This window comes from Magnolia sinica, chromosome 6 (assembly GCF_029962835.1).
Source record: "Magnolia sinica isolate HGM2019 chromosome 6, MsV1, whole genome shotgun sequence".
NCBI classification, from domain to species: Eukaryota; Viridiplantae; Streptophyta; class Magnoliopsida; order Magnoliales; family Magnoliaceae; genus Magnolia; species Magnolia sinica.
In genome coordinates, this window is record NC_080578.1 from 97,838,408 (window position 1) to 97,896,560 (window position 58,153).

Consider the following 58,153-nt stretch of genomic DNA (forward strand, 5'->3'; position numbering starts at 1 on the left):
GATCATGTGTCCAATCTCTAATCAGTCCATCTCAATGTAGGGGAACACAAGCAATTCTATTAAACCTTGAGTCGAGACTTTGGCATGCCTGCGCATCATAACCATAAATGAAAGCCGAATATAGGTCCTTGTTCACATGTGTAGCCTTGTGTTTAATTGAATTGGTAGCAACACTCTTTTGGCACACCTGACAAGATACAACTTTCTATATTTCTTAATAGAAAAAAATGCATCCTAAATAAAAAAGACTAATTTTGTGGCTGATGCTGTGGAAGAGTAAGAAGACCTGGGCCAAAATTATGAGCTTGTTATTGACATTGATGCAATATCATCTTCCCAGCAATCTCTAGCAATTTTATTGCATTCTTCGACCAATCGTTAGATACGTGCAACATGTCACTAGATTATCTAGGTCACAACTTAAGTTAAACAAGAAATTAACCCAAAGTCTTCTTGTGAGACTTGGAGCCATTGATAAACATTCTCCCCTACTTCATCCCAATGGATATGAGGAAGAGTGACCTGCCGAGCTTCCAACTGAAGCTAGTCAGATCAAATCACAAAGGTTGCCCTTCACTGCCTCCACTAGTGGCGAGGAATGACTGAGATGGTTGATTTTATGGGGGGCAGTTGACTGTCCAATTGTTATCTTATGGCCATAGGGTCGAACCTCTTGGAGCGCAACCTTTAGGTGGTTTGGTCAGCCATAATGGAGTTCAGAGGGTAGAGTACCTATGGGGGCAACCTCAAGTAGTGTCGACCGTCTATCAAGGATATCATACGGCTAGGCACCCATGGGTACCCTTCGACGGTGCATCTCTATCATAACAACAACCATAGGATAAAGCCACCTGAGGGGGCAACCACCGGCCATTACTCGACTCCACTAAGGACAACATAGGACTAAGGAAAACACTCGGGGAGCAACCATTGTCTGCACCTTTCGTCCATAACGGCTACTAAAGGGTAGAGGCACCGGGGAGGCAACTTCCTATTGTACCTTACCCAACGGTTCTTCTTCATGTGACACAAGGCCCCAAACTCTGAACAATCTCATAGATACCTCAGTCAAAAAAATATGTCAGGCCCACAACGGTTGCTCATTTGAGACGATATTATAGGGCTCATCCAGGAGTATGGAGTACAACCAAATGACCGATGAGTGGCTCACAATAACTTCCTGAAGCTCAATTATTTAGGAATTCTTTAACATGATTGCTTTCACTCAATACAAAAACCTACCAACTAACTCGGTTCAAACCTAGACCAAGACGGAAGATCAATTTTATATGCATTTTCACTAAACTGAAGTGAAAGTATACATGGCCGACCTTTTCAAGCTAGGGCAATTGTTGGAAGAGTCAGTTGAACAATTTATTGCCTGATTCAAGGGTACAAAAACCACTGCTTGGTTATTCACCCCCGAGCTTCACTTGCTAAGCGCAACGTTTCAAGTTGCTTGACACCCCATGCAGACGATTCAGCCTTCTGCGCATTTTAGCCGCCGCATTGTCTCTTTTCTCCTCTAGAGTAGTTGTCTCCTCTCCTTTGATAGTCTCCCAATAATTGTAGCAACCTGGCGACAACGGTCATTCATCATCTTGATTTTGACTTCCAAGCTCATCATACGCCTCACAAGCTCTTCCACCTCTTAATTGAGTGCTATAAGTCACTTATCAATTTGCCCCATTTCCTCCCGCAATGCATCCTCCTCACGGCCAAGTGCCTAATGTTGGAATATTTGGTTGAATTAAATAGACTATTAAAAATCGAGAACAAAAAATAAAATAAAATCTGAGAAAGAAGATTTATTGAACTGAGTCGAGGCGTGACGTGAGTCACTCGGCTTGAAATCGAATTTGCTCCCCTTGAACAACGTCCCAAGTACAACAGGCTTCCAGAGCAATCGACCTCCAGGATATAATGACTATGACCCAGTTCCAGTGGTGCACTTACTGTACACGGAGTAGAACCACTTGTAGTTTAACCCAAAAGTGCTGAGTTGTCTCAGCAATGAACTCAACAACAACAAAAACTTATAAACCAGTAAACCAGAACAGAGAGAGTTTTATAAGAGGAGAAATGATTTTTCGTATTTTCAAAATATGAATCGGAAGTCTTTATATAGAAAGGGTTAGGTCCATTGGGTTTAAACCCAATAGATACGACCAACCGGAATGGACACATCTCTCTGGTTTAAAATGAAAAGGTGTGAGCGCGAGTACACTCTTGCAAATAAAGTCCTGTGAGTACCTAAACACACACCCACGCGAGTACACTCGCACCCGCATCCCCCGACCAAATTCACACGCTCCAAGGTAAAAAACCTATCTTATATACAAGATGTTTTTCTTTGTTAAATCTGATGTGAGACAAAACTTACGACTCAAAAGCATCAAAAATTTCAAATATGGAAGGAAATCGAAAAACTTGAAAATCAAATTTTAATATTTATTTTGAAACAAAATACAATACCTAATACTCACCTTGAATGGACAGGGAGGGTTCTATCATCCTGTTCTGCGCATCAAAGCGCCTATCACAACGTCCAGGCCATCTCATATAACCATGAATTCATACAAGGCCGACAGTATTTCTTACCCCATACATCGTCGATCCAGCTCACTAAGAGTCTCCTCGACGCGGGCAAGCCCTTACGAGGAAGTGGGGGTGGCTAACACTGAAGTCATGGTATCGATCCCTAGTGGGGGTGGCTAACACTGATGTGTGAACTGACAGTGGGGGTGTACGAACAAGCTAACAGGAAGAAAAAAAAAAAAAAACACTCTTACGAGGAAGTCAGATTGAGCACATCGAGTGGAAGAATCGATCGATGAACTGTTTCAACCCCTCGACACTTCGACATGCGGAATGACCATCTAACACTCATCGAGTCATCATTAAACCCTTCAGACGGTCGAAGGCCTCGAGAGCAGGAATCTTTACGAGATTCTCTGCTTTTGCCCTGCCGCACGAGGAAATGGTGAGACCTCCCTAGCAAAGGAAAGACGCCTGTTCCAGCCAAGGTAACAATCACCCAATTCCCAGAGTCGATAGTAGTCGACCATACGTGGATTCCTAATCCCGATAAAAAAATTTAAATCCCAAATTATGAGATTTTCAAAATCAATGAAGAAATTTCGGGTAAAAATCCTATTAATTTAAACTTTTAAATATTTATTTCAATAGTAAAAATTTAAAAAACCACCAGATTATGAAAATCCCGTGATAACCATCTGATATTTACGAGATTTTGAAAATTTTAAAATTTTAAAACCAAGGGATTTATTTCACGAAAATTTCATAATCTAATGGACTCCCATGATAGTTCACCACCATTGTTGGGACTATTCCACCGTACATATACATAGTTGTCCAGCAATCAATTCCCAACCGTCTAATTTTACACTGAACGGACAGTAATAACCATCTGATTTGAACCATCCATTTAATATCCATCACTTGGAAGGTTAGGATTGGTCAGTGAGATTTTTGAAACACGCTCCATCCACAATGTTTCCCACCATTTGGATGGCTGGGATAGCCTGAAGAGTCACCACCACTTTCAAAATGCTTGTGAACTATTATAGGACTTCAAAAGAGTGTAAGCCAAACAAGGAATTTTAAACTTTGCCCATACAAAGAGGTGACCACAACACAAATCAATGCCAAAGAACCCAAATGATAAAGCAATACAAAAGGAATGGTTCCCTTTGGAAGAAAACCCAAATTGCATTTTGCCATCCAAACGTGTACACGTAATGTCTATTACATATAAATCCATGCAAGTTCAAGTCCCTCATTCAAAAAATATTTCTTGCTTTCTCTTGCTACGCAGATACCAAATAATAGGAAGCAAAAATAAGTTAAGGAGAGAGAATTAATACAACGTCCCAAGCTAACATGGCCCGCTCTTATAAGGAATTCGAGCCGTCGTTTGATGAGAAACAGGAGGATGGATGTGTTACCGTCGTCATCAGTCTTCCTGGTATTGATCAGACCTCTCCTTTTCTTTTTCTTTCTTTTTTCTTTTTTCTTTTTTTTCCTTCTTTTTTTTTAAAAAAAATTATTTATTTATTATTTATTTTTATCTTTCATTTTTTAAAAAAAAATTGGCCATTTATATGGCTGCTATCCCAAAATGTGCCAATGTGGCATGTGTGCGTGAGAGAGTGAGATTGTGACCATTGATCAGGTGAGCACCTCTTGGTTGTTCCACGGCCCAAAATTCAGGGTGGATCCTGTCATCATGTGCGTCACATGTACATCGTTTTAGGCCCAAAAAATTGATGGGCTAGGCTCAGCTAGATTTGTGTCAGGCCCATAAAATGATAGGCCGGGCTCAAACAAGCTGAAGCCCGGCCCACCGAAATTCTTCCATTTTTAGCACAATGCTGCTAATCTTAGTAAGCTCTAATCAATGACATTTTGGCTCCAGAATTCAAAAAGGATCAACTAAGAATCCAACTGGACAACTATGGCAATATGAAGATCAGCGGGGAGCGCCAAATCGACAGCAACAAATGGAACCGCTTTCGCAAGTACATTCGTGTGCCCAAGGACTGTATCCTGAGCAAAATCAGTGCAAAATTTGAGAACGGAGCTCTCTACGTGACCATGCCGAAAACGACCACTCAAGCCCGCTGGTCCACACTCGGTCGACGCGGTTTTTTATTTGGATTGAACATGCCCAAGAAAATGGTTGTGGGTGTGGTGATAGGTACTGTGGTTGTGGTGGCACTTGGGATTTATGTAGCATACAATGTTAGATCCCAAGAGAGAAATGTGGATTGAATATAGCATTATGTTTTCACTGATGAAGCTATTTTCTAATTGGATTGTACTTTGTGATACATCATCAATATCTAAATGTTTTTGGGTGTTTCTGCTTTCAAAAAGTATATATAGGCACTAAAAAAGGACACTTTTCTGTAATAGGCACAAAGTTTGTTAAACTACCCATGTGAATTAGGTTTAGGTTCTTGGAATTGCATCACAAAATGAAAATATGAGTTAGAGAGAGAGAGAGAGAGAGAGAGAGAGAGAGAGAGAGAGAGAGAGAGAGAGAGAGAGAGTTTTTGTTTTTGGTCTCCTGCTTTAAATAGGACTGCTGAGTGTGACAAATATCATTGAGATTTTGTAAATGTTGCAATATTATCGAACATTTTGATCAAACAATATTATCACAATAATGTGGTGAGATGATAAAAATACACCACTTTTTAATTTTTCACAATTTATTTGCAGTTTTATTAGAAACATTATTGGAAAGATCAAATAATTTATTTTACAACTGGATTTTTAAATTTTAAAATCATCTATTAATTTATAATAAGTAGTTTTTAATATTTTATTTATAAGGAGATTTTATAATATTGCAAGAGAAATATCAATTTTTGAAAATCTCATTGGTCAAGGTGAGAATTGCATCACAACAGGACCAGAAAGGTTTTAATAATGGGTGTTTCCATCCCCACTATTTCTTGCTGTGTGATCCCCTCCAGTTTTAGATCTACCTCATGTCCAAGATTTTGTAAGAAATGATCTAGTGAAATGGTTGGACAGAGTAAATATAACACAGACATCATAGTGGGTCCCACCCTTCGTATGGATTTATATGTTCCCTGCAAGTGTGCTCTTTAACATCTCACTTTCTTGAGAGGAGGAATACCAAATGTACTAGCTAGTTTAGGATGGGTGGGACTTCACGACACATGCTTGTGAGATCTAGGCCATTCATTAGTTAGGACATCTTATAAGCATTACTTAGATCTAATTCATTAGTTTGTAACTTTGTATAGTTGCTACCATCTTTTATCCGTAAATCAAAACTGTGAATCTAATGGGCCATGACCAAATGATCTCAAAAGGCAGGCCTCTATTACTGCTAACAATGTCAGGAGTGGAGCCGCTCCCACTAGCAGTGGCCATTATTCTGTTAAAATTTTAATGGAAACACAATGGAAATTAATATAATTTTTTAAAATCTAATTTTTATTCTTACCTTAGGATCTCTCACCTTTGATAATATCATATTTCTATTCCAGAGACCCATTAAAAATGTTTAGATCATACCATTGACTATCCAATGATTTTGATAGTGTCCTGCTCTAAAAGTGGATAGCCCTGATTTGATCAACATGGTGTGACCACCTTTTAAATGGATTGGATATTCTACACATGTGACATGCATGTTGGGAAAGTAGATGTATCAACACATTGTCCTACTAGTGAAAAATTTAGCAATATCAACAATTTTTGGGCATGAGAATTTCTTCATATTTTGACACTTATCTTGCCGTGTTGCAAGAAAATTTTAACCGTAACTAATGAATGGTTTATAAAAACAATGTGGGTAAAACTGAATTAATTTAACTTTTGAATATTCATTTCAATCATGAAAATTTTAAAATTGTAGGAAAATCTGGTGATAACCATTTGATTTTCACAAGAATTTGATAATTTTAAAACTCACATATTTATTTAGTGAAAATTTCAAAAATTGGGAGACTAGCTTGATAATTCATCATCATTGCAGGGACTCTTCCACCGTACATATACATGTTTGGCAATCTATTCTCAACCCTCTGATTTTATATCAGACAGACAACAATATTTATTTACACTCATTTTTGGCATACTTATGTAGGTCATTAAGATGCTATCACGTATCGGCACTACGGGCATGGATAAGATCCTACTTGCATATCGAAAATATTGTTTATAATTGGCCCAACGTGCCCAAATCAAAGGATTTAGAAGACGTTACGTGAGAGCCATGCCATGTGTGGTGTGCATATATCAAAAGTACTTTCTGCAAGAGCAAGAGTCTCATTAATTTCTCAGTATTAAATGCCAGAATCTCAATAAAAGAGATCTCTATCTACCATAAAATGCTGTAACCTTTCTAAAAGCAACTTTGTATGGATCCCAAGGACATATGACACCAAGGACTCTAGCAACTTTCTAATGCAGGAGTCTAGAGGTGAGAGGATTCTAGCCGACGTACGCAAGAGTCTCTCTCTTGTACATGTGGCCGCACCCGATAGGTTACACTTATGCAAGAGAATCAATGAGATTTGCACAGTCAAACATTCAGATCTTTCACGATGCTTAAGACTATGCAATGCCATCAACTCCTAGAAACCTATATATACAACACTTCACAAGGGACTCTAGGCCTCATGCTATTACAACTAAGCCTATCTTTATTTATCTGTCCACCATGGATATTTATCTTTTTATTTATTTATTTTAGTTTAGCCATATCGCTATTCATAGCATAAGTCCCCTAATAATTAGTTTTAATTCTTAGCTTATCTTTTCATCCTTCATCTTCATCCACGGTATCCCGCTGGATTGTAAGGAAGATTGCTTAACTTCAAACGGAAGGTTAAGCGGCTTTCCTGTTATATGCTAGGTGATTTTATCGACTATCTCGCCATGAAGTCCAATCCATACCAAATGACGAACAGATAGTCGAATTATAACCACCTTGGTTCCTACCAAGACTACAAATAAACTGTCACCTTGCTGGCTATCTTGCCACAAAGCACGATTTCAATATGAGCAGTTGTTGAAGATTCACCTTTCATCAGCTATCTCGCCATGAGGCATGGTTTTTAAGTGAGCGAGGAATAGTCAACCATCTTGCATATCACGATTGTCCTACTATAAAGCTCAATCCTAATTGGGCAACGAACGGATCACCGTCCTTTAAGCCAATCATGAGTGCATTATTAGAAAAACACTTTCAACCTATATATTCTTCATCTATTTAGACCATTGAACTATGGTAGCAAACCATGCTGAAAGAATGAGTCTTTAAATTTGTTGACGCAAGTCTATTGTCATGACACAAAAAGAATCCCTTCAAAAGCGCCACAAAAAGAATCCCTTTAGAAGCGCTAACCCCTACCCTTTCACAAATCACCTTAGCGTTGAGCGTAATTGGTGATTGAGAGGATAACTTGATCCTGCGTCCAATATTCTCCAATTTGTCCATTTCATCATGGGGGAATACTAGCAGTTCAAACAAACATTAAGTCAAATAGACTCTACACACCCGCATATTATAATCACAGACGCGGAATCTAAATACAAGCCCTTGTTCACATGTATAACCTGATATTTGATTGAATCGATCAAAATAATAACCATCTGATTTTGCACTTGGAATTTAAACCCCTCACTAATTGTACTTTTAACCATTCATTCAATATTCTTCACTTGGAAGGTTAGGATTGCTTGGTCAGTGTGATTTTTGAAACACGCCCATCCACAATGTTGGATGGTCTGTATAGCATAACATGAATGTGACACGTGAAGTGGAAGAGTCACCACCATTTCAAAATGCTTGTGAACTATCATAGAACCTGAAAAGGGTGTACAGCAAACAAGGAATTTTGAACTTTGCCCATCCAAAGAGGTGACCACAGCACCAAAGCATAGTCCAATCAATACGAAAGAACCCAAATGATATACAGCAATAGAAAATGAATGGTTCCCTTTGGAAGAAATCCCAATTTGCATTTTGCCATCCAAACGTGTACTATCTATATATGTATAAATCCATGCAAGTTCAAGTCCCTCGTTCAAAAACATTTCTTGCCTTCTCTTGGTACGCGGATACCAAATAATAGGAAGCAAACGTTAAGGAGAGAGAATACAATGTCCAATCCTAACATAACCCGCTCTAATGAGGATAACCCACCGTCCAAACCTAACATGGCCCGCTCTTATGAGGATATCCAGCCGTTGTTTGATTGGAAACGGGAGGATGGATCTGATACCCTCCTCATCAGTCTTCCCGGTAATGATCAGACGTCTAATATTGTTGTTTCCCTTTCTTAATTTCTTTTCTTTTTTTCCTTAAATTTTTTTTTTTTCAATTGGCCATTTAGATGGCTGCTCTCCCAAAATATGCCAATGTAGCATGTTTGAGAGAGAGAGAGAGAGAGAGAGAGAGAGAGAGAGAGATTTTGTGGCCATTGATCAGGTGGGCACCTCTTTATTGTGCCACGGCCCAAAATTCAGGTTGGTTCTTGTCATCACGTGCGTCACATGTAAATCGTTGATCTCTCTCTCTCTCTCTCTCTCTCTCTCTCTCTCTCTCTCTTTTTTTTTTTTTTCTTTTTTCTTTTTTTTTTTTTTAAATTTTAATTTCAATTGTCCATCTTCTCATGGACATGTCATTGGGCGACTGAGCCCGGGTGAATCTTGGACCACAGCACATGCACGTGAGCTCACTAGATGAAAGACTAAGGATCTTTACCATACTAGCAATTTTATTTTATTTTTATTTTTTGTTTTGTTTTGTCTTGTTACCTGTCTCTCCGTTGGCTCTATAGTAGGTTGTTTTACTTAAGCAATTTATGCTTCAAGTAGCTTATCTGGTCTGTAATTGTTCAATAGTTAAGTATGTATGGTAAATTACATACTTACCTGTCAAAAAATAGAAAATTTTATTGGGTTTCCAATGTTAATTAAGTAATTTTTAAATATATTTCATTAACCTCTTTTTTAATTTTCTCCTCTTTTTCTTCTCTTTTAATTTTCCTTTTAAAATATCTTCTATTAATTTATTTTTTCCAATTTTGCTAATTCATTTGCAGGCCACTTTTAATATTTACTATCTATCATGTGTAGTTGATATTTGATGTGGATTGTTCATTATGTTGGGCCAACCTTAGCCTTGTCTTCAATCTATCGTGTGGGGCTTACCTTCAATATGGACCATCTACCTTGTAAGGCACACCTTCAATGTGGGCTACTTTGGATATGGATTGTCCATCATGTTGGACGATGGATGTGGATCATCCATCATTCAGGGCCTAACTTGAAAGTGGGCCTCTATCATGTGGGTCTTGCCTCAGATGTAGGCCATTCAGTACTAGGCACTGACCTTTGATGTGGAGCGTTCATTACGTGGGCCCACCTTAATATTATACATCCATCACATGGGGCCCACCTTCAATGGTCACTACCAATCATGGAGCACACCTTTAACGTGGACTGTCTATCTTGTGGGCCCCACCCTCGAAGTGAGTCGTCCATCATGCAGGGCTCACCTCGGATGTGGGCCATTTATCAATAAGGGCTGACCGTCCATTATATGGAGCCCAGCTTGATGTGGGTCATCCATCATGTGGGGCCTACATTCATTGTTCAGTACTATTATCACGTGCATCACCCTTTGATGCGAACCATCAATTGTGTGGCCCCAACTTAAAAATGGGCTATCATACAGTCCCTCTTCTACATGTGGGCCATTCATCATTAGGGGCCATCCTTTGATGTGGATCGTCCGTCATGTGGGTCTACCTTAATGTGGCCCTTCCATCATGTGGGGCTCATCTTTGATGTAGACCGTCCATCGTATGGGCCCCATCTTCAATGTGGTCCATCCATCACATGGAGATAAAGATTAAAAAAGTTAAAAAGTAAAAAAAGAAAGAATTTTTTACTTATAAGTAAATTTAAGCTAATAAGCTAGCAAATAGTGCGGAGGAATTTATATTTTACCAAATATAGATTAAAAAAGTTAAAAAGGATTTTTACAACAACATTGCTGAGGAATCTATATTTTACCAAATAGTGCCTCGGCGATTGGAGATTACATATAAGTGATTTTGGGGAATGCAATTACAAAAATATCCTGATTTAATTTTTTATCTGAAAATGAAAAGTAGTGAAATTTACAAGTTGTGGGGCCCACATGGTATGCATGGTGTTAACATGAACAAAATATCTGGCCAATCAAATTACGATGGATTACACTTGAATTGGGATATTTTGAATCTCATGTATTATTTTTTATGTATTGGCCCGCCTAACACATGAGCCTTAGAATCTTGATTCTCTATTTTGTTGTAAAGAAAAAGTAAAGAAGGGTAATAATGTAATTTCTCCTTTGTAAAGCACTGCTTGGGAATTTCAGTTCCGTCAGGCACTATTTCGTAAAATCCAAATCCTGGAGGAATTTTGTGATAAAAATTCCTTAATAAATCTTCAATTAGAGGAGTGTTAGGTCCTGTGCATGGTTTCAGGCCTAAAAATTTGATGGGCCGGGCTCAGATAGATTTGGGTCAGGCCTAAAAAGCTGATGGGCCGGCCTCAAACAAGTTAACGCCCAGACCACTGAAAGTCTTCCATTTTTTAGCATAATGCTACTAATTTTTGTAAGCTCTTATCAATGGCATTTTGGCTCCAGGATTCAAAAAAGATCAACTGAAGGTCAATCTGGACCGCTACGGCATGATGAAGATCAGTGGCGAACGCCAGATCGACGGCAACCAATGGAGCCGTTTCTCCAAGAACTTCGACGTGCCCGAGAATTGCATCCAGAATAAAATCTGTGCAAGCTTTGAGAAGGGATATCTACGCCTGAACATGCCGAAAACGGCCACTCAAGCCCAACACACATGGTGTTCCACACCGGAAAGTTGTAAGTGCAGTGGAGGCGGGTTTTTCTTTGGATTGAACATGTCCAGGAAAATGGTTGTGGGTGTGGTGGTGGCTACTTTGGTTGGGGTGGTACTTGGGATTTGTGTAGCATGCAATGTTAGATGTTTAGGGAGATATGGGAACTGAAAACGGCATTTCGTTTTCACTGATTAAGCTGTTTTCTAATTGGATTGTACTTTGTCATACATGATCAATATCTAAATAAACTCCACATTTAAGGGTTTTTATTTATTTATTTATTTATTTATTTTATTTATTTTTATTATTTGAGTAAGGTTGCTAATGGTTTAGGCCTACATGTTTGGTGCCTTCTGGGTCACAGGTCAGGCTGGGGCCTAGACTTTCTGTTAATGGGCCAAGGACAAGTTGGGTTAATGATGCATGATAGCTAAAATTGATAGAGTATATTGATAAAGCATGGCGAATTAATCCCTTTATTTTATAGCCTAGGCCTCACATTTCATGGTTTCAGATCTCGGCTGAACTCCCTCATGGGCCCCACTTTGCTTTACACGAGCCACCTGCCTCATATGTGCCGCCCATCCAAGTGTGCCCCTGCATCCTACAAGCCATCCCACTTAAGCTCGGTGTGAAAATGTCCATGTATTAGCTCGTAGTTTAAAAACCCTAAAACTTCGAATAAACTCGTCTCGATGTTCGGTTGGGTTGGGTCTACTCAATAGTTAATATCTATAAATTAAAATAGTAGGAATAGTGAGAAATATTTAAATTAGTTAACTTTGGTATAAGTTCAACTAAGCGCTTCTATTCTTTGGCCCCAAAGATCAGGTGTCCACTCATAAGGGCCTAAAAATTAAACCCAAGTCAGCCCATGAGGGCTTGGTATGAGAGCCCAAGAGGCTGGCTTTGCCCATGGACAACCATCTCCTCAGCCCATGACATAGAGAGGGTTGCGGATAGTTACATGGCCAAGATGGATCAGAAAAGGCCCGGTCGACGACAGAAGTGATCCAGACCATTGAACCTTAAATCGAGCGTATCTTGCAATCCGGAATGAGTTATATGACGTAAAATATATGATTTTGGGGTAGAACAAGCTACTTTAGCCAACCAACCCTCTACGCCATGTTGCGCAAGATGGATTTGCAAAATACCACCAGATCGACGGTCGTTTCCCTATTTTAATTTCGTTTTTACTATAAATAGTAAGTTTTCTTTTGATTATAACTCTTCATCCATTGGGCTTTAGGAGTTGCGTCCAACGTGAAAAGAGCTTAGAAAAATTAGGAGAACAGCTTAGTGAAGCCAAATAGGACACTTACTATTTTTAGCTGAAAACCTTGCGCACTAGTAGACGTCATGACTGTCTATAAATAGTAAGTTGCGAATTTTAGGAGTTTTAGTCGTAGTTTAATTCTGATTTCTCTCCCATTGCTTGGTACCCCTATTTAAAGGGTTGTGAACTCATTTTTATTGATTGATTAATCAATTTTAAATTTATTAGAATTTATTTCTATTTTCTGCTTTCTTTCCTCGTGGATTCAAGAAGTCTCTGTGAGGAGTCCAGAGAGGTTCCGTAGATTCGGAATAGTTATCCTCTTGAGGATGACGGTGCTCGACCTCACGTCCTTCCCTGTGTCAATTTGGTATCAAAACGAGGTTTTTCCTTGGATAGATGGCTTCTAATGACGGGTCGGGCAACAATCCCATGGGCGGTGCTTCAAAGAATTTACCTTTAATGGCGGCAGCTTTCGAAGCAGCGCAGCAAGAGAATCGGCAAGCCATGCAAGGGCTGCAAGCTTCTATCGATCGCATAGCGGATCTCTTGGCGGAAACCTTAGGGCAACTCCGTGTTCCTGGCGGTAATCCTCCACCACCAATTGCTGAAACTTGTAATCGCCCTGATCGCAGGATAGTGCCGGCAGTGCATTCAAGGGTCATTCCTGAGGAAGGGGGATCCAATGAGGAGGAGATCGATGACATAATCTTCCAACACTCCAAACAAGGCGGCGATCAAGTAGATCGAACAGATCGAGAATTCAAGATGCGGGTTGATATTCCTAACTTCAATGACCAACTACACATTGATGATTTTCTCGATTGGCTTTCTAAAGTTGAGCGATTTTTCGACTATATGGACATCCCTGAAGCAAAGAAGGTCAAGCTTGTGGCCTACAAGTTGAAAGGCGAAGCTTCAGCTTGGTAGGAACAACTGCAACTTGCACGAACCAGACAGATGAAAGCATCAATCTGCACATGGCAGCGGATGAAGCAACTACTACATGCCCGATTCCTTCCTATCGATTACGATCAGGTATTATTCCAACAATACCAAAATTATCGACAGGGTAGTCGGTCGGTGAGAGAATACGCCGAAGAACTTTACCGCCTGGCGGCGCGTAATGATTTGGTCGAGACAGAATCGCAGCAAGTCGCTCGATTCAACGGTGGATTGTGTATGACGATCCAGGATCGAGTCCAGATGCAGTCCGTCTGGATGATGAATGATGCAATCAAGTTGGCTACTCGAGCGGAAGCGCAATTTGAACGTCCTAACACACGGACCTATCTTACCGCAAAGATCGCTGCGGCAGGTCCGCCCCGGGGAGCTCCACAGCCCAAGGAAAATGAGCCCGTAAGAGCATGCACTCAACCTCATACGTCTGAGAGCCAAGATCAGGGAAGCGGGCAAGCTAGACCCTAAAGGGGCGTATCGACTGCTGCTGGTCCAAGTAGAATCCCGAACCCCTATGCTTGGCCAAGGCTTGATAACTGCTATCGTTGTAGCCAACCGGGCCACCTATCAAATACTTGTCCCCAGCGAAGAGTGGTGAACCTCGCCATCAGTGATGGAAGTACTGATAACGCCTATGGAGATCCAAATGTTGAAGAACAGGAGCATACTACCGAGGACGAGGCAGATGAATCAGGTTGGGTTCAGCAAGATCGTGGCGAGTCGCTCGTCGTGAGGCGGCTATTATATGCACCAAGAAAAGAGGTGCATCCACAATGACATAACATCTTCCGAACTAGGTGTATAGTGAATCGAAAGGTTTGTGACGTAATCATTGATAGTGGAAGCAGCGAGAACATCGTCTCCAAGGTCATGGTGAAAAAATTACAATTGAAAATGGAGGGTCATCCCTCCCCATATACAATCGATTGGATTAAGAAGGTTAGCGAAACAAATGTAATTGAACGGTGCACCATATCCTTTTTAATTGACAAATATTATAAGGATGAAGTAGTAGCGATGTGGTTGACATGAAAGCATGTCACATACTACTCAGTCGACCCTGACAATCTGACCGTGACGCCACTCATAAAGGGCGAGATAACATATATATCTTCAGTAAGGACGGCCGGAAGACCATATTGGCTCCTATGGATCCAGAGGGACCACTTGAAACTTCTAAAGTGGAGGGACGTTTTCTTTTAACCATATGAGACTTCATGGAAGAATCCAAAGAAATAGGATAGGCTTATACATTAATTGTAAAAGGGGAAGAGCTCGAGCCTACCATCATCCCTGAGAGGCTAAGGCCCTTGTTACATGAATTCAAAGAAATTTGACCCGATAACCTTCCCGATGGTTACCCCCATGCGGGATATCCAACACCATATCGACTTTGTCCCCGGGTCCAATTTACCTAATCGTCCTCATTATCGAATGAGTGCGAGATTCTGCAGGGCCAAGTGGAGGAACTGATCCGTAAGGGTCTTATTCGAGAAAGCATGAGCCCATGTGTCATACCAGCTTTATTAACTCCAAAGAAAGTTGAGAGTTGGTGCATGTGTGTCGACAGCCGGGCCATCAATAAAATCACCATAAAATACAGGTTTCCTATACCATGGTCAGACGATATGCTGGACATGCTAGAGGGCGCAAAAATATTCTCTAAATTGGACCTAAGGAGCGGCTACTATCAGATTCGAATACGACCGGGTGATGATTGAAAAAGGGCCTTAAAGACCAAGGAAGGATTGTACGAATGGATGGTCATGCCCTTCGGTCTTTCGAATGCGCCTAGCACATTCATGAGATGATGAACCAAGTTTTGAAACGTTTCATTAGGCGGTTCGTTGTGGTTTATTTCGATGATATTTTGATATATAGTCAAAACGAAACCACCCATATGGAACACCTCAAGAAGGTCCTTCAATTGCTCACTAAAAATAAACTGTATCTCAATTTGAAAAAGTGCAGCTTCATGATTGATAACTTATTGTTTTTAAGTTTTGTCGTAACATCCACGAGCATTCGGGTGGATGAGGAAAAGGTGAAGGCAATAAGAGAATGGCCGGATCCCACAAATATTCACGAAGTGCGAAGTTTTCATGGAATGACACATTCTATCGTCGGTTTGTAAAAAATTTCAGTACCATTTGTCACCAATCACAGATTACATGAAGAAAGGATAGTTTCAGTGGACTAACGAAGCCGACGGGAGCTTTGCTGAAATCAAGCGCAGATTATCCTCAACCTTGGTTCTTGTAATTTTCAACTTCGATAAACTGTTTGAAGTCGAATGTGATGCCTCATATGTCGGGGTTGGGAGAGTTTTGTCTCAAGAGGGTAGGCCGGTAGCCTTTTACAGTGAGAAACTTAGCGATGCACGCAAGAAGTGGTATACATATGAGATCGAGTTGTATGCGGTAGTCCAGGCACTGAGACACTGACAACATTATTTGATTCAAAGGGAATTCATACATTACACGGACCATCAAGTTCTCAAATTCATTAATAACTAAGCTAACATTAACCATGTGCATGCTAGATGAATCTCGTTTTTTAAAGAATTTGTGTTCGTGCTAAATCATAAGTTAGGGCAACAGAACAAAGTAGCTGATGCGCTGAGTCGCCGTGCAACTTTGTTAGTCATTATGATCAATGAAGTTGTCGGGTTCGAGTGCCTCAAAGACATATATGCCAACGATGAAGACTTCAATAACACATGTTAGATGCCAAGAAGGTCACCCCAACGACTTAAATATGCAAGACGGGTTCATTTTTAAGAAAAATCGATTATGCATCCCCAACAGTTCACTAAAGGAACAGATAATCCAAGAGCTACATGGAGGTGGCCTCGGTGGACACCTTGGGCGAGATAAGATGCGAGCTCTTGTGGAGGAACAGTATTATTGGCCGCAATTGGTACGTGATGTGGGAAAGGCAGTCTAACGTTGTTACATTTGTTAGACCTCCAAGGGACAATCTTATAATACAGGCCTTTATACCCCGTTACCCATGCCTGATGACCCTTGAGAGGATTTATCTATAGACTTCGTGTTTGGTCTCCCACGAACATAACGCGGCTTGAATTCAGTGTTCGTGGTAGTAGATCGTTTCTTCAAGATGACGCACTTTATTTCATGCAAGAAGACTTTCAATGCAACACACGTGGCGAATCTATTCTTCAGAGAAATTGTGCGGCTACATGGGGTTACCAAGACTATTACTGTTGACCGTGATACGAAGTTCATTGGCCACTTTTGGCGAACTTTATGGACTCGATTTGATACACGACTTAAGTTCAGCAGTGCCTACCACCCACAGACTGACGGGCAAACCGAGGTTGTGAATTGCACGTTAGAAAATCTCCTTCGATGTATTTCAGGAGAAAAACCGAAGTAGTGAGATTTGACCTTGTCTTAAGCGAAATTTGTATTCAACAACATGGTGAACCACTCGACAGGAAAATCCCCATTCCAGGTTATTTATGGACGAGTACCTCGCCACACACTAGACTTGGTCCCTCTGCCCAAGCTCTCGGGTATGAACATTGCAGCAGAACATATGGCAGACAGGATCATGGGCATTCATGTGGAGGTACAGACCAAGTTACATGCCTCGAACGAAAAGTATAAGGAGCAAGCGAATAAGCATCGACGACAAAAAGTGTTCGAGGTGGGCGACCAAGTAATGGTCCATCTACGCAAAGAAAGATTTCTGACCGGAACGTATAACAAGTTAAAGAATAAAAAAATTGGACCGGTACCAATCATCCGAAAGATCAATGACAATGCTTATGTTGTTGATCTTCCAGATGGCATAGCGATCTCACGGACTTTCAATGTCGCAGACCTGACCGAGTATCATGAACCAGAGCAAGACGAGAACTCGAGGACGAGTTCTTTTGAGGTGGAGGAGATGATGTAGAGCGGGTCGCGGACAGTTATATGCCCAGGATGGATCAGAAAAGGCCCGGTCGACGACAGAAGTGATCCAGACCATTGGACCTTAAATTGGACGTATTTCGCAATCCGAAATGAGTTATATATCTTACATAAAATATATGATTTTGGGGTAAAACGAGCTACTTTAGCCAACCAACCCCGCTATGCCGGGTTACGCAAGTCGGATTTGCAAAATATCGTAAGATCGATGGTCGTTTCCCTATTTTAATTTCATTTTTACTATAAATAGTAAGTTTTCGTTTGATTAAGCCAAATAGGATACTTACTATTTTTGGCCGAAAACCTTGCGCACTAGTAGACATCACGACCGTCTATAAATAGTAAGTTGCGAATTTTAGGAGTTTTAGTCATAGTTTGATTCTGATTTCTCTCCCATTGCTTGGTACCCCTATTTAAAGGGTTGTGAACTCGTTTTTATTGATTGATTAATCAATTTCGAATTTATTAAAATTTATTTCTATTTTCTTCTTTCTTTCCTCGTGGATTCGAGAAGTCTCTGTGAGGAGTCCAGAGAGGTTCGGTGGATTCGGAATAGTTATCCTCTTGATGAAGACGGTGCTTGACCTCACGTCCTTCCCTGCGTCAGCCCATTGGGTCAGACTTAGACCCAAGCCCATTGGCCTATCAGGTTGGCTAAGGTTTGGGTCTATAACACGATGATGATGATGATGATGATGATGATGATGTAAGCTAGTTGTTCATTTATATATCTCATATACCATTGAAATACATGTTCTGGCTTGAGAAATTTTTAGTGAGGTTAGGGTCTATTGCAATGGTGCATGGGAAAAGAGATTTATGACTTCTTTCTTTAAGATAAGCCTTGAATCTATGGGAAGCATTGAATTTACAAGGCAGAAAAAATAAATTCTCTAAATGAGAAAATATTATAGGAAATGATAGTTAAAACCTCCTAACGAAACAATTAATATTACTTATATAAGTTTTAAATCTTAAATTAGTAACTTTTTTGAAATAGTAAATTTATTAAAAATAGTAAACAACTTTTAAACTAATTCAAACTCAATCGTATGACTTAAACAATAACATTAAGCATAATTGAACTTTAAGAGCCCATTCGGAAGCTTGGATTTGTAATGCATTGGAATCCAAATCACAATTACATTTGAATCAAGGTGATTCTGAATCATTATTTGTGTTTGGTTAAAATGCACTGGAATCCAAATCTTCCATTTAGAAGCTTATATTTGGAGGGTGACATTGAAATTCTTCGGTATATTAATAGGACTAGATTTGATTAATGAAATCAACTTTCATATGTTAAATTAGTATATGCATGTGATATTTGGTAGAATAATTATAATAAGCCCATTAAAATATTTACTATGGCAAAAAAAAAGAGAAAATTTCGAACCTTAGGTGTGCCACAAATGCAAGGATCACAAATAAGTGACTCATTGATGGTATCTAATCATTCATTTGATGTCCAATGTTTGGATGGTTTAGATCATTCTATTGATGTGATTTTAGTTTTGTAGCTGATAATTGGATTGTTATAAGGTATCGCTAGCATGTCATCTGTCCAATGGGTTTGTAGCCTAGAGAGACCTTTGTTACATGTGTGACTTTCCTACTATTAAAAAAGAGGCAAAAAAAGGCATTTCCTCTTAATTACACCAAAATCTCAGCATTTTGCTTAGATTTTAGAACACACAAAAAATGTAGATTTGAAATGCTTGCAATTTCATTTACCTTCAAATCTAAGGTTGTCAAACACAAAAAGCAACTATTTGAATTTCAAATATATCAATTTACTACCAAATCTAGGGTGTTAAACAGAATTTGAAGTTTAAAATATTTAGAGATAGCAAAAACTATAACTGATTAAGAATAATAAATTTTGACTTAAATTTATTTTGTAAAATGATTTAATTCTACGAAACCATTTAGCGGCCAATCATTTGTCATTGGCAAATACATATGCAGCTCATTGGTATCTTTCCAAGGACATTATATTTAGAAAAAGAAAATTTAGTCACAAAGTTATTACCATGGAAAGCTAAAGAAAAAAATCACTAAACAAATTAATTTTTTGTTTTATTATTGTGGGCCCATGTCTTAGATGGTTCAAGCTAAGAACATTGTACTGTAATTGTATACATTGGGGACAATTCTGGAACGGTTTGAATCACTGGTTAACAACACCATCGATTGTGGAAACTAAAACGTGCTGTGGGAAAAAGAGGGTAAATCCTGTTTCTCCGAGGAATGATTTAAGTCATTTTAAGGAGGGAATCCCACATAATCAAGATTAAGTTTGATACTGATTTTCGTGGGTCCCATGCCCTCCACGTTAGTTCTACCATACCAAATTAGCAGTTTCCCACATAATTACAATTAGCATTATTTGAATTTTTCTTCTTCTAAAGCTTCATCAATTGCCTCTATGCTTGAGGAATGCATTAGAGGTTGGGCCTACTACAGAATTTAGTTCAATCTCAAGTTACTAGGATTCCTTATTGAAGTGGACCCTTTAGTTTCTAACAAATATGTCCAAGGTATTTAATATTTAAAATGTAATCAAATACAATTATTTAGGGTATTTGGATCAGGCAATATCTCTCTTGTAATTTTCTACTTTTATAGTGTATTACTGTCACTTTGTGCCATTTTTTTTTTTCCCGCAAGCGTTTTTCCACATTAAATTCAGAGTGTTTGTGATTGTACTTAATTGTGCAATTGGAATACTTTGCTTGATTCATCTCCGTATACTTTCGTGGTCCCCTAAAATGTATGACATATTTATGAGAAGGAATTTGATCAAGAACTATTTCAGGAAATGAGTTGTGTAGTGAGCCTACTATGTAATTATTTTGCAATGATCAAACAACCTCCCATATTGCAAATAATCTAATTTATCATGAGAGAATTAATCATATACAAGTCGACTATTATCTCATATGTGAGAAGGTCTCAAGCGTTGAAGAAGAATATAAGACAATACCTCATACCACTTGTGAGCCTGTGGATCAAGAATTGTTGTAGGAAATAAATTATATTAATGTAGTTATTTTACGATAATCAATGAGCTTCCCATATTGCAAGCAATTTAGTTTATATAAGAGAACCAAGTTGTTTATCCCCATTATTGACATTCCTTGTTAGAACCAATCACGGCGAGTTTCGTGTGATCCGTGCGGATCCGCGTTGTATATTCAAAAATTTGTATACATGTATACGGCTAAAAAAGCAAAAGAGGTTTTGGATTATTGGAGATTTTAGCTACGAGTATAAACCGTAGCTATTGTAATACGGTTTTATTCATAGCTGAAAAACTGTACCACACCACAGCTAAGGCACATCCGTTAGAAGTTCTATGGGGCCTATCAAAATTTTTGTATTTAATCTAAGCCGTCCATAATTTTGAAATTAATTTTAATGTATGGACGTCAAAAATTAGTTAAATTGATAGCTCAAGTGGACCACACCATGGGAAACAATGGCTATTAAGTGCCTTTCGTTGATTTCTGGTGTGGTCCACGTGAGCCTTTTATTTACCAAATTTTTTGGGATAAAGCCATACAAAATTATTTGAATTTAATGGATGACACAAATAAATTAAATATATTATGGTAGGCCACACGTAGCCCCTAACACATCACCATTCGTCTCAAGTGGGCGTCCGCGCGCACAAAAAACACCCAATTTCTTTCTCGCGCCCACAATTCATTCCAGCGCCCACAAAAGTAGCCCTCGCTCCTTTCTGTCAATCCTCTCTCTCTCTCTCTCTCTCTCAGTCTCTCTCCATCTCGACTCCCCATCTCTCTCAATCTCTCCATCTCGACTCCAGAGAAAAATCATCAACTCCCCATCTCTCTCCCTGCCCATCCTCGTTTGGCCGAGCGGTGGTCCAAGGCCCTCCCTATCCACGCACCACCTTCATTCCTCTCTCAATCACGACCTCCCCTTCTCTCTCTCTCTCTGAAGCTCGATTGAATTAGATTCACGAACGCGAGGTCTCTCTCTCTCTCTCTCTCTCTCTCTCTCTCTCTCTCTCTCTCTCTCTCTCTCTCTCCCTCTCAATCTCTCTCAATCTCAATGTTGATTTATGAATTTGGGGATTTAGTAATTTGCGGATTTCCAATTCGAATGTGGACCTGAATTTGGGTTTTTCTGATTTTACAAATTGGGGATTTTAGGATTTTGGGAATTTGAGAATTTTTAGAATTAGTGATTTCACCTTCCAGATTTGAAAGAGCGATTTTGGTCTCAAGTTGTGCAGTTTGGATTCACTCAAAGATGCCCCATGCATGTGTTTTATGCAAGAATGTTGGCGATCGTAGGCCCCAGTTTTGGATGGCGATCGTAATTTACGAGCTCGGTTTTGTCAAGGTGATTACGAAATTAGACTCTTGCTATTCTTTTTAAGTAGGATTTATCATGCCGCCATTCCTGCTAATTTCGTGCTGCAAAAGTATAGGTCATTTTGGATTTCAATCTTCTGTCATTCAGATTGAGTTATATAATAAAGTATTCTTCATGTATAAAATGGCTCACCAAAATATACTATCACCATCTAAATTACCTGGTGCTTTCACAGGATTAGGGACTTCAGTGAATGGGCTCAGTGTCTTTTACTTGACTTGGTCTCCAGATATATCCCCTCAGATAGCAATGAGATATTTGACATAATAAATCTCCTTGAGGATAGGCTTCAGCATAGCAACAACCAAGTTGTTTCTACATTTGACAATGTCCATGACTGATGTCCATCAACAGGTGCCTATTAAAAGATTCCTTTGTTATTCATGTTTAAGTAGTAACAGAGGAATTTCAACCTTTATCCCTTTTTTCTGTTATAGTTTCAATAATGTTTACAGATCTTTTTTATTTTTACTTTTATTTTATAAAGAAGGTTCATGGTGCTCATGGATCCTTCAGAGCCACTGCTGTTTGGAAATGCGAGCCTTGTTCATGCTATGTGATATTCAACGAGTCATGAGAAAGTGTTATTTCATCTAATGCATTCTACATCATTGTGATATACCATGACCAAATTCCATCTACACCTCAGGTTTCTTATCTATATGATTTTGCAATTCAGCTCGCATATATTTAGATGATCAATTGCATTGGTTAAATGTTGATGCAATGGAAACTTTTTTAAATGAGTAAATGATTTTTCTTCCTTCCTTTCTTTTTTTGTTTTTTTTTTCTGAAAGTTGTTTTCCTTGTTCTTATTGATAAAAAAAAGAACAGCAAAAACAAAAAAAAAATAGGAGAGGCAAAGAAGTCTTGTCCCCGTGTTACCCTAGTCACTCTAGCGGTCTAGCTAGATGAGTGCCAAGCCACCCTAGGTTCTCAAAAGTAGTCCCTAGCCCAAATATAGCACCAGTGCTTCAGGTTGGATGGTTTTCTCTCGTCTGGTAGATAGGTTTATCTTTGATTTCTAACATAGGCTGTCCACCCTAAGTTCTCAACAGTAGTCCCTAGCCCAAATATGACATGATTGCTTCAGGTCAGATGGTTTTTTCTCGTCTCATAGATAGGTTTATCTTTGATTTCTAACATAGGTTGTCTTTAGCTAGGCGAATAATATTTTATTAATGGGTGGACCTAATGGCAATCACATTACTGGCTTTTATATCGTAGTCTCTTGACATGCACAGATGTTGCCTTAAACTGGGCACTTGTTTACTTGCATCAATTTTGAAATTCCAAATTCTAGAATTCCATATCCATGTGATTTGTTTACTCAAACATGCTAGATATTGTTGCTGTTTGTTTCGAACCTCATAACAGCTGGTTACATTGAGCAATCACTTTGGGAGGTATGCATTTATGTTTTGAATTTTTATAGATGATGTTTGTACCTGAATGTGCGCTGTTTCTTATGTTTATTGTGACTTTTTTCTCCATCCCTGAAATGGCAATGGATATTCTTCAGGAATGCTTACTTTTATTTGATTTCTATTTTTCAGTAGTTTTGCTTGTTTTGTTGTGTAGGTTACTCCAGAAATGCCCCTCCCAAGGACTACTCCATAGAACCTAGGAAGTCTTGTATGTATATATGTCAACTATGATTGTGACAGGCAAAGGCAATAATCCAGGAAAACAAATGGGTCCACTATGCCCAGTATCGTATTGTTTGTTGGCGCAACCGATACGCCCACGGATATTGTTATTCAAAACCTTGGGCTCACCTGATGAGTTGCCAGCCTGATTTTTTGGCCTGGTCATCAATAAGGCGGTGCCTACCTGATGATAGCTAGGATGTTCCAACACATTGCTCTAAGTATCAATACTTCTTATCATATGTAAGATCAAGGTGCTCCCACTTCTAAATCTGAACTCTGTTATGGTTGGCTCTAAGAGCTCATGTAGAAAAGGAAGGTTAATGTCTGTTAGACAACTGTTCCTACCTAATGTGTCTTACTGGTACACAACCCCTTTACTAGTATTAGTGTAACAGATTAGTAAGTTCAGTCACTATTAAGCAACAAAAAAACAACAATTTTACCTTGGGTAATAAAAAGAAAAAGACTCAAGGCAATCCTAGATACCAACTACATAAAAGATGGAGTAACTGAAATCTACAGAAGCTGGAATGTTAACATAGACAATTTGAACAACATGAAATGTAACCATCATATTTAGAATTCAAAATTGTACTTCTGCAACTGTATGTTGCTAGGATCGGGTTTTGCACTTCCAAAACTATTAAGTAGTGTTTATCGGTTGACCAAATATCAGTTTGTAAAGGCAATATTGACAGGTAAAAGAAAATCATTAAAATTGTTTAGGTAGTACATAAGTTTTGCCGAAAAGAAAGAGATATTTAGATTTTTTGCTAATGGTTCGTGTTCTATGTCTTTATGCGGCCCTGTGTGAAGATTCGGTTTAGAGTCTCATCTTTTGCAGTTCACTTACTTGAGAAGGGAACACAGGTTAGTTTCTTCTTCTATATCACATGATTCTACTGATCAAAAATCAAAAAGAAAAAAGAAAAGAAGACAAGCTGATACAGATGCACTCAGAAATTGTATGTGTCATATGTATGCCCAAATAAAACCAACTAATTGTGCAGCCCACTGTTCTCAAGTCACAAGACCAAGATCAAATCGGTTGAACAATCCTAACCACTTTATACATTTTCTTAGACTTCGTATTCCAGTTTTTTAGGTGATAACATCTTAACAGTTCCTTAAAACAGTTTTTTTTTTTTTTTTTTTTTTTAAATAATTTTTTTTAAATTTTTTAATTTTTTAATTTAATTTAATTTAATTTTTAAAATTTCAGGCCATGGCAACTTGATCAGTGAGCATTTCTGTTTTGGGAGGATGTAATTTTGAGATGACAAAGAAAAGTACAGATTTGGCAATTTAGGCAACTATAGATTAAGGGTGAAAACCAACCCAATATAATACCATGGTATGGTGCATCATATCTTCTCGAAACCCATCTAAATGATGACATTTATAATAGAATCTTCAAATATCTACACCTTATTTATAATAGAATCTTCAAATATCTCTACACTCCTTATTTATAATAGAATCTTCAAATATCTCTACACTCCTTTTGAGTCTTCCACTTATTTGAAATCCTTAACAGTCTTTTAGACTAATTTAAAAAATAAAATAAAATTAGTTAATGCATTAGTACACATACCCCCACTGTTAGCCACACCCTACTTGGGAATTGAGGTTATTTTCATTCAGTCTACCACTTGAGGTATGGATTGGTGTGTAAATTATTCCTGAAAGTGGCTATTAATCCTGAAAGCTATGGTATTGTAGACAAGTAGCAGTTGGTCTTGAAAGCTGAAATTTTATTTGCTTAATTAAAAGAACGTTGTTCATTTTCGAACTATGTTGATTAAAATAACTATTACTTTTTTCATGTCCACATTTTAAATTGCTAAATTCATATACCATATTTAGATGGGTAGAATTTGTGGGGGTTCTTCTTCTTCTTCTTCTCCTTCTTCTTCTTCTCCTCCTTCTTCTTCTTCTTCTTCTTCTGCTGCTGCTGCTGCTCCTCCTCCTCCTCCTCCTCCTCCTCCTCCTCCTTTTCTTCTTCTTCTTCTTCTTCTTCTTCTTCTTCTTCTTAAGTTTTCAAGAATTTAGATCATTAGTTGTAATTGTTGTTTTCAAGAATTTAGCTCATGGCTGATATTAACTTTCAGGGATGAGCTAGGTATACTGTGCACCCACATTTGAATCCAGCCCTCTAGGAAGCGGAGTCTTCAACAGTTTGAGCAGTGGGGCCTATGGTTTTAATGATCCTGTCATCAGTTTGTTTGGGCCACAATATGTATGGGCAGTCACCCAAGCTGGAGGGTTATGAATTTACTTTCTTCATTTTATCTATGGCAAGTGTTACAGGTATATCTGTTCATCGCATTCGACATATGTAAAAAGGTTATCTAATGAAAGGAAAAGGAGTGGACTTGGACAACAATCGGTTTTTGATTCTTCAGGTGGGTGATGGGCTGATGGCTGAAAAAAGCCTATTTATTTGTGAAAAAAATATCATACTGTCAAAATCTATCTTCACTTTCAATTTCTTTATCATTGAAATTTCAGGTTGAGGTCGAGCAAATTTCTCTAATGAAGCCAAAGGCCCAAGGCCCTCACGATGAAGGGTTTCTTGAGTATCTTGAGGATATCATTGGAACTAACCAATACGTTGAAAAGATCAAAGAATCCATTAAGGAGTAAGTTCTATTCTCCTGTTTCTTATGCTGTGAAATATAGTATGTCTTCGCATTCAAATACGCACATCCATTTGTTGCCTGCTGGTCACATGTAGGACTGTCAATGAGCCAGGCCCAGGCCAAGCAAAAACAAAATTTTAATAGGACCTTCCTGACAGCTTGACCTTGCCAGTTTAGAGTCCAGGCTGAAGCCAGCCCTGGGTTAAGAGAAGCTATCACCAGACTATCATACTATCATATCCATCTGATTTATGGGCTGCATATAGGTGGTTATACCAATGACCCTATAAAAATAGAGATCTAAAAATACCCAAGAATTCTTTTATTAGAGATGGTACTGTTATTACTCCTTGGTTGTCGTGATTAATGACCTTTTTATATATAATACATTGTCAATGATGATGAGGAATTGGCGAGGGCCTCACAACCATTGTTATGTGAAAGTAACACAGTTTTGAAATAGTGATCGCTCAGTGGTCATCAAGGACTGGATAAAGCTCCACAGGTAAAATCTGGATCTTCTTCGATTGTTTCATCTGTTTCTTTTAACTATTTAACTATGCATTGTTGAATTCTTCCAATGGGGTTAGAGGCCTTATAGTCAATCCTTGGTGTGGCATGTGGGTGTGTTTAACTTAGATGTAAATATTATCATGTAATTCAAAACGAGCAGAAAATAGGCATCAAACCTGTTTTTCCATAGGGTCGCCCAGACGCTTGAAAATGGTGTTTTGTTGTTATAGGTTGGCCTCAAGTACAATGAGTCAGTAGTAATAGTGGTAACTGGATGCCCCAATGGTTGTGCCAGGCCTTATTTGGCTGAGCTTGGACTGGTTGGTGATGGACCCAACAGCTACCGGGTATTTCACATGCTGATTTTGTCAGAAACTATGGATCAATGTTTGGGTTATAAAGAAGTGTTCTGTAGCAGACATAAGAGTGCATCATGTGACAATTACCACTGTGGGCCCACTGGCATGGACATGCTGCAACAGGACATTGTCGCATCCGAATGCATCATGGCCCTTCCATTTTTTCCATCAAATGCTGTCCCTTTTTTGCCAATGGTAGGCCCTTAATGCAAATGGAAGATTTGAATCCAACAAATAAGATAGACATGAAGGATAATGATTTCTTCAGGTGAAATGTGGTTAGAGTTATAGCTAACAAATGTTACTCAGAAATGTCTATTGCAATGTTAATATACACTAGTCTTAGTTTGCATTTGCTAGCCTTCCCAAAGCCACACCAATACCACTATCATACAAAAGTAATATCACTGTCTTTCAGGTCTCTGGACAATTCTAAACCTTACATTCCTGCCCTGTTTCCCAACGGTCAAAAACTTGAAATGGGTCTCTATCTCCTGCATGAAAGATCAAGATCAACGGTCTTGATCATCGAATTTGTGTACAGAAGCGGAGGTAAACTGGCCACCAGGATTAGATGGCTCTCTGCTTCTTATCTTTCTTGTTATGTTTCCACCTGGTTCACAAAACTATATAAATTCAGAAAATCTACGAAGGTTCTATTAGAATTCTAGAAATTCTATGAATTCGGCTACATCAACATAGAGGTTGAATTCAACTACCCAATGAAGACGAAATTCTGTGAATTCCGTCTTCATTGGGTAGACCAGTTTCAAGGGAAGCTGGAGGGAATGGAACCTGAAGTCGTGGGTCCTCTGCTGCTGCTGGAAAATACTCTGACATGCCAGTATTTGTGTTCTTGTAATTAAAAAATGTTAATAAAATCCTTGATGAAGACTTCTGTTCCATTTATGCCACATGGGGCAAATATTGTGATTCAGTCCTTTTTGTTCTTGTTTTGTAGCTTAACAAGGAGTACCAACAATTTTTTTTTCCTGATATAGATGATAGATATGGACAATCTACAATAATTGGATCATTTGGTAAAACTGGAGTACCCAACTCAGATGCTTGGATATTTGTGTAAGGTATTTGCCACACAGAGACTTGAAATTCTAATTCAGTTGGGGTTTTGAACTGTATCTTCTTTATAGCTGTTAACAAATAATAATCCTTGGGCATCAGCTTCAAGAATGATTGTCCAGAAGAATTGGATGCTAGGAGACAGTTCTATGAGGCAGCATCTGCACTGCACAGGTCATGCACCAAGCTAGCAAAGTTCCCTACTTATTGGGCCTTGATTCTCATGACCTATTACAGCTGGCAATGCAGAATTTCTGAGTTTGCCACTTGAGAGTCTTGTGTATGTTGCCAAATTGTATAAATCACTAGGAACACATGCAAGGCCCAGTCATCGGAATCCGTAAGTTAGTCATGCACCATGCTAGCAAAGTTCCTTTCTGCTTGTTTAGCTTCATTTAGGTTTAGAAAACACTGATGTTTGTTGAAAGTCGACACAATTAATTGAGTTTCTTTAATATCATCCGTTGTTTCTTTGATGAATGGGCATCAGATGAAAAAAAAAAGTTGGGTCCACAACACAGAATAAAGTACACAACATTGCAATGTTTTGGATGCTGGTCTATACACTTCCACCTGTTTTGGCTTTGATACACATACTCATGGGCAGAATAGGTGCATGCTGGATGACTTGGATTAGTTGGACGTGGATGGTTAGTCATATTTACTTGTGTTTATGCTTGTTGCTTGATTCAATTTGTTTTGTTTTCCAAGTTAGTGAATTTTATTTTCTGAATAGAAGTTATAAGTTGTTGAGTATCTTTGGTTTTATGATTTTACTAGTACATTCCTGTATTGATTGCTCAAGTATTCTTTCAGGTGGATTTGCATGTGGGAGGATTGGAGTTGCATATTTCAGATTCAAACATATGTTGTTGTCATACATGCAGAACAATTCTTCTATATTTGGGTGCATGGCGGTTGGATCTGAAAATTTGATGTTCTCATTCATTTATTTCACGGCTTTCGGTAAGATCTTCTTTAATTGTTAATTTATTTAATTTGAATGGAAGAAAGATTGATTATTCAATGCAAACTCAATTTATGGAGAGGTGTGGTTTTAGTCTAAAAATACTTGAGCTTTCATTTGAAAAAAAAAGAAGGAATTATACTTAATTTGATGTTTCATTTCTTGGCATATAGCTCAAAGACGACTGCTGTGATAAGAGCATCTGATGATTTTTGGCCGAGAGTCCCAGCGTCACATACAATCCACATTGCATCTGTTGCCTACAACACCTTTTTCCTTGGAGAATTCATGCAGCCTGATTGGGATATGTTTCATGTAAGCTACCATAATCCTGTTTCCTGATAGCTTTATCTTTCAACATTTGCCGAGTTTTTGGGAAATCATGATTGGTGATTTGGTGATTGATGTCATTCCTCATAGCGTTCACCCGATGGCTGAATACCTTGGAGTGGAAACGTCCCCGGTGCAACAAGCCCGGTTCTATTAACAATATGGGTGAATGAAACCCAATCGTGGTCTAATTGTGGTGCTTAAAGTCTAACTTCCTAAACAAAACATGCAAATTATAACCTGTGATTTTAGCATTGCAGGTTGCTGGTAAGGAGAATGGCATCACTGCATTTCAGATGGTGTTAAAAGTCAAGACAAATCAAATCAACAGAACTCTGTTTCTTTGTTTCTTGTGCATTGGAAAGAAAGGTTTTTGAATGTTAAGTTTTTTGTCATGTTGAATGAAGGATTGTAATTGATTCATTATTGAATGAATGAATGATTAAATGTTTTTTTATGTAGTTAATAGCTATGAATATTGACTGTAGCTGGTAATCTGACAACCGTTGAGTCTATTAAATTTGGTATAATGCTACGGATCCAACGATACTTATAGCACAATACTATCCGTAGCTGGAAAGAGTTTTGGCTACAGAAATAGTTGCTACGGATTATATCTGTAGCTATTGTGATCCGTGGCTACAAGTTAAATCAGTAACCATAGGTTTTAGACATATTAGCTTGGCACCAATGACGACGGTCGTGATACTGATTAAAGCTGTAGCTCTATATCTATAGCTGCGTATTAAATCCGTAGCTTTTGTCTAGTTTTCTGTTAGTGGCAAAAAGATTTCTGGATAATAGTACTTGGAGTGTATCAAGCAGTGTCGTGTCATTGTTTGAGCGACTGACAAAGAGGTAATCCTGTGAAAGAAATTGCATGACAGATGGCAAAAAGAGAAACAGAGGAAGCTAAGTATTGGTGAATGGTTATAGTAACCGTCAGATCATGGGAAGGATCTAGATGGGTAAATCAAAGTTATAAATAGCAAAAGAATTCAGCAAGAAAAATTGTCTCATATCAACCTAAACAAACCAAATGTATTTTTCAAATTATCCTTTTAATTACCAGTCTATTTACTTTCCAGAATGTAATTCTTTACTTTTCTTGCTAAGTAAATTACATTTTTTAGTGTAATTTTTTACTTTTCAGCCTGCTGTTTATATTCTGTAGTGTAATATGTAGTGTTAATCAAGTAACTGGTAAATTTAACTGTAATTTGAGTCTACGCTCGCACGCTGGATTCAGTTCATCATTCGGAAAGGTATTTTACAACTATTCTCCACAACCGATTGTAAAAATCCTTTTCTCATTTCTATTTATCTCTATCTAAAAGTCCTTTTGTACGAAAATCAAATGTGCAACCCATCATCAGAGGATAAACCCCACCCCCTGAATATCGCCTGATCTTATTTATACATTGAGTAAGTGGCTGAATAAACAACCGATCTCATCTGATCTCGGTCATACATGTGTCTGCCTATCTTGGTGCTTGAGGTTATTGTTGTTCGGTTTGAATTGAAGCCACAATTTCAATTTTAACACACCATTCGAAAATGATGGCAATAAAAGTATATTGAAGTCGGTTGTCACTTCATTCATGAGATTTCTATTTATAAAATGTTGATAGCAACACTGTATATTTGATTTCAAAATCAACTTACTAATATATTCACCAAAACTTATAGTTAGTATGCACATCTTTATTTCAAGATAACATCCATGAACATTTATAATTTTAACTGGAAAGTTTACTTACTATGATTTGGGCCATACAACTATACAATCTACTTGAATGAATGAAATAAGGATTTGTATATTGGTATGATCCACCTGCTCTTGAGTTTAGTTCATATTTCTTTGTATTTAGTCAATTAAGTACACTTAATACATCGGGGCCATCTATCATTTGGAGCCCACCATTGATTGATTGCTCATCATTCTCAACGGTCTCTTCGATCGGATGTTTCTAATCATATGATCAACTACCAAGGAAACTGATGATCCATATCAAATATGATAGAGAAGTCTCAATATTTGGTCTAGACTATCCATCATGTTTGTCTCCCCTTTGATTGCTCATCACTCTTAGATGTAGTTTGATAAGATGATTTGAACCATCCGATAAATGAATAGCATAATGGAAGATTCATATTGATTCTAACATAAGTAGGGGTGTACATTGAGTTGAATCAAGTTGAACTGGCCTGACCTCGACTCGGCTCGACTTGGTCCTCTAGCCTGACTGGCCAGCTCAGCTCGGTTTAGTCAGCAGCTTAGGCTAGTTCGAGCCAAGATTGAGCCGAGTTCGTCTGTGTAGCATTTTCACAAACACTTGGACTGCACGTTCAAAATCCCACTGTTTTAGTAAAACAACAGAAATTGTTTTTAAGGCATTTTATCAAGCATCTTCTAAGTAACATGAAAATCAAGAAAAAAAGGGTATTTATTTTATAAGCATACCTTCCTTGCCACCAGCCACACTCGTTGAGTTATTTCAACAAACACTTGGTGAGCAACATCAATATCAAAGTAACCGAGTCATCGAACTGGTTCGATCCGAGTCGAGTCGAGTTGGGACCAACTCGAACTCGGCTTGAACTCATTTTCAAGCTAAAAAAATCAGCTCAACTTGACTTGAACTCAGATTCGAACTGAATCAAATTGAGCTTTTTCAAGTCAATTCGAGCGAGCTAACCAAGCTAGCTTGGTTCGTGTACACTTCTAAATATAAGTCCAATTGATGATGTGGACCATCCATGACGCTTCACCTTTGATTCCCAACTCACTTTGATATAATGAACCAATTGATGGAATATGGATGACCCATGTTTATTATAATAGAAAATGACATGTCCATGATCTAGACTCTCCATCATGTGGAGCCCACTTTTCAGGATCAATCCCCCCAAGTAATCGTTTTGATTGAATGAAGCTAACCACTTTTTAATGGCTAGGAAATGGATTATCCATATTTATTATTCTAACAACTTCTTGTGGGTCACCCCGTTATGAAGAGTCTACACAACAGTCACGTGCATGTAGGCCACTGATGTAGGGTGTGGCATAAATACATTCCTAGCATGGTTGGATCAAAAGAGGGTGAATCATAAATTGACTATAACTTTTGATTTGGGTATCATTATGGGGCAAACAACCTATCGATCTTAGGTAAATGGGCTATCCAAGGTAAACTAACTCACAAAATGGGTTGCATAAATGCGTGCTGTTAGCTAAAAATGAAAATTTAAGGAAAATTAATATTTTTAGTAATTCTGATTTTTTAATAATTTCTTATTTTTAGAGATTTAGTTTTTTTTTTAATAAAAAAAAAGAAAAAAAGAGAAACAACTTTAATCGTGTTAGGACTCTTCTAGTAAAAGTTTATTTAAAATTTTTATTTTAAAAAAAAAAGTTTTAGAAGAGTTTTGCTTAGAATTAAGATTTTTATTAGAGTTAGACTTTTTGCTATTTTTTATAATTACGAATTTTGGAGGGTTTTTTTAAACTCGGACACATAATAAAAAAAGACAAGTACCAACCAATTTATTTTAAATTTTTAGAATTTATTTCTATTTTCTTATTTTGCCTTATGGATTCGAGGCATCTCCATGGGAGTCCAGAGAAAGCTCCGTGGATTCATATTAGTTATCCGCTTAGGAAGACGGTGATCGAGCTCATCATGTTCATCCCTATGTCAGCTACCACAGGGAAGATATCCTAACATGGCCCACCCAATGATCAGACCTGTTAAAAAGAGAAACCCAGGGACGATTGAGAAAAAAAATGGTCCCTAATATGAGAAATCAAGATCCTCCAATCAGGGCAATTTTTGGAGCGAGTTCCATCCAATTGGGCCAATGGCCTAGATCACCGAACCATGGCCCCCACTTGCCACAGTGCAAAGATGTGGGCCCCGCAAATCGCTCCATCAACTCACCCTTTTAAAAAAGAAAAAAAAAAACAAAAGGAATTTTCACATTTGCTCAACCAAGAGGTGATCACAACACCACCACCAAAGCATCATCGAATCAATACAAAACTCCATTAAACACTAAAAGAATATTCATTTGGAAGAAAACCCAAATCACAGTTTTTCCTTTCTTGCCTTTCAAAAGAACCCAAACCGAATTTTGCCATCCAAACGCGTCCACATAACTATCTGTATAAATCGATGCAAGTTCTTGCCTCGAGTTCTCTTGGTATCCTAATCCCAAACGAGTACTACAATGGGAAAAGAAGATAAAAAAGATACGGACCGCTCTTACCATGATTTCGAGCCCTTGACCGATTGGGTCCGAGAGGAAGGACACGATACCATCTTCGTCAGTGTGCCAGGTAACGTTTGGACATCTTAAGTTGCTTTTTTTTTTTTTTTCCAACTAGTAGGACCCACTTTAAGTATTTGTTTTATCCATGCCATCCATCCATTTTGGAAAATTATTTTATGGCATGAGCCCCAAAAAGAGACAGATGGAAGGCTTGAGTGGACCACACCACAGGAAATATTGGGGATTGAATGCCTACCGTTGAAAGCCTCTTGGGGGGCTACAGAAGTTTTGGATCAAGCTGATATTTATGTTTTCCCTTCGTACAGGTATGTGTGATCGGTTCTGATCATCAAACCATTTTTATGCAGGCCTTGTGGTACATTTTATTTAGGGGGTTAAAAGTCATAGACCCTAAAATTATGGATTCAGGTTACACATAAAGCACCATAGGGTCTTTTATTTATTATTTATTATTATTATTATTATTTTGTTGAGTTTTTTTTTTTCCCCAAGTTTTTGACTGTTAGCTTTTTATTGGAAGTGCATCAAAATGCACAATGCCAATTAGGGCCCGCTTGGACGGGTGGATTGGAAGGGATTGAATGGTATTATTGTGGATGGCATGGATTTCAAGGTAATGATGGTGTTGTCAGTGGATTGTCTTAAGATCCACGGGATTGCTATATTGCCGGATTGCTATATTGAGCCTGTTTGGCACCCCCAACCAATCTCGGGATTAAACCTTCCCATCCCTTCCAATCGCGCGAGCCAAACACGTCCCAGGCAAATTTGAACGGATTAGGGTGGATTGGATGGAATTTAAAGGTGATGATGGTGTTGTCAGTGGATTGTCTTAAGATCTATGGGATTGCTATATCCCGGGATTAGATCACCCAGTCTGTTTGGTACGCCCAACCAATCCCAAGATTTAACTTCCAATCCCTTCCATTACCATCCAATCCCTTCCAATCCACCCGTCCAAACAGGCCCTTAGAGTTTCACTCGTAATGACATATGGCTTAGGGTCAGCTTGAGGCAAACTTAGGTGAGACTCGAGAACTAGCGATGTGGGTGACACTCTGACCTTAGGGCTTATCTCGATGTATGAATTGCATATCCATACTATCCACATATTTTCCACCTTATTTTAAGGCTAAAAATGAAGCCCATACAAGTTCAAGTAGACCACACCATGAGAAACATTGGTCATTGAATTGTCACTATTAAAAGTTCCCTAGCATCGATCCTAATGTTTATTGACCATCCAATCAATTGATAAGTGCATAATTAATATCTGGATGAAAGGAAAAACGAATATCAGCATGATCTAAAACTTTTGCGGCCAACCCACAAAAGGTTTTCAATGAACATTGTCCACTTTTTCCTGTGATGTATTCCACTTGAAATTTGTATCTGCTTCACTTTAGGAACCATGGTCTAAAATAAGCTTAAAAAACCAGATAAATGATATACAATGCATACATTGAGGTGGGCCCCTACGGTCAGAGTCTCACCCACATCGCTGGCTCTGGGTCCGTAACAATAAATAGTGCAATGCCTACTGTCGATTTCAGGCCCAAATATTTGATGGACCATGTAAGCCCAACACATCATTAGCCTATCCATTCTTTTATTTATGTTTTGGGTCCTTTTGGTTGAGTATTTTGGAACAAAATGCCATTAATAATCTTATATCAATGGCTTCTTGGATGCAGGATTCAAGAAAGAGCAACTGACAATCGAACTCAATGAATTTCGCAAGATGAAGATCAGTGGGGAACGCCCAATCCAGGGTAACAATTGGATTCGTTTCTCCTACGAATTCACTGTGCCTGATTACTGTAACTTGAGCAAGATATCATCTGTAGAGTTCAAGAATGGAATTGTTTCCTTGATCATACCAAAAATGACCACTCAAACGGGCGTACAAGATCAACTTCCACAGAAAAAAGAATCTATGCTGGATCAAAAAGGTGGACATCCAATCGATATACAAGATCAATCAATGCTGAAATCTGGGCCTTGTATTCCAATCGATATAGAAGATCAACCTATGCTAAAAACTGGGTATGCAATCGACAGACAAAATCAACCTGTGCCGTTCAAAGAATGTTGTAAGTATTGTGAAGGTAGCTTCCCTACTGGATTGAATTGGATTAGAGGATTGAATGTGAATATGGTAGTAACTACCATGGTTGGGCTGGCACTTGGGATTTATGCAGTGTACTATGTTAAATGGCAATAGAAAATCGAGGAGTGAGCTTAGCTTATCTTTTATTTGATTATGTTGTTTCCTCATTGCATGTTTTTATTATTATTATAGCTGGGATGCCTTTGAAGTCCTAATGGGTTGTTTGGCACCATGGATTTGGAGGAGTTTGAGGGGATTTTAAATCTCCTAATATGTTTGGCACTATAAAGTAAATGGGGGTTTCAAATCCAGGGTGAAAGCTTGGATTACATCTAAAATTCTTCCAAGAGTTGAATGTGTAACATGTGTGTCGCTAGACCATTAATCTATTGGGCATATGGCCCACAGATGATATCCCAAAACAATTAGATTATCAATTGCATCATTATAAAAATAGATTATTTTTATCTTTATTCATTCATATATGGATTTGTTTATGTGTGGATCATATTCATCATTTTTATGGATTTATGAGGTTTTATTTACGAGTCTTGAACACTTTTGACATTGGACACAATGGCCATGGATAAAGGAAGAGTTGTGGTCTATGGATCTCAACGGTCATGATACCTTCACTTATATAATCATCTTTTGAGGTGATTGACTTGGAGTCACGATGGATGGTCTCCATCATTGGGCCCAACTTGGTGTCAGTATGTCTTCACCTCACCCCGCGTTAGTGTGCTGGAATATCATGGATGGTTCCTTGACGTGCGTCCATTGGTCACTTACATTTGTATAATTGAGTACAAGTTATATAGACTAAAGGCTTATCATCTCCAAACTAGATTTATGTGTGCAGTTTGCACTATTTCCATCATATCCTTACACCTGAGGGTGTGTGAGCTTAGATGGCTTGGTTCGTTTTCATTTGTCTCACTTTATGAGGCCATTGCATAGGCATTGAAAGTGGGTGATGTAGGAATCTTCATTAATTCTCTCAACAAGCACATAATCCAAACATGGGATCCACTTCACCTGCCAAAGACACTTTATTAGTGATCTTGAGATTTCAACCATCCATCAAGGATTTTAAAGGCTGGCTACCACTTTCATGGTTTTTGATTGGTTAATTGTGGGTTTTCAACCACATTAACTTTGAGTTTTAATTATTGATATGTTTTAAACAAGCTTAATAGAGATTCAATGGCTAAGATTTGATAGTCCAGATCTTGGGATAATATTAGATACTCTTGTTGTTGGATGCCACCGATAGTGGAAGGAAATTGACTGTTGGAGTGTATGAATTAAGAAGGTAAACATGCTTCCTTCATAGTAGATCGTACATATAAGTATTATATAGTAGCGGAGTACTATCATATGGTGCTCCTCCTGGAACCCTAACCACCTCTTTATTGTTGGGGGACCACGGAAGCATACAGAGATGAATTAAGTGAAGTAATACAATCACACCAAGCAAGCATAATGCAAATGGAAAAATCCTTGTGGGAAAAAACTATGGCAGAAAGCGACGGATATCACTATGAAAGTAGAAAAATGCAAGAGTAGAGAGATTATCCGATCCGAACAACCTCAAATCAACCCGAGCTATAGTACCCTTGAAACCCTAAAATAAATTAGAATGCCTTGGATACCTCCTAATCCCGATTGCAACCAAATATATGGCCTTGGAAGAATCACAATCGAAATAGAAAATAAATTCCGCAAAATCACAACTCTACGTAAATCTGTGCGAAACTATTCGATGATATTGAACACACTTTGATGTCATTGAAACTTAACCTTCAATGACATCGAAGTCACTTCGTGGCATTAAACTAAAGCCAAAGCATTCTAGTGACAAAATATGGAAATCGAAATTTCTTTGATTGCATCCAGCGATAAAATATGGAAATCAAATTTTCTTCGATGGTATCAAACTTATCCTTCGATATCATCAAACACTCTTTGATGGCATTGAAATATCACCCGGTTAGTCCATCGACCAACTGGAGAAAATTTGAAAATACTTGATGACATCGAAGCCTAATTGATAACATCGAACTTGACATCAACATACTGTTGAATTTACAAATTTAAGACATCTAAAAACAACACTTTTAAGATTCTATCTCATGAGGGAGAGCCTAGAGAACCATGGCTACTAGCCATGCCAAGGGCCGAGCCACTCCCAACGGACCATTATATAGTGGAATTCAATATAATGTTTCAAAATTAAATTTTAATCTTACCCTATTATCTCTCATCTTAGATCACATTGTATTTCTAAGCTCGTAGAACCATTCAGAATAGTTTAGATCATACCATTAACTATCTACTAATTTTAACGATGTCCTGCTAAAGAAGTGAATTGGCCCGATTTGATAATAATGGTGTGGCACACGTTTTAAATGAATTGGATATTCTACACATTTCTAAGGTAATAAATTGAGTTCTGGAACCGCTATAAGAATCCTGAGCTTTGTGCTAATGAATACAACCCATAGTGAAAGATCTAGGCAATTTCTCGTGATGAGAATTTCTTCATATTTTAACACTTAAATAAACAATTTAAAAAATAAAAATATGGGTAAAAATGAATTAATTTAAGCTTCTAAATATTTATTTCATTATCGATAAAAATTTTAAAATGCCGGGATTTTGAAAATCTCGCCCAGATTTCATAATCTGGGACTCTTTCACCGTACAAAGTTGTCCGGAGCATGACCTAAAATATACACCGAACAAATGATAATAACCATCTGATTTTGCACTTGGAATTTAGACCACTCACTATTGTATTTTTAACCATCCATTTAATATCTATCACTTGGAAGGTTAGGATTGCTTGGACAGCGAGATTTTCAAAACCCACTCCATCCACAACGTGTCCCACAATTTGGATGGTCTGGATAATCTTACATGAATACTACACATGAAGAGGTAGAGTCACCACCATTTTCGAAATGCTTGTGAACTTTCAAGGGAATTCAAAAAGAGTGTAAGCCAAACAAAGTTTCAACTTTGCCCATCCAAAGAGGTAACCACAGGACCAAAGCATAGTCCAATCAAATGCCAAAAAGCCTAAAAGATTAAGCAATGAAAAAGGAATTGTTCACTTTGGAAGAAAACCCAAATTGCAATTTGCCATCCAAACGCTTACAGGTAATGTTATATAAATCCATGCAAGTTCAAGTCCCTCGTACAAAAACATTTCTTGCCTTCTCTTAGTACGGAAAATTTAAGGAGAGAGAAAACAATGTGCAAAGCTAAAACGGCCCGCACTTACGAGGATTTCAAGCCATTGTTTGATTGGAAAAGGGAAGATGGATCTGATATCGTCGTCATCAACCTTCCCGGTATTGATCAGACGTCTAGTGTTGATTTCCAGTTTTTTTAAATTAATTAATTAATTAATTATTTTTTTAAAAAATTTAAATCCGGCCATTTAGATAGATACTCTGCCAAAATGTGCCAATGTGCATGGCATGGCATGTGGGCCACATGTAATTGTTGGTAAATCATCTGTTTATTTGTTTGTTTGTTTGTTTTTTTTTTTTTTTATAACCATGTTGCAGGAGAACGGGCCCAAATTCATGGGTTAAGTCCTCGGCGGAACCTAATTAACCTAATTAGATAGATATCAATTTGATGCGGGGCAATTAACACTTGCTCTAAAAGCTTGAATGAATAGAGCGTGAAGAATTAATTCTTTTATCTTATAGCTCAAGTTCCAAATCCATGAGTTAGGTCATCGGTCGAACCTTCCTCGTGGGCTCCAAATCTATGGGTTCTGCCCCCTCGTGGGCCCCAAATCCATGAGTTCCACGTCACATGAGCCACCGGCCTCACACGGCCCCAATTTCATGGGTTATGGGGGCTGCCCACCCCGAGTGTGCCCCTACATTCTACAGGCTACCCCACTCAAGCTTGGCGTGAAAATGCCCTCGCATTATATGTGTATGGCATCCAACCGGCCTAAGGGTCACACCACTGTGAAAGTCAAACATAACAAAAATCTGGCCGACCCAAGCATCATGTGGGCCACCATGTGAATTTGGAAGTTTTTACGTGGAATTAGTAAACCTCGGTTGGCCTAGTTTCAGGCCCAAAAAAATTGACGGGCCAGAATCAGCTAGATTTGGGTTTGGGCCATAAAAGCAGGCCCATATATGATGGGCCGAGCTCTAACAAGTTAAGCCCTGGCCCACCAAAAGCCTTCCATTTTTTAGCACAATGCTACTAATCTTAGTAAGCTCTAATCAATGACGTTTTGACTCTAGGATTCAAAAAAGAGCAATTAAAACTCCAACTCGATGCCTTCGGGAAGATGAGGATCAGTGCAGAACGTCCGCTGGATGACAAGAAATGGATCCGCTCCTGCAAGGACTTTCACGTGCCAGAATATTGTATCGAAAACGATATCCGTGCGAGATTCGATAATGGAATTCTCTACGTGACCATGCCGAAAAAGGCCACTCAAACCAGTACACAACCCCCAGTTCCATTATCCGCTGGTTGTGTGCTGGTTTGACTGTGGTGGTGGCACTTGGGATTTATGTAGCATGAAATGTTTGATCCCAAGAGAAAAATGGAGATTGAACATGGCATTATGTTTTATACATTGTTTAAGTTGTTTCCTGAATGGATTGTACTTTGTGATGTCCACCATCAAGATCTAATTAGTTTTTTTTTTTCTTTTTTAAAATTCCAATTGTTTTTGTATTTTATTTGAGTAAGATTGCTAATGGGTTGGGCCCCCATGTTGGTGCCTTCTGGGTCACACGTCGGTCTAGACTTCCTCTCAATGGGCCAGGTGCAAGCTAGGTTCGTACCTAGTTTAAAAACTAGAAAACTCGAATTGATTCGGCTCGATGTTCATTTGGGTTGAGTTGGGTTGACCTAATAGTTATATATATATATATATATATATATTGTAATGGTATCCTGCAAACCATACCTTATGTGCGAGCCTTCATGTAAGCTGTAAGATGAGGAGAGCGGCTTGGATTCAACTGCATTGAGAGAGGGAGAGTCTTAAAATAAAAAAGACTATCTCCTAAGCTCACGGGGAGTGGATTTCACGCCCTTTTGTTGGAAGATCCTGTGCAAGGATTATGTGTGGGGCCCACTATGATGTTTGTGATAAATCTAACCTGTCCATCCATTTTTCGAAATCATTTTAGGACATGCGACCAAAAACGAGTAGGATTTAAAACTTAAATGGGCCACATGAGAGGAAATAATGAGGATTTAGTGACAACAGTTGAAACATTCATATGTAAACAAAAGTTTTGTATCGGTTTAAGTTCCCTGTGTTTTCATTTCATCTCAGTAAAAGTGACCTTATAAACGGTTTGAATAGAATATAAACATTAAGGTGGAGCCTAGGAAGGTTTCAACGGTAAGCATTCCTTTCTCTGATGTTTCATCTCGTATGGCTCACTTGAGTTTTGGATCCTCCTAATTTTTGGTATAATGTCCCAAAATGATATCTAAAAATGAATGGATTGGTTGGATCTTACACAAACATCACAGTGGGCCCCATACAAAATCCTTGTGTGGGATCTTCACGGGAAAGGCTTTAGGAGGAAATTCAAGTCCCTTGGGAAACGGATTGGCTACTCCATGCCACCGGCCAATGGCGGGTGGTTGGTGCTATGTGGGCCCCACCATGATGTATGTGTTTCATCTATGCCGTCCATCTATTTTTCTAGACCTTTTTATGGTATGTGACCAAAAATGGGATGTATCCCAATCTCAAGTGGACCACATCACAGGAAATAGTGTGGAATGGATGTCGATCATTAAAAAGTTTTGGATCAAGCCGATCTTTGTTTATTCCCTTCATATGGGTCTGTATGACCTAATCAACAGATTGCATGTCAAATAAACAGTACAGTGGGGCCTAGGATGATTTTAATGGTGGATATCCAATCAATATTGGTTTCCTGGTGTGGTCCATTTGAGATTTATATTCCTCTCATTTTTTAAATCAAGCCTTAAAATGATCTTTAAAAATGGATGAAACACATAATCATGGTGGGGCTCACAGAGCACTGACCACCAGCCATTGGGCTAGTGGTAGGGGAGTAGCCAATCTGTTTCCATAATAAGAGTAACACCGGATGCGGATTAGATATTGAGAATGGTTGATGTCACTAAGCTCTGTGGGCCCACCATGATGTATGTGTTGTATCCATACCGTCCATCCATTTGGAGAGGTCATTACATGGCATGAAATATAGAATGAGGTAGATCTAAGTGGGGCAGTGACACTCACCGTTGAAACATTTCTAGTGCCCACCATGATGTATTTTTGAGATCCAAATTGTTCATAAGTTAACATAGAGATAGAGGAAGTGAAAACACAAATATAAGCATGATTGGAAACTTTTATGGCCCCTATAAACGGTTTGGATGGAATATAAACAACAAGATGATGCCTATGAAAGTTATAATGGTAGGCATTCCTTTCCCCACTGTTTCATCTAGTATGGCCCATTTAAGTTTTGGATCCTCCTCATTTTTGGTTGCATGTCTTAAAATGAGCTCAAAAAAAGGATGGACGTGTTGGATTTATTACAAACATCATAGTGGGCTCCACCCAAAATCCTTGCATAGGAACTTCTTGCCAAAGGCTTTTGCAGGAAATCCGCCTCCTACGGTGAGCATAGAAGAAATCGAATTACCTATTGAGTTACTCGGGATGCTCTTATCTTACTGAGTAAACTCTATTGGGCCCACCGTGAATGTATGTGGTTTATCCAAACTGTTCATCCGTCTTCCCAGCTCATTTAAGTGGTTGAAACCAAAATTGAAGCACATACAAAGATCAAGTGTACCATAGGACAGGAAACAATATTAGGAATAATGATTTCCACCGTTGAAACCTTGCTAGGCCCCAAAGTGATGTTTATTTATCATCCTACCTGTTCATGAGATTAAAAAAACATGGATGAAGGGAAAAAAATTTCAATGATAGATGTTCAATTCACACTATTTCCATGGTGTGGTCCATTTGATATGCTTCATTTTTGGGCTTAAGCCATAAAATTATCTGGTAATATGAATAGATGGAGTGGATAAAATATATAAATCACAGTGGATCCCACAGAATTTACTCGTTACACTCAGCGTACTGAGTTACTACAAAATTCGCTACCCTTTTCAAATATATAAATCACGTGGGCTCCACCATAATGTATGTGTTTCATCCATTCTGTTCATTCATTTTTAAAGATAATTTTAGGGCTTGATTTAAAAAATGAGAGGAATATAAATCTCAGATGGACCACACCACAAGAAACCAATATTGATTGGATATCCACCATTAAAATCATCCTAGGCCCCTCTGTACTGTTTATTTGACATCCAAGCTGTTGATTAGGTCATACAGACCCATATGAAGGGAAAAAACAAAGATTAGCTTGATCCAAAACTTTTATGGCACCCAAAATATTTTTAATGGTTGAAGTCCATTCAACACTGTTCCTGTAATGTGATCCAGTTGAGATTGGGATATACCCCATTTTTGGTATCATAACATAAAATGATTTAGAAAAACAGATGGATGGCATAGATGAAACACATACATCATGATGGGGCCGACATAGCACCAACCACCCACCATTGGCCGGTGGCAGGAAGTAGCCAATCCGCTTCCCCAATTATAGGGGACTTGGATTTGCTGCTAAAGCCTTTACCATGTAGATCCCGTGCAAGGATTATATGTGGGGCCTACTTTGATGTTTTTGTGAAATCCAACCAGTTCATTCATTTTTAGATATCATTTTAGAACATTATACAAAAAATGAGGCGGATTCAAAACTAAAATGGGCCATACGAGGTGAAACATTGGGGAAAGGAATGCTTACCGTTGAAACCTTCCTAGGTTCCACCTTGATGTTTATATTCCATCCAAACCCTTTATAAGGTCATTTTCACTGAGATGAAATGAAAACACAGAAAACTTATACCGATACAAAACTTTTGTAGCCATATGAATGTTTCAACGGTGGTCACTAAATGCCTACTATTTCCTCTCATGTGACCAATTTAAGTTTTGGATCCTCCTCATTTTTGGTTGCATGTCCTAAAATGATTTTGAAAAACGGATGGACGGGTTGGTTTTATCACAAACATTATAGTGGGCCCCGCACAGAATCCTAATCTTCCAACGAAAGGCTTTTGCGCGAAATCTGCTTGGTCTCTCCGTGAGTACGGGGAGAAACAACGAGGAGATTTTATAGGAAACCAAAGAAAGACGGCGTGGATTAGATACTAAAATAGCTAGAAATGTTATTGAAGTGACATCATCAAGTTCCGTGGGCCCCACCATGATGTATATTTGATATCCATACCTTCCATCCATATGGAGAGATCATTTTAGGGCAATATGCAATGAGTTAAATCCAAAGCTCCATTGGACCCAACATAGAAAACAGTAGGGATAGTGAGGCCCACCATTGAAAACTTCTAAAGGCCATGAAAGTTTTAGATCAAGCTGATATTTGTGTTTTCTCTTATTTCATGTCTTTTTTAACTTTTGAACAGGTTGGATTTCAAATAAACATTATGGTGGGCCTTGGGATAGTTTCATTGGTGGGAATCACTCTCCCCACTGTTTTTTGTGGTGGGTCCACTACAGATTTTTATCTGCCTTATTCTTTAATTCATGCCCTAAAATGATATTTCAAAATGGATGGACGGTGTGGATACAACACATACATCATAGTGGGGCTCACAGAACTTGGTGAGGTAGCTTCAGTAGCCAACTTGCCACTCAACTGTGCGTACATATACTTCCAGATTGAAAGGGGAAGCGGATTGGCTGGTGTACGACGTTAGCAAGTTTTTTGGGTCTATTCATGAGGTATGTGTTATATATATCCAAACCGTCCATCCATTTGGTGAGCTCGTTTTAAGACTTTGGTCGAAAAATAAGATAGATCTAACTATCAATTGGACTACACTGTAAAAAGCAGTGTGAGATTGAACTGTCTACCATTGAAACCCTTTTTGGGTCATAGAAGTTTTGGATCAGTGTATATATATATATATATATATATATATATATATATATATATATATATATATATATATATATATATATATATATATATATACCTCACGAATTCAGGTCCTTTTGACCTTATGAATAGATTGGATAGAAAATAAACGTTATGGCAGGCCCTACAAAATTTTCAACGGTGAAAATCATTATCTTCGCTGCTATTTGTGGTGTGGTCCAGATGATCTTTGGATATGATTCATTTTTTGAATAATGCTCTAAAATGATCTTTAAAAATAGAAGAACTGTGTAGATATAATAAATACATCAGTGTGGGCCATGTAACTTTGATCTCCTTTAAACCGTTCGTACAACTAGCTGAAGGAGCATTAGTGCTCGTCTCGCACGACACGTACTTACAACAGCTATATGGCTAGTGTGAGGTACACTAGCTATCACGCCCCGAAATCCGAGTACAGAGTGTGCACCTTCAGACCCGAGTTTTAGTTTGTAACTCGTACACAAAGTGTACTAATTTAATTCATTAATCAATTTAATCAGAGATAATAATTATATTCAATATAAGGTCCACCATAATCTCAATCACACATGCATAATACTTAGCACCAATCAACTAAACATATATAAATCTTGACGACTCTTAAAATAAAATGAACTTTAAAATTATTAATTTATTATACCATTATAATATAATGATATTTATTCCATGCTAACATTATTACAAAGAAATAAATCTAAATAATTGCTTAAAGTCTCAAAATAAATGCCAGTATGCATTATTCGTTAATTAAACTGTGCTAACAAAATAAAACATATAATTAAAAATTTTCTAATGCCGCCACTTCATCCTTGGATAGGTATGACCATGTTTCAGGCAAGTCGTGTTCAGGTACAGTAGATCCTTCCGGTTCTTGCGTCACATCATCTGCTAATGGGTCCTCTGTACGGTTTTTCCATCAATAAAAATGTAAGCTGGCCAGGCTTAGTGATATAACCCAGCATGGTTCATAATCATAGCAATTAAAATAATACATAAATACATGTATAATGATATAAATGTAAAATGATATATGAATGCATCAAATGGGATGATCGTCCATCTGCTTGGGTTGGAGGTCGTCAACCCGCATCCACCCATTGGGTAGGCTTCCACCTTTCGGTAGGCTTGGGCATAGCCCGCATCTGGTAACGCTCTACCAGGATCGACATTTCTTCCAGGGAGGGCCCCTAGGATCGACCATGCATTATGCAATGTAATGAATAAAGGATGATATGTAAATGCATATTTTTCATATTTGGCATAGTTGTCTCGATTAAAATATTCACATATAAATTTATCGTACAATTATCATATCAAAATATTCAAACCAGTAAATCAATCAAACAATCACAATGATTTATTTTAATTTTAATGAATTATGAGACAAGTTGGGTTACTCACCTGAGTCTGGTAGTATAAACTCCTCAATGTAATTAGGTTGGATTAAATTTCGAGGTCCTATCAGTTATATCAACAACATTATTATTCATATGTTTTTATTACATGGTGGGGCCCACCTCTGATTAACATCCTAGGTGGCCAGATCCAAAATAATCAAATAATTAAAATTTCTATTCTATTTTTTTTCTCTTTTTTAATATTATAAAATTGAATGATAATTACTTGATCGGGGTGGTCCATCGGATGGTCAGATCATTCAGATTCTTGAGGTATTATCATGTTTTGCCTCTACACATTCGATGGATGGTGTGGATCTAACCACACATACACCGATGACCCATCTCGACCTTCTACACCAAGTGATACCAACACTTGCGCAAAAATCTAAGATTCCTTTATTAAACACTTTTAGATCTGACTAATGTGGCCTATCTGAATGTTAGATTGATCTAAAAATTATGGCTCTTGTATATTTTGGCCTTAAGGATCATATGATCCGTACAGATCTATCTTAGCATAATCAGATTCCATCCATTTAATTTATTTCTAAAATATTACTAATTAGACCAAAATCATAAAAACATCACTTTATTAAAATTGACTCTACACACCTATACAATGATGGTGTGGATGATCCACGCCATCCATTGTATAGATCAAGAAGAAATTAATAACATAATAAAAAGTTAAAAAGATCTAACGATTAGAACTTACCTGATCGAGCCTTCTTAGAATTTATTCTTCCTTTTACTTTAGGGCTTCCTATCTCCTTTTTTTTTTAATGCAGAAACTTTCCTAAGGATAAGTACATCCTCCCTTATTCTGAATTTGAATTTTTTTTATGATATTTAAAATAAAAAAATTTATTATTACTACTTCAAAAATCGATCCCTAAGCCTCTCTCTCAATTAAGAATATCACTACCAACTCAACTATTGACTTGTTTTTATTTTTTATTTAAAAATAAAATCATTAAATATTTAATTTAGTTTTTTTTATAATGTACCAAAATTTAGGGTTGTTACACTAGCCAATCCTGATCTGCTTCCATTAGAACGCAAATTGCATCCTACCACCTCCCGGACGGTAATCCTTCCAGGCAAGGCTCTGTGGGGCCTAATGTGATGTAAGTGTTTTATATCCACGCTGTTCAACGATTTTCTCAGATCATTTTAATATATGAACCAAAAAATGAGGCAGGTCCAAGGCTTAAGTTGACCACAAGGTGGGGATTGAATGTCCACCGTTAAAAACTTCTTACGAGTCGGAGAAGTTTGGGATCAAGCTGATATTTGCGTTTTCAGTTCATCCACGTCTACATGACCTTATCAATAGGTTGGATGGTAAAAATTCTATAACAACTTATTTTTCCCTACATAACCATTATAGTGCGCCATAGGAGTTTATAACAGTAGAAATTCAATAACAACTATTTTCCCATGTTGTGGTCCATCTGAGATTCAGATATAACTTATTTTTGGTATAAATCCCTTAAATTATATTTCAAAGTGGATGGACGGCATGGATAGAAAATATACATAATGGTGGGGTCCACATAACACCAGTTTTGTTTCTCCAGTTTTCCTATAAAACCTCCTGTTGTTTAAAATTTTTACCATCCGACTAATAATGAGCTGCCAGTACTCACCTTATGAATGGTATAATACAGTCGAGCGTATAGTATCTTTTCCCTATATATATATATATTCTCATTGTATCATGCCATTCAGCTTATACTTACAAAAGAGATGTGAGGAAGCAGGGCTAGGTAGCCTGAGAAACAGGATTTTTTATTTTTTTTTAAAATTTTTTACCGTCAAGTGTTATGTTTCTCATACGATGGTTGTACAGTCCAAGATGGAGATGGAATTAATTTACAAAGAGAGACCGCCAATAATGTTGTGCTTTTATCTAGGTAAACTTCAATTGGATTCCTTTCCGATATGAGCAAACTATCTCCTCCTCTTGGTTTGACTAGGATGGGAAAACAAGGATGCTCATTTTGGGAGCAAGATTTCCTTGGCATGCTGATGTTACTATATATTAGGATGAAACCTTAATTTAGCTGTTCTCTTTCCTTTTATATATAATTTGATTTATTCTATTTATACTTTCAATAATTTTATTGATTTTTCGTATTACTATAAAACAACTTGTATATTATAGAACTGTATAACACCTGTTGCTTACTTCCCTCTCTCATCTTCCAAGTTCCAACCCATCTTTTCTCTCATCTTCCAAGTTTTCATCTCTTCCTGACTTCCACTCATCATCACCTATGATTAAACCTAACCATTAACCCTGAATCTTATGCCATTATTGTCTCCTTAAACAGGTTTGTCTAGGGCTGTCAATGGGCCGATCGAGCCTGCGTTAGTCTCAGCCTGAATTTTTAACTGTTCCAGGCTAGCCTGTCGGGCCGGGCCTATTTAAAATTCTGATTTTGTCAGGCCGAGAATGGCCCATTGACACCCTAGCTCTCTCTCTCTCAAACACTCAAGCTCGCCTCAGCATAAAAATTTCGGGCTAGACTATTTTGGGCAGCCTTTGACAGAGCTTGGCCTGGCCTTCACCCAGCCCATTGGCACCCCAAGCATGCACCCTCGTCTTCTCATTGGCCCCAAAATTGAGGCCTTGGTGCAGTTTAGTTTTGGGATGATTTTTGAGATATAAATTCCTGCCTATGCCTCTTCTAAATAATTCAGATGGAACGCATAAAACAAGAAGATCCTGCACATAATCTAGAAGGTTTTTAGTTATGGGCATCCCTCCCCATCCCAACTGTTACCTATGGTGTGGCCCACCTGAATTTTGGATGGCCTGATTTTCATGTACCAAGGAAAACATGAGAAAGCGCACATGATGGACAGGTTTCATGTCATCCGATCCACACCTAAAAAGAGTTGTAGGATCTGACCTTATCAGGACAGCAAGTCACGTTTTGGGTGGGCGTCATACATCCTCCTAGCCTTTCGGTTTCACACATGAATCGATGACTCAATCTTCGACCGACCCTGACTCAGACGTATTGGACTGATTCACCTCTTATGAGGGTGAGTCCCAATTCGACTCAAGACCCTGACATACAAGAGGGGCATTGCCAGCAGAAACATTGCCCCCGATCCAAAAAAACAAAGCCGTTTGGGTACCATTTAAGTGTTCTTGGTCCGGGAAGTCCAGCATACTTTAAAAACTTCACTTTATATTCAGCAATAAGCTTAACATTCAAATACTAAAAAAAAACAATTTATATAATAAAATAGCAAAAATATATATATAAAAAATGGAAGTTCTTTCTTCATGAATATCTATATTCATATTAAGAATTTGGAGTTTCTTTCCTTTCCAAAAAATCAATTCCTAGTTGGAAAGGACTAGAATCCATGAAGCGGATTGCTTGTGGGGCCCAACGTGATGTATGCGTCCTATCCATGCCGTCCATCTGTTTTACCAGAACATTTTATGAGATTAAATTAAAAATGATGCGGATTCAAGGTTCAAGTGGGCCACACCACAGAAAAATCTTTGAGATTGAATGCCCACAGTTGTAAAGTTCTCTGGGGCTGCCGTGACGTTTTATTTTCCATCCAACCTGTTCATAAGGTCACATAGACCTCGATGATGAAGGGAAAACACTAATATAAGCTTCATCCAAACCTTCTATGGTTCCGAGAAGTTTTCGAGGATGGCCATTCAATACCTACTGTTTTCTGTGCTGTGGTCCACTTGAGCTTTGCATCTGCATCTTTTTAGGCTCACAGCCTAATATGAGAGGAGAAAACGGATGGACGACGTGGATAAAACACAAACATCACGGTGGGCCCCACAGTTTTTGGGCCACGTCGTGCACAGGGATATCCCTCGAGCGGGTCCACAAGCAATCGGCTTGCCGGACGCTGATCTCCTGGGAAAGCCTTTGGCACGTTACTGCGTGGGGAAGCTAGAGGCCACCGTGAAGTTTGTAATAAATCCAATCCGTCCATCCGTTTTGTGAGCATAATGTAGATAATGTAACAAAATATGAGGTGAATCCAAAGCTCAAGTGGGCCATACAATAGGAAATAGGTGATTGAAAACTTTTCTATCAGACTAAGTTATTTGCGTTTTAAGTTCACCCCAGCGAGGATAACGTTATAAGCGAATTGAATGGCATATAAACATCAAGTTGGAACAAGGAAGGTTTTAATGGTCCCCAGTTTTTCATCTGGTATAGCCTCCTTTAGTTCTGGTGGATCCACCTGATTTTTAATCTTTCGTACAAAAATGTTATGGAAAAACGGATAGATGGAGTGGATTTCTCACAAACATAGAGGTGGCCCACATGCCAGCTGTCACACTCCAAACTCGGAAACCGGGCTCACAAAATTCCTGATCGTTGAATCTGGTGCTGACAGCCTCTGTAGTACCCCATTCTCGGCTCCCAGCGTGCATGCGCCAGATTCCGATCCTGAGATCCTACAAGGAGGATTTTTAGTATGATTATATATATATATATATATATATATATATATAATTTTTTTTTTTTTTGTATAGAGCATAACCACAATTTTACCCAAATCACAAAGGCAACATCATCATCACATATCCACTAATATAATCATTTGAATGCAATGCTGAACGGGAAATACATATATCGAAATCAAAGCTTCAGAGGACAGCTGCACGCTCCAAGCTCAATGCTGATGCAACCTAACGCCACCTGCACGTATTTATCATGCATAAGCTTACAAAAGCTTAGAGGGTAGTGAAAGTGTGTGCACAAGATAAGTGCCAAGTATACCATAAAGTCCATAAATCATACATCATCGGAATAAGCGGAAATGCTGACAAGTCCATGAGTGCTATCAGCCGTACCAGGGCTATGCGATGTAAAACATAATAAGACAATAATAGATGCTGAGGATGTAATGCAATATGCAAATCCTGACGAGACACAAATACCATCAACCTCATCTAGGCCATATAAGTACAAAAACATAGTAACCCAAAATGCTAAGTACTGCAGATGCAATGTAATATGTGATGCGAATGAAATGGTCATGCTGGAATGTGAAGTCGGGATGATAGTACGTAGTATCGCAGGCTGCGGGGTTCACCACAAGGGACTTCTATTCAAACCAGTCCCATACCTAAATTTGGATAGTCAGACTCAACGTGGTAAACTCCTGATCTCAGGTTAGTCGCACGCCCAACCGAAATCCTGGCCATGCAATGGTACACGTAATAAATAGTTACGCACCACCAGCCCAAGTGGATAGTGAATGAATGAATGAATGGATATGCAATTCCTGTTCAATAAGTCTACATATCAGTACGGTTGCTCTCTAGAAAAATTACCGGGGTCTATTACACTCCACACCGACTGCCTCCTCCCTAGCTGCGCAGCCTAGCGAGCGGAATAGACCTCACTATCTGCCTGACCAGTAGTCTACCAATACCTACCCGGCTCATCGATAGCGGTCCCATTTACGAGCTGGTCATATTCAGCCTAGCTTATAGCCCCCTCACTCAGGCGGATAAGGCCACACCCCTCCCAACTGACCATGACACAGTGGGAGACGCGGCCTACTGGTATTCGGCACTCGGGAGCTCATGTTCCACTCGGTCTAGACGTTGGGGCTACTCCTGGCTTCGGAGGTTCTGGAATTTTCACCCAAGGACATCCTAAGTGCCCATAGTGCTAATATTTTCGGTGTCTTATCTGGCCATCCACGATGTGTTTGTGGGGGCTACGACCCTGATGTTGCTAGGGCGTGCTATGATCAAGTCACATATATGCGAGATGCATGAGTCACACTATCCAGTCATGCAGCAATCCTACGCGTACGGCGCAATAATGTGAGCACTCCGTCTCATAAGGAGTCCCGTAAATAGTCTGCCCAATGGCGTATGTTATGATCAAACATTCCTCATATCAGGCATACATATGATGCGTATGGGCATGAATTATGGAGTTATACTATGCATTTTATATGGTGATGAACTATCCTCACAACGAAGATGAGCCTTGATGGCCTACACACAACAAGTATGGGCCTATCAATGGGCCCTAGGGAGAGTTATAATGTGGACATTTAACCAACATTATTCTTACAATGTGGACGTTAAACCAACATCGCTCCCAAGGCACGGTCCGCTATAAATGTCATTACATAACCCATGGTGGAATCACACAATGCAATAGACCTTGTATACATCCTATTGGGCCTCAACCCATGGGCCTCAAATACATCAAATGGGCCTCAACTCACGGGCCCTAATACATCAAAATGGGCCTTAACCTAATGGGCTCCAAATACAACACAATGGGCCTCAACCCACGGGCCCTTATACATCACAATGGGCCTCAACCCATGGGCCCTAATACATCACAATGGGCCTCGACCCATGGGCCCCAAATACATCACAATGGGTCTCAATACATGGGCCTCAAATACATAACAGGTGGGCCTTGCACCCGGGCCTCAAAACACACAATAGGTGGGCCCTGCTCATGGGTCAAAAATACATCCTGATGAGTTACATGTATATCAAAGTGGGCCTCTTGATTAGGCCACGAAATACATCAAAGTGGGCCTAATGGGGGCCACAAAGTACATTAAGGTGGGCCTCAACAACGGCTATAAATATGACAAGATGAGCCTAATCACTTGGGCCTTATATATACACCAAGGTGGGCCTTAACGGACGGCCACAAATAAATCAAAATGGGCCTCATACATATACCAAGGTGGGCCTCAATGGGCGGTCACAAATAAATCAAGATGGGCCCCATACATATACTAAGGTGGGGTCCACTTGAACCATAGATCTGTCTAACTTTTAGTCTCAAGCTTGTAATACAAGCTTGCCAAATGGTGGATGGTTTGGATGCAGCCCATGCATCATGGTGGGGATCCACATGAACTATGGACCTTACTCATTCTTTAGCTCATATCATAAAATGAGCTTTTAAAATGGGTGGACGGATTGGATGCAACACCTGCATCATGGTAGGTCCCATAAAGGCCCACCCTCAAATATATATACAATAATATATATAAACATGCACACACACGAGGTACAGCCCCCACACGCTTACGCTGGTGGAATTTCACCACCTATGGGTTACACACGCACACACACCCTCACACGTGGGGTGGGTCCCATATAGATGGACAGCATGGATGAAACATATACCTCATGGTGGGGGGTACCCCTACCGTCCAACAACCAACTAAAATGGCTGGACGACATAGATTAAACACATACATCTAGGTGGGCTCCACCATCCACGACAGTGGATGGTGTGCATGAAACACATACATTACTGTGGGCTCCACCGTCCGCCTGGATGGTGGGAATAAAACACATATATCATTGTGGGTCCCACATGGGGCCCACTGTAACGTTTGTTTTCCATCCAACCTAATGATAAGGTCACGTAGACCTGGATGAAGAGTAAAACAAATATCATATTGAATCCAAAACTTCTGTGAAACCCTGAATGGGTTCAATGGCAGCCGTTAAATCACCACTGTTTCCTATGATGTGGTTCACCTGTGTCTTGGATGTGGCTGGATTTTGGAGGGGGCCCACTTCAGGAAGGGGCCCACCCAATGAACGGGTTGGATGATGAACAAACATCATGGTGGGGCCCATGGCTGGGGCCGTGGGTCCCTGCTCGTTTCACGCTGACGCCAGTAGCGTCCTGCTGCACAGCAGCAGCAGGCGCTGCACCCTCATATATATTTTCTTATTTTTTTTTGAAATCACGTTTTTTCATGGTTTTTCACATGTGGGGCCCGCATCAAGTGAATCCACCCCAGCCAATGGATTCCATGGCCCGATACGGACCAAACAAGCCCAATATCCAATATTTTTTTGGCATATAAAAACATCAGGGGGTATTTCAACGGTCAAGTCGCTGTTTGCTATGCTATGGCCCATCAGAAAATCGGATCTGCTTCATTTTTTTGGCTCAACGCCTCAAATGAGCTGGGGAACGGAATAGACGGCGTGGATTGGATTGATACATCAAGGTTGGGCCTGTAAGAGTGGCCCATCCAAAAGCCTTATATATATATTTCTTTGCTAGCTCGTCCGTACACACTGATAGTTCACACTTCACTTTGCATTTTGCAACCATGTCCAGCATCCCTGGACGCTGGACGGTTTGCATACAATTAAGGTGGGTCCCATAGGGACGTGGCCCACTTAGATCAATTTGATATTTGTGTTTTCCACCACCATAAGTAGGGCCCACACGACTTGGACGGTTTGGGTAAGACATACATTAAGGTGGGGTCCATCCAAGTGGGCCACACGGCCACATCATCACATGAAAAGAAATGAAAAAGAGAGGGAGAGAGAGAGAGAGAAAGAGAAAGATCGAGTGATGGAGGGACCCTGGCACTATGGGCCCTTCCTTGCATGATTTAAAACATACATCAAATAGGTCCCATTTCATATGGGCCCACCGATCAAAATCAACGGTGGAGATCCTTTCTCCACCGAAATAGAGGGTCTAGATGACCCCTTTTCAAACTAGAAAGTAAACATCATGGTGGGGTCCATGGAGAATGGCCCCATCATGGAATGATATTGATAATCAAGGTGGGCCATCGGCCACATCTTAGGGTCCAAAGTGAGATCCATACCATCGATCGGTAGGCCTCACTTGGCCCATCATAAGAACATGAAAACTGGCTTATAGAAGCACCCACCATTCGGTCTTCTCGGTCCGTTGGAAAGCCAATCTCCTTATGCTTCACTTTGATGGAGGGTGATGAGGTTTGAATGGCTAGGATGATAGATCTAGGGAGAGGAAGTGGGCCACACAACTCACTTTTCTCTCACTTGGGAAAGCCATGGACGTGCACCATTTTCCTTGCTTGGAAAATGTGAAGAGAAGGAGAGAGAGAGAGGGTTGTAAGGGAGAGAGAGTGATGGGTGATGGATGTGAGGTGAGTGATGGGTGAGGTGAGAGATTGGTTGACATTGGGGTTTGCTTGACTTGTGGAGAAAAGAAGCATGTGTTACTCTTGTACTTGACATGATGTGATGTGATTGATTGATGGGACATGTTGTAGAGATTCTCTTGGGATCGCAAAAGCGCGGCGTTTCTTCAAAATAAATGCTGGCCCACATCTTCCTGTCAGGGTATCGGATCGGTATGCAAGATGCGGCGTTGGAATCGCGGCGACGGTGCAGTCGCAATGATACAAGTCTCGGATTAAGCCGACTGAAATCTATAGGATATGACTTAGGGTCACGCGCAAATGTCGATCATAGGTCGCAGGTTGCCAGAATTCAACGGGAAGGATCGCGGGAGTCGATGGAACAGTACATGTTAGGATACGGGTCTTACACCAGCGCAGGCTTATATTACACCGATGCATGTCTCGTGTGTGACACACCAACACCATAGTTGGTATGTTGACGTACCAAGTTCTTTGGCCCCATTATGATGAGTTATATCCACACCATTCATCCATTTGGTTATATCATTTTAGGATATGCCCCAAAATAGGAAGCAGGTTTAGAGCACAAGTCTACTGTGGGACCCAGCATAATATATGTGTTATCAATACCGCTCATCAATTTTTCGAGATCATTTTAGAGCATAAGAAAAAAATTAGGGAGTTCCAGATCACAAGTGGACCGCACCATAGAAGGCAGAAAGCACTGGGACAATGATGCCTACCGTTAAAAATTTCTTAGGAGTCAGAGAAGCTTTGGATCAATCTGATATTTTTGTTTTCCCTTCCTTCTTGTATGTGCATGGGACCTCCTTGACAGGTAGGATGGCCAAAAAATCGTTATGGTAGGCCCTATGATAGTTTCAATGGTAGGCTTCATTGTTCCGCTACTCTTTGTGGTGTGGTCCACTTGAGCTTTAAATCTACTTCAATTTTTGGATTCAAGGCTTAAAATTGTCTCATAGAATGGATGGACGGTGTAGATATAACACATATAATATGTTGAGCCCCACGGAAGTTTGCCACGTCAACACACTATAGAAGTCGACGGTGGTCAGTGTTACACCACGCATCCGCGTACTTTCGACGAAATCGGAACTTGAACTGAGTTACTCAGCATGACAACATGCAACCGAATAAACATCAGTTTTTAGTTCTAGTAACTGGAGTGATGGCATGGTAATATCCATCCCTATTGTTCTGTTTTGCTCCACCCTGGAACCAGAATGGCCGAAAAACTGCCAGATCGAAACATCCCACAACTTACAGTTGATTCTTATTCTTTAACTATTGATCTACAAGCAACAAATAAAAAGGCTACTATTGCCCTTCCAAGGTTTTTTTTTCTTAAATGCAAAATCCATTCACGATGTAACAGAACAATATTTGGATTATGTGACCACTGACACACTTTGAAAGATGTGGGCTACAGTTCATATAATTTCTCAGCCTTGTTATCTTTTCTCTTAATACCAAACCATAAAGTGAATCTCATGTCCTTCATCAACTCAAATTAGTCATCACCTCCCGAACCATCTTCTCCTCTCCCATCTTCACTAGATGTATCTTCTTCTTACTCTTCATCATCATCTTCACTAGATGTATCTTCTTCCCACTCTTCATCATTGTCCCCAACTTCTATTCCCGATATTCTTAGATATTCTCGGCAGAAGATGATATCGAGATAAAGCGTTCTAGAAAAACTCCCTTCATACGTGTCTACAAATTCCCACCAATCCTTAGGCACTTCATAACCCCGTATTAATATGTAAGTGAACCAATCCTTCAGTTTAATTCCTGTTGCTTTTATTTGTCTTAAAACAAATACTTACATCATATCTAACATTTGTGCTTTACCACTTAAATGGTTTTTTTGATCTCTGGTCCACAACTTACACACGGTCTCTAAAAACCTTTCACAGTCATCATCCCTCAGCCAAAGAAACTTACGTCACCATGTGCTTTTCTCGTCCCCCCTCCCTGTCAACCATTGAAGGAATTCATCACAGTAAATGTTTTTATGAATAAGAATTTCATTGAAAAGAGCATCTCTGGAACTTTGATTATCTCCGTAAAATTCGTACTCTTCTAAAATATCCATGAAATGGACATGCTCATCTATCGAGTCATCCTCACTATCTTTTGCATAATCTTTTTTGCCATCATGAAGTCCCTCACATTTTTCATCTATATCATCTTCATCTTCATCTTCTTCATCTTCACCATCTTCCCAATCTCCTTAACCATCATCGCCTCCTGAATATTATTCATCCTCTTCGCCACCATCACTATCGTCTTCTCCCCCATCTTCATCGTCATTTTCTCCCCCATCTCCTTCATTATCATCTCCTCCGCCAACTTCGTAATATTCTTCAGCATTTATCAACCTTTCTTTTTCTTTTTCTTCTTTCACCCTTGCAACATCTGGAAATGACAGTTCAAGAAATTCGAGCACTTCTTCAAACCCTGTAAAATAAGAATGGTTGGATAAATAAACATAGAAAAAATCCAATATAATAACTGTATAACAAGAATATGCAAATCCTATGCATGCAAATGAAAGGTAAGTTCACTACAAGTGGTATACTACCTTGTATAGACTGATTTGATTATGTAAATATATATATTGCCCTTCCAAGATTTTTTTTTTCCTTAAATGCAAAATCCATACACAATGTAAGAGAATAATATTTGAATTATGTGACCACTGACACACTTTGAAAGATGTGGGCTACAGTTCATATAATTTCTCAACCTTGTT

General features: G+C 39.0%; 5 protein-coding genes and 1 long non-coding RNA gene across 7 annotated transcripts in view; 5 read left to right on the forward strand and 1 right to left on the reverse strand.

Annotated features, from left to right (window-relative positions):
- Positions 1-3,781: 3,781 nt before the first annotated feature.
- LOC131250158 (inactive protein RESTRICTED TEV MOVEMENT 2-like) lies at positions 3,782-4,935 on the forward strand. Its single transcript, XM_058250775.1, has 2 exons — positions 3,782-3,988; positions 4,439-4,935. The coding sequence occupies exons 1-2, from the start codon at positions 3,904-3,906 to the stop codon at positions 4,792-4,794; spliced, it is 441 nt and encodes a 146-aa protein (XP_058106758.1). The 5' UTR covers positions 3,782-3,903; the 3' UTR covers positions 4,795-4,935.
- Positions 4,936-8,498: 3,563 nt separating this feature from the next.
- Positions 8,499-11,696, forward strand: LOC131250159 (18.3 kDa class I heat shock protein-like). Its single transcript, XM_058250776.1, has 2 exons — positions 8,499-8,812; positions 11,213-11,696. Exons 1-2 carry the CDS (start codon positions 8,500-8,502, stop codon positions 11,590-11,592), a joined length of 693 nt encoding a protein of 230 aa, XP_058106759.1. The 5' UTR covers position 8,499; the 3' UTR covers positions 11,593-11,696.
- A 9,703-nt stretch (positions 11,697-21,399) lies between these two features.
- Positions 21,400-29,898, forward strand: LOC131249201 (uncharacterized). Of its 2 annotated transcripts, XR_009172716.1 has the most exons (9): positions 21,400-21,602; positions 21,861-21,978; positions 22,187-22,365; positions 23,355-24,533; positions 25,775-26,068; positions 26,175-27,729; positions 28,179-28,262; positions 29,398-29,539; positions 29,807-29,898. It is a non-coding gene; the product is annotated as an uncharacterized LOC131249201 (long non-coding RNA). The 2 variants fall into 2 exon arrangements; XR_009172715.1 differs by lacking the exons at positions 29,398-29,539; positions 29,807-29,898 and having other exon boundaries at positions 23,593-24,533; positions 28,179-28,599.
- Positions 29,899-33,088: 3,190 nt separating this feature from the next.
- Positions 33,089-36,248, forward strand: LOC131249200 (uncharacterized). Its single transcript, XM_058249824.1, has 2 exons — positions 33,089-33,893; positions 35,542-36,248. The coding sequence occupies exons 1-2, from the start codon at positions 33,785-33,787 to the stop codon at positions 36,069-36,071; spliced, it is 639 nt and encodes a 212-aa protein (XP_058105807.1). The 5' UTR covers positions 33,089-33,784; the 3' UTR covers positions 36,072-36,248.
- Positions 36,249-39,063: 2,815 nt separating this feature from the next.
- LOC131249764 (inactive protein RESTRICTED TEV MOVEMENT 2-like) lies at positions 39,064-40,491 on the forward strand. Its single transcript, XM_058250528.1, has 2 exons — positions 39,064-39,316; positions 40,241-40,491. The coding sequence occupies exons 1-2, from the start codon at positions 39,217-39,219 to the stop codon at positions 40,489-40,491; spliced, it is 351 nt and encodes a 116-aa protein (XP_058106511.1). The 5' UTR covers positions 39,064-39,216.
- A 17,164-nt stretch (positions 40,492-57,655) lies between these two features.
- The window catches only part of LOC131249765 (protein bfr2-like), a 5,420-nt gene continuing 4,922 nt past the window's right edge, over positions 57,656-58,153 (reverse strand). Inside the window, exon 7 of the mRNA XM_058250529.1 lies at positions 57,656-57,858. Within this exon, the coding sequence (XP_058106512.1) occupies positions 57,656-57,858 (203 nt within the window). The remainder of the gene's footprint in view (positions 57,859-58,153) is intronic.

Bases quoted from the DNA above. Each gene is read 5' to 3' on its own strand.
- LOC131250158 (XM_058250775.1), top strand. From the start codon at position 3,904: ATGGCCCGCTCTTATAAGGAATTCGAGCCGTCGTTTGATGAGAAACAG. The intron at 3,989-4,438 runs GTATTGATCAGA...TTTTGGCTCCAG, and splicing joins CGTCGTCATCAGTCTTCCTG to AATTCAAAAAGGATCAACTA.
- LOC131250159 (XM_058250776.1), top strand. From the start codon at position 8,500: ATGGTTCCCTTTGGAAGAAATCCCAATTTGCATTTTGCCATCCAAACG. The intron at 8,813-11,212 runs GTAATGATCAGA...TTTTGGCTCCAG, and splicing joins CCTCCTCATCAGTCTTCCCG to GATTCAAAAAAGATCAACTG.
- LOC131249200 (XM_058249824.1), top strand. From the start codon at position 33,785: ATGGGAAAAGAAGATAAAAAAGATACGGACCGCTCTTACCATGATTTC. The intron at 33,894-35,541 runs GTAACGTTTGGA...TCTTGGATGCAG, and splicing joins CATCTTCGTCAGTGTGCCAG to GATTCAAGAAAGAGCAACTG.
- LOC131249764 (XM_058250528.1), top strand. From the start codon at position 39,217: ATGTGCAAAGCTAAAACGGCCCGCACTTACGAGGATTTCAAGCCATTG. The intron at 39,317-40,240 runs GTATTGATCAGA...TTTTGACTCTAG, and splicing joins CGTCGTCATCAACCTTCCCG to GATTCAAAAAAGAGCAATTA.